General features: G+C 37.9%; 1 protein-coding gene and 1 long non-coding RNA gene across 3 annotated transcripts; one reads left to right on the forward strand and one right to left on the reverse strand.

Moving 5' to 3' along the window:
• Positions 1-3,414: 3,414 nt before the first annotated feature.
• ubxn11 (UBX domain protein 11) lies at positions 3,415-58,601 on the reverse strand. 2 transcript variants are annotated; one of them, XM_039740412.1, is made up of 15 exons: positions 58,501-58,601; positions 50,536-50,611; positions 50,015-50,052; positions 46,707-46,817; positions 46,517-46,617; positions 43,984-44,038; positions 34,553-34,635; positions 31,886-32,009; positions 27,651-27,868; positions 22,506-22,583; positions 21,013-21,130; positions 10,253-10,356; positions 6,751-6,821; positions 4,706-4,855; positions 3,415-3,675 (listed from the first exon to the last, which is right to left on the reverse strand). In XM_039740412.1, the coding sequence occupies exons 2-15, from the start codon at positions 50,601-50,603 to the stop codon at positions 3,546-3,548; spliced, it is 1,449 nt and encodes a 482-aa protein (XP_039596346.1). In that variant the 5' UTR covers positions 50,604-50,611; positions 58,501-58,601; the 3' UTR covers positions 3,415-3,545. The 2 variants fall into 2 exon arrangements, with proteins under 2 accessions (XP_039596346.1, XP_039596347.1); XM_039740413.1 differs by lacking the exon at positions 58,501-58,601 and having other exon boundaries at positions 50,524-50,609.
• A 3,862-nt stretch (positions 58,602-62,463) lies between these two features.
• LOC120517630 lies at positions 62,464-70,019 on the forward strand. Its single transcript, XR_005631069.1, has 4 exons — positions 62,464-62,606; positions 67,628-67,657; positions 67,957-67,986; positions 69,635-70,019. It is a non-coding gene; the product is annotated as an uncharacterized LOC120517630 (long non-coding RNA).
• Positions 70,020-72,089: the final 2,070 nt, after the last annotated feature.

Consider the following 72,089-nt stretch of genomic DNA (forward strand, 5'->3'; position numbering starts at 1 on the left):
GTTCACATACTCATTTTGGCCTCATGCCATTGGCACAGTGCTAATAGTTTCATAGTTCCCTTTTTTATTTAAAAAAAAAAATATGATTCATCAGATCCATCTGTTATAGTTTAAGTTAGTGTGCAGTTGGAGGTTGTGCCAGCAACGTTAGGCAAAAAACAGAAACCAATCCTGACCAAAAGCCTAGTCATTTACTGGCCACATTTAAACTTGCACTGAGTTACTTAGTTGCCTATCAGCCTATTAGTTTTTGGCACATGGGAGAAACACCAAGGAAGGGATATTCAGGCTATGGAGCCATGAAGTGGCGATCTTCCATGAATTTCGAACAATGTTGGAGGAAAAAAAGTCAAAAGACTACACGATTAACACTGCATTTTAAGAATCGGTAACCCTGTGGCAGAGTGATCTTGGTTTATTTTAGATATGGGAAAGTAATCTGTGCCAAGCAATGTAAATAATAATTAAAACACATACCTTTAGGTATTGTATTTGAAAAAGCTGAAAACATCGTATTATTTTAAGACATTCTTCAAACTTGTATGACTAAATTATAGAATGTCACCTTTTATTTCTGAGCAGTGTTTAACATAAGAAAAACAATATTGCAAAAAATTACATCTCATGTGTGTAGTCCTCCAATTCCAACTGAGGAGAACTATTTGGAGAAATATTCCTGCTTGGCACAATACTTGCTGGGATAGGCTCCAGCTTCCCCATGATCCTGTCCTGGATAAGTGGGTTTACAAAATGGATGGATGGGTGGCTGAATGACAGGTGATTCTAATTGCCCAGGTGTTCCATGTCCTGTTAATTCTCAACATAGCTCTGTGCATGGAGGGTTGGTTGACATCATTGGAGTCTGCATGGGAGTTTTGGTGTTGATCTCAAAGGTACAAAACAAACAAATAATTGACTGATGGGAATTCAAGCAATTTTTAAAATGTGATTAAAGCAAATTTGGATTAGAATCATTGGTAAGCAAAATGAAATGCATCCCATTCTATTGCTCACCATTGAAATGTTTTACACTTGTTGGGAGTTCATCTGCGGTCAGTTCAGTTGATTTGATATGGTTAGGAAAGACACACACCTGTCTATATAAGGCCCTACATCTGGCCATGTGTGTCATGCAAAAACCAAACAGTGAGGTCAAAAGAATTGCCTGTAGAGCAGGAGTCCCCAACTCCGGTCCTGGAGGGCCCCAGTGGCCGCAGGTTTTCATTCTGACCATTTTCTAAATTAGTGACCTGTTTTTGCTGCTAATTAAACTATTTTGAATTAATTGACTTGCTCTTGAAGACTCAGACCCCTTAATTATTATTATTTATTAGTAGCCAAACAATAATGAGATACAAATTGTACGAAAACATGACCAGAAGACTGTGACCATCATACACTATCTGAAAAGAAACAAAGGTGAAGGACTCAGGAATGTTGATCTGCTCAGATTCCCAAAACATTTTAACGGTGCTCTTAGAAAAAAGAAAATCTGCAATTTCAGAAATGTCTGCTATTGCACAATGAGAGCAGAAATAAGCCACGGAATTAAAGAACGGGGTTATTAACAACAAGAATCTTCACATTTCATGTCTCTCTCAGTGCCATTTAAGGAAAGAAATGAAGCAATTCAGATGAATGATGAAATTCAGGGGAACAAATCTTTAAAAAAATAGGTCAATTAACATGAAAGGAAAAGGAGTTAATTAGCAGCAAAAATTGGTCACCAATTAAGAAAAGTGTTAGAATGAAAACCTTCAGGCACTAGGGTCCTGCAGGACTGGAGTTGGGGACCCCTGCTGTAGAGCTTAAAGACTGGATTGTGTTGAGGCACAGATCTGGGGAAGGCTAAAAAAAAATCTGGCAGCATTGAAGCTTCCCAAGAGCATAACTGCCTTCATAATTCTTAAATGGAAGACGCTTGATACAACTATGATTCTTCCTAGAGCTGGACACCCAGCCAAATTGAGCAATCATGGGAGAACAGCCTTGGTAAGAGAGGTGACCAAAATCTGGATGACTGAGGTCCTGGAAACCTGTGTGGAGATGGGAGAAGATTCCAGAAGTACAGCCACCAATCTGGGCTTTATAACACAGTGGCCAGACAGAAGCCCTTCTTAGTAAAAGACCCCATGACGCCTGCAGAGAGTTTGCAAAAAGTCAACTAAAGGATTCTCAAGACTGATAAACGAGTGTGTCTGGTCTGATGAAACTGAGATTAGCATCATGTCTGGAGGAAACCTATGCAATATAATTCCAACTATAAAGCATGGCAGTGACAGCATCATGCTGTGAGGCTGTTTTTCAGCAGCAGTGATTGGGAAACTAAGCAGGATTGAGGGGAAGCTCAACAGAGCAAGGTTTGGAGATTTTCTTAATGAAAGCCTGACCCAGAGCACTCTGGACCTGAGACTGGACTGATAGTTTCCCTTCCGACAGGACAATGACCCTAAACACAAAGCAGATGTGAGGCTTGGGGTCAACAATGGGAATGTCCTTGAGTGGCACACAACCAAGCATTTCTGGAGAGACCTGAAAAAATCTATTCACTGATAGTCTCCATCCAGCCTGGCAGAGCTTAAGAAGATCTGCAGAGAAAAACGGTGAAAAAATCCCCAAATCCAGATATGCAAAGCTTGTTGCCTCTGACAAATTAAGACTTGTGTTGCTGTGACATTTCAGTTTTTAGTTATTATTTTAACATTTCAAAACCTTATTTTCGCATTGTCATATTGAGTGTTGCTTGATGTGGGAAAAAACTTAAGTTAAATGGTGGTAGCAGAAGGCAACTCAAAACACAGCAAAATCTGAAAAACGTGAGGGGTTCGAATCCCCATGATAACACAAATAAATCATATAACCTCATTGCCCCAGTATTTTGTATCTCCCTGTATATCCCATTATGGTCCCAATTTAAGATACTCCCAGATTTAAAATCCATCCGTTTTCAAAAAGAGATTTTTTTGGAAAGTAAATATACCCATATAACGAAACCTTTTTCTCTCCTTTCGCGGGATCACATTCACTCAGCAGGCGCGCGCGCGCCAATACACAGTCCCATTCACAAGCCCGAGCGCGCCGGTTCGCTTCTCCTTCAAAAGCCCGTGCGCGCCAATCCTTCCTGTCAGAAGTACAAGCGCGCATATTCGCGTTCCCCCTCACGAGCCCTCGCGAGATTACTTGGTGTATTTCTTTAGCTGTCAAAATGTCTTAAGAGGTGGGACAATTAAATACTTCGAATTTAAGACGCCACCCAATTTTAAGTCAGAAAACAAGATGAAAAAATCTTCTTATACTGGAAACAATACATTGTATATATTCTCAATTGAACAATGAGTAAGCAGCTAACCTGAAACAAAAATGTGGTTATGTGATGTAAAAAGCAAGAGACTGAAAACAAGGCAAGTGTACAATTATCTTTCTATTAATTTTAACATTTATTGGTATTTAAACGACACCGTTGGAAATAAGGACGAGAGCAATTCAGAATGAACTTGGTTAGTTTTATATCAATAGGAAACCAAGATGAAAAGTTAAAAAATACTTCAACACTTTGTGGGTCTTAGCAGTAGAGATGCATTGGGGACAAGTCCACTCTCCTGTAAAGTTTTTGATCCGTCGCTGTACACTCTCTGTGGAAATGAGCTGATGATGTCATAACAGCTTTCTTCCCCCCTAGAAAAAAACGTGTATAAAATATTACCCATTTAATATTTAATGGTTTTCTTTGAAAATAAAGTAGATAAAAGTGTGTAAAGAAAAATGATTCTTTCAATAATCCTGAGTATATGCATATTCTTAGTTAAGTACACGGCTGGCTGTACTATTTGGGTAAACTAAGCAATCACCTAAAGCTGCAAAATAGGGGGTTTGGATTTTTAAACAATAAAGACCCTGACTTGCAAAACGCCCAATATTCATCCATCCATCTTCCAAACCCACTTATCCAGACGAAGATTAAGGGAAGCTGGAGCCTATCCCAGCAAGCAAGCACAGAGAAACCCTGGACAGGGTAAAACACACACCCACTGGGGCCAATTTAGCATTACCCAATCCACCACAACTGCATGTCTTTGGATTGTGGATGGATACCTGTGTGGAAAGAGGGGGAACATGCAAAGTCCTGGTGTGTATATGCAAGGGACATTCAAAAAGTTTCTGCACTTTTGTATTTTCGTTGGAAATGGTGAAGGCAGGAGAAGTAGTATTTGGGCATTAAAAGTTGGTACGTCACCTGGAAAACTGCATCACAAATGAAGGTGACTATGTAGAAAAGTGATGTAATCTGTTTTTGAAATTTGTAATAAAGTGCAGAAACTTTTTGAATGTCCCTCGTGTATATATATACAGTATATATATAGGATTTATGTGTAAGGTTTGGAGTGCTATTGACAGCTTCACCTAAAGCAGTAAAAATGCCATAGCCAGCCCTGTTTAAGTAAAAGATATGAATGAAACTTTGTCTAGTATACCTGACAATAAAAACTGAATGTGTGATGAAACTAATAAGAATGTATGGACTGTTTGTTGCCTTTTCTCTATTTTATGTCAAATCTTAAATAATCAATAGATATACTAACATACTTTGGATCTGGATATTCCTCCTGAAAGGAAAGTAGAAGAAAAGTGAAACTCTTTAGAAGGAGACACTTTCCTTCAAAGCTGTAGTCAACCTAGTGCAACTCTACCAACTCATTGACGTTACCTGTGCTGGTTAAGATATGTGCGGAGATGTCCAATTGTTTCAGAGAAATACATCTTTACGATAAACGTTTTTTCTCCATCTTCTGATTTTATCCGTAGTGTTGAGATATCTTTGGCACTGGGGACTCTGGAACTTTCATCTATTTCCAACCTGCTCAAAATATGGATGAAGTTACTTAAGTCATCGTTCTGATAATTAGGGACAGCAGACAATACTAGTTTGTGCAACTGTCAGGTTTTTACAAAGGACACGACAGAGCATTCTGCCACCAGCTGCTACAAAGTAAAGTAAGACATGCATAACACTTACCATTTTTATTTTAAGGTAATTCAGTGTTATAGGGCTAATATCAAAATATTGTTTTTCTAATTTATTGGACACAATGCAAAGTAAACTAAACCAAATGAAACAGTACAAGGATGCTCCTTATCTGTTTAGGCTTTTTGTTTGTCCACAGTGACTTACACATCACCATGGGTAATCCTCAATTAAAGAAGCAGAAGGTGAGGCACAGCATAGTAGCAGTATGGACTGAGTAGTACAGTCATATATTTAGCTACATGGTTGCACAGTTTATTTAAAGTTTCTTCTGTAAATCAGACAGGGGGAGCTCAAGACAGGCTTCTTGAACAATATGTTTATGTTTCATTATTACCATTGTATTTTTTTAACCCTAATTTATGAATGAGACCCCCAGATTTTCAAATTCTTTCCCTTTCAAAGTAATACGGCAGCCATGAAATTGTCTGACTTTTCATTTTGTGTGCCGAAATCCTCTTCTCAATAGCTTATTGCAAATAAGTGCTACAGTAGCACTCCATTCATGGAAATGTTACCATTTTTGTACGAGTGTTTTTGCTTCGTTTTATATTTTATATTTGAATTTTTTATTTATTTATTTTTTATTTTTATTTATTAATTTTATTACAATCAATACATAGCAATCAAGTTTTTACAAAAAAAAGAATTATGCTAAGAACAGATCGATCCCCACCCTTGAGAGAGAGAGCAAGCCAAACGGTGTAAAATTTAAGGCTTGTAAAAATACCTAAATTAATAAATTTTTTATTTAAATGTGTATTTTCTTTTGTTTAGATTTTCTTAGTCCTGCCTGATACATTGCTGGTGTATGGTTTGTTGAGGAGCAAGTCCAGTTGATGTGTTTATGAACAATGAGTCAACGACCAACAAAGAAATTCAATGCAAGTGAAGCGCTGGCTGAAATAATGAAGGAGTTGTCAGATTTCGATACATCAGACAACTCAAATGAAGAGGACAATGATGATGGAAGTGACACTGTGTCAAGTGATGAGGAAACAGCCCCGTGGAGATGCAGCAAATGTAGCTAAGAGGTGATGCTGTCACATGTGCCCAAGGGCAAAGGAGAGAAAGATAAAGGCCGCTTGCTCCCAGTGCAAACTTCCGGTTTGCCGGGAACATTCAGAGCGTTCCCTTGTGTGTCTGGCCTGCAAACAAGTTGAAGTTGAGGCCGATTCTGAGTGACTGTTCTATATGCGAATCAGACGTGTAACTGACGTCTTGTTTTAGTGCTACTATGACTGTATTTTATATGATTTGGTGAACACTAAACACGCATTACTATTATAAAGGTAACATGTAAAGCATTGAAAATTGACATCACATTTACTTTATTTCATAGGTAATAAAAATGTCTGAATTTATTGGATTGCTTTTTAGGCAGATTTAACCAGTTAAAAATGGTCTGCAAGACCCTCCATTCATGGAAACATTATAAAAATGGGATTCATGGATAAGGGTTACATGATTTTTTTTTTTCTTCTTTTCATTTTAAGAACTTACGGTAGTGTTGTTTTTGAGAAGATAAGGAAATCAACGTAAACTGGTTATTTAACAGAATAAAATCAGTTTTCCCTAAGCTGTACTTTTATTTTTTTTAATCTCTGTATTTTGACATGTTTAATCAAATGGCATCGTGGCAGTCATGATTGTCTTGTGATCATCTGCGGCAGACTTTCATTGCTTTGTTATCAACACTGACCTTTTGCTGGCTAGTTATACTGTACCTTTCTTTCAAAGAGATGAGACACGGGGTTTCAATCAGGATAACGCTATCCTTTTGTTCCTTTGATGTACCCTGTACCGGGTTAGAATAAATGAAATTCAGTCAAAAAAGCAGAGTCATTTTACAAAGTATTAGCTTTGTTTCACTTACACACTTGAAACTTTAACATTCGTTACATTTTGTTTCAAGGGCACTGTATGGCAAAACCATTTTTGCTTACATTTGTATAGCATAGTTTTCAACATTTCAATTGGAGAAGCTTTTTTTGTCTAGTACAGTACTCCTGAGTCTCTGCTGTGCTATTATGATTTAATAGATGAATAGTGACTTTTGCATCCATACATTCTCTCAACTGAGCCTGTCCTTGCAGCACTGGCTTGAAGACCATTGCATTGGCACACATGCACTGGGGCCAATTTAGAATCACACATTAAAGTAAGCTGCAGATCTTTGGTGATAAAGACTTAAACATACAGTAAGCCTGAGGCACAATCTGTTACGCTACCTGTCCCATGATAAACTGTTCTTTAATTCTTCATCTAGCACTTTCAACACTTACAACATCACTTGTGACACATTCACTCAAGGGTGTCATTCCCAACATACATAATTCAAGTTTGTTAGTTATGTATATTAATAAAATGCACTGCATACAATCAACAAAATAATCTAATGAAAGGAAATTTTAAATAGAAAAAACTGATAGGATATAAAAAAGGCTTGTCAGAAGGAGTACTAATCCCATTGGAGCAGACTGATTATCTTACGGGGGAAGCAGCTGATGATCTGACCACAGGGGTCTCAGACTGTGATCCTGGAATGCTAGCATGTCCTCTTTATAGCTATTAATGGAATATGTTATATATTTATACAATTTATTTCTACTCTCAAGTTGCTACTTAATGAGGACAGATCATTAGAATGTTTAATGGACTCAAATGAGATTGGTGGTCATTTTATTATCCTCTTTTATTTCTTGTATTTTGTTACTTTTTAAAATCTCCTTTATTAAATTATAATGTCAGCTTGTTTTTTGCCACAATAATATGGATTTTGGTATAGAATTCTCAACAGAAGTGGTAATGTTTTGGATTCCCCATCTGTTAGAATGAAAAATGCAATATATTACTTATAAAATACATTCCAATAGATGGCACACTGCACACATTAACACTGAATACACCCACAAAATGTAACTGCTAGACAAATAAAAATCAGTATCATATATATACTGTACATATAAGTGTAGTGTTTGTGGCCTTTCTGCATTAAGAGCCAATACTCGCCAGAGGTCGCCATTGTGCACAAAATCCAGTAGTTTAACTTGTTATTAAAATGTTGATAAACAATAAACTTTGTCTAATTAATCAATTTTTTACACTATTCCATCATATGTTCTATTAAAATACAGGCAAAGGAAAAAAAAAATTGCTTCAATTAGTTTTTTCTGGAAAGTTGATTAAATTTGGAGGTTTGGAGCATCAGTGATCATTTTGGTATACAAATAATTATTTATATTAATTACTTATTCATAATAATAATAATAATTAGTATTACTTTAATTGGCTTGAGAAGTTATGTACATTTTATTATTATATTTTCATTTACTGTGATGCTATTTTCGTCTGTTAACACCGCCATTTTGTGGAACTGTTACCATAATGTTTTGCTAGAAACATGGTTCCAGAAGTCACACCACATGATGTCACCAGTGTGATTCTTTTATAGACACATCTGAGATTGTGGATATGAAACTTTAAATGCATTGGTGTTCCAAAATGATTTACTCTCTGAGAATTCTTCATGATCAATTAACGACTACAAATTTATTTAGTATTTTGATGACCCATTCTTTTATGTTCAGAACTGAATTTTGCTATGTTTACAGTTATGATCCTTTTTCTAGTCCATCTAATAAATAACCTTGCCTTGTCCCATGACAGACAAAATATGCTGATTTAACTTCCTACTTAGAAAAATATTGCTCTGAGACCAGTGTTCCTGTGACCTGCACTGTTTTAGGTTTACCCTTGAGTATGTGAATTGCAAATGTGAAACCTGAACTTTTGGTTTAGTGCTGGGGTTTGCCTTTAATTATTCTCATTAAAATGAACAACACTTTTTTTATTTTTGTTCACACTTCGGGCTTGAGCTTTTCACAGTAAATGTCATGCAGCCCAAGCCAGCAAATATGTATGAAAATTTCAATTTTGATTGTTTTGTTAAAGGTGGTAGCTAGTAAACATTTAGATAAACAAATAAAACTCTGAATGCTTTAAACACAAGATATTAGTTAAATTGATGAAAATGAGGCTAAAAAGCATCATTAGATCTTCACTCACTGCCAATACTAACAAACGCTGCCACCTAAGCTAAACAAATTCAAATATGAATAAGCCAACAAGTTGTACAGGTGGGATGAAGTGGAGTGGGCTGTGAAGCTGTCTTACAATATTTGCAGTAACTGCACAACAGAATAATTTACACATGGTGTAACATTCCTGAGCAATGCATTTGGCATCTTGTAGAATCAACACACTAGATAGGTTACTAGATATATAGGTTTACTGTACCTAATAAAGTAGAAACTTAGTGCATATATATATATATATATATATATATATATATATATATATATATAAAGTCACTCAATTTTAAGCCTGACAATCATGTGACACTGTGGTTGTATACTATGTATATTTTTTTAACTAACTCAGAGCCGCCTTAACGCATGGACACGCTGGGCAGTTGCCCGGTGGCCCCACAAGCATAGATACCCCCACATAGATTTTGTGATTTCCTGAGTGGTTGTGAAGGAAGGGCACCCAGTGCACTGCTTTGCCTGGGGGCCTATAATGCTGTTAAGATGGCCCTGAACTAACTAAACAACTAATGAGCATGTGTGAGTGACCATATGCTTGGCACTAGATAGACAGACAGACAGAAAGAAAGAAAGAAAGAAAGAAAGAAAGAAAGAAAGAAAGAAAGAAAGAAAGAAAGAAAACAAACTTTTTTATCCTAAGAGGGAAATTTACCTCAGGCTCTCAGTATATAAATATAACAAACATCAACAATCCCTCTCAAATACACACCCGAATTATGACTGGTCTAAAGATAAAAAAGAGTAGTCACAGACACAGTGAAGCAATATAGAGGTATATATTCATGTAGTATGAAGGAGCCCCAGTAGCACACCATGGTGGCAAGTTTTAGAATGTATTCTGCCTCATTTTGCATTGTGTATACAGTAAATGTAATTCAATTTTGTATATGAGAACATCAGTCGTTAGCAGATAGGTTGTCTTAACATCTTATCAGCATGTCCTGCAGCACACACCTATGAGAAATCTGTTAATTTTAACATTTAAATGACAAAACTGAATTATTTACTGCCAATTAAACAGACAATAAGAACTGTGAAAAATAATTTAGTAACTAAACAGTCAATCAAGGCTTTTCAAGAGAGGCTCCCACCCCCAAGTTCATGTACAGATTTTAATCACCTGTAAATTTTGTTGAACAGATCCTCTGATGTCTATTACTTTTCCTTCTTTTATAACTGTTTTTGGAAGCTTCTTTAAAAACTGTTCCATTGAAAGTTTAGGTCCTAGAAGAGATAAAAAAAGACCTGAGTAAAGGCAATCCATCCAATAATAAAAGTAGATAAGTAGTGTTATGTCAGGTAAATGCTAATAATGAAAATACAGTTTATATGATATTCCAAAAAGGTGCTTTATTGTTGTTGTTGTTTTGCACACCTACTACTGATCTGGCAGCTAAAACAATGGAAATCTGTGAAAATGATACTGTACATAATATGCCATTCTTAAAGGTGCCTTATAAAATTTGGGGTTTTGAAACAAAACCTATTTTGCCAGCATTGGATGCAAAACAGAAACCAGCCCTGGACAAGGTGCCAGTTCATCACAGGTGTCTTACCCAAAAATATCTACTGGGCAGATTTGGAATTGCCAAATAAGATAACGCCTCATCACTGAGACATTGAAGGAAAATCCACGTTGTTATGGGAAGAGCATGCGAATTCCACACAACAGCAATCCAGCACACAATTTAACTCTGAGACCTGAATCTGTGAGACTGTGCCACTTTTACCCAGTGCAGCATTCAGAGTTTATCACAGATTTCAGGGGTTTGTCATGCAAGTACAGGGTAAGAACCTCACTTTTGCCCTGCTCATCGGTTAAAGGGCCAAATTTAAAAAGTACTAAGATTTCAAACTTTAAAACCTTAGGAATCAAAAGCAATTCAGTACAATTAATGATTGTTGTTGAAAGGTCCTTATAAAGGTGTACCACAATGGTTATGTGTACCTTATGATCAAGGGACTGGTAAGACTTGCTATGCTTCACAGGGCCTTGAAATTCCTGTCCTTTAGGCAAACAGTGACACAATAAAATTTCTAATGTCAGCAGAATGTGTCAATTTCAGATGGTTTAGTTCAAAAATATTATTTGCTATTGTTTGTTATTGTTATTGTATGTTATTTTCAACAAGAAATTAACAGACCCAAAGCTTAGTTATAGAACTGTCAACAATTACTGAGAGACCTTAGAACTGCACAAAGTACCCACAAACAAAGCTTTAATCCATCCATCCATTATCCAACCTGCTATATCCTAACTACAAGGCAGGAAACAAACCTCACCGCAGGGCATGAAAACACACACACACAAAGCACAATTTAGAGTTGCCAATGCAGCTAAACTGCATGCCTTTGGACTGTGGGAGGAAACCCACACAGACACGGGGAGAACATGCAAACTCCATATGGGGAAGACCTGGAAAGCGAACCTGGGTCTCCTAACTGTGAGGCAGCAATGCTACCCACTGCGCCACCGTGATGCCCACAAAGCTTTAATGAATTCTGAAAATATTTTACAGAAGGTATTTTGTAAAAAAATATTTTTATAAATTATGAAACCCTGCTCCAGATAAACAGGTTTAGAAAACAGATGAATGTATGGCTGGCATGCTGAAGCAGTGGTACCACACTCCTATGTTTAGATTTTTCTGGACACTTAAAAAGCATTCCACAGATTCGAACATAATATAACCCCCTCAAAACAGCATAATCAAGTTCAGGGTCTTAATTTTTTGGAGATGTAGGAGGAAAACCTTTGTGCCAAAGAAACAGCTCTTACACAGTATAAAAGGAAAACGTACAAATTCTACACAAACAACAACTGGGCATGGTATTCAGACTTAATGTGACGCTGCTAACCTCTGCGCTACTCTGCATCCCTGGATTTTCACTTAAAAAATTGTATATATTGTCACACACATGCGATTAGGAGGCAGCTAAAGGGCTTGAGTAATTTTAATACAATATCAGACCAGGGGGTGGCGGAGTGTGCTGACTGTCTCTCTCAGTTTCTTGAAGACCATTCCCGGGAATTCCCGCCAGGTTCCGGCGCCTCTGATGACGTTATTTCTGGTTCCGGCACCTCTAATAATGTCACTTCTGATTCTGAAGACATCACTTCCAGTTCCGGCATAGATGACCCCATTTCCTCCACCAGCCCTTAAAACCGCCATCTTACCTCCACGTATTCAGTTCTGTTTTGGACTCAGTCATGTAAACTACTCAATCATTTTTCAACCTTTTGCAGCCAGGATCATAATATACAGGTGGCTGCCCCAAACCTTTTTCACTGTCTGGAGTCTTTTGGGTGACAATATATACTGTGTGTTGTCACACACTTGCGCATGGGAGGCAGCTAAAGGGCTCGGGTAAGGACAGTTCTAAGACATACCAGGATGTGGCAGAGTGCACTGACTCTTTTTCTTTCTTGCCTGCAGGCCATTCCTGGGAGATTCCACCTGGCTCTCCTGACGTCACTTCTGGGGCTGTGCCTATCGAAGGAGACCTCAATGAGCTCGACCCCTATGATCTCACTTCCTGTCTTCCCCTTTAAAAACCTCCTCCTTTTCCCTGTGCCCTCAGTTCTGTATTGGACTCGTTTTTGTGCACAGCAGTGCTATCATTTGAAAAGAACACTTTGCAGCCAGGAAAACAAATTATACGGGTGGCTGCCCCAAACCTTGCTTTGTCTCATCGTGGCTTTTGTGACACTGGCGTAGTCGGCAGGATGGAGAAGTCCCAGAGAAGAAGGGGACAGGACCTGCAACGTACCCAGGTGGGAGCGTACCAGGGCCGAGTTTTCAGGCGAGTCCTGTGGTTCGGCGAGACCCGGTACGGGCTCCGCTCCCGGCACACTTAACTGGGCAACCTAAAGAGGCCAGGGAGTATCCGGGGGAGGCTCACAGAGGTGGGCTGCTCCGGAGGGGGAAGACAAAAGGTGCTTACGAAGGTCTCTCAGAGGAGAGTGCCCCCATCCCTGTGAAACCAGAGCCTCAAGTACCACCTAGGGGTGCCCCAGACTGGCAGGTGAAAAAATTAAAATATTGGAGGTTGGACCCAGAGCTGCCGACCCACGGACAAGCCTGGTCCCTCTGGGCAATAGTAGGGCAGTGGTTACGGCCAACTTAGAATATGCCCTACCAAATAATAGAGCAGGTATCCTGCTATCTGCTTCTGAGAGCGCTACCCCATGGCTTCACCCAGCCAGTCTGGGGTGTGCAGTTTAAGAACATGGCTGAGCTCATAGAGCTTCTGGAGACACAAAGGGCGGCTTCACACTCGGGGGGAGCAAAACCGTACCTGTGTCGAACTCACCTGGGGTATGTCCCAAGAACTAAATACTACCTGGAGCTTGTGCCAGCGTCCCCGGACTTGCGGGTGCGCAACCCGCTTGGAAGCGAGGTGGAATGCAGGTGGAGGGGGAGAGGGGGTTGGTGCGCTCTGACTAACCCGTTAGCGGTCCCACACACGGGAATGGTGATTGTAAACGGGTATAAAACAAAGGCTTTATTTGATTCCGGCAGCAACATTACCATTGTTGCCCGCCGATTTGTGCTGCCGCAACAATACTTAAAATTTAAGACCAGTATAACCTGTGTCCACGGAGAAATCCGCTGGTACAGGTCCGCCTGTTGTGTCGTCAGTTACGGAGGGTCGGTTCAGAAATTAACCGTGGCGGTCCTTCCCGATCCTCCACACCCGGTGATACTAGGGTGGGACTGGTCTAAAGTTAAAAGCGGCGAGACACATACCACTCCTGGGGTTAACTTGGGCCTAGTTACAGATGGGAATGAGCTGTCTCAAGCTGCCTCCACGCCGTGTAATCAGCCGGCAGAGAGAGACGAAGCGGCCCCCTTGAGTGACGTTGCAACTCCCGGATCGTCGCGTACAGATACGTCATCCTTCAGCGCTGAGACGGAACGGGAGGAAACCACGCCCCTTGAGGTCGCTCCCGACCCTCTCTCCCTTTTACAGTTTCAATTTAGAGAGACGCCAGCTTCTTTTAAAAGGGAGCAGTGGAATGATGACACCCTTAAGTTTGCAAAAAATGCAGTGTTCCTAGTCAACGGCCAGCGCACTAACCAGCCGATGCCACAGGGTCCTCACTTTGTGTTGGAGAATAACCTTCTTTATCGTGTAGCTGAGCATGATGGGCGGGAGAGAAGGCTACTGCTAATCATCCCATGGACCTTTCAGCGGTAGGTCTGTGAGCTAGCACACGGCCACCTCCTAGGTGGCGAGAAAACTCTGGAGAGGATCAAACTCCGCTTCTACTGGCCGGGAATCAATGAGGAGGTTCGTCGCTTTTGCACTTCTTGCCCGGAGTGTCAATTGCGACAAATTCCTAGGAGGGACCGTGCTCCTCTCATTCCTATTCCCCTGATTGATGTTCCCTTACACAGAATTGGGGTCGACTTGGTTGGACCCCTGGAGCCCTCAGCCCGAGGACACAAGTATATTTTAGTCCTCGTGGATTACGCTACCAAATATCCTGAAGCTGTTCTGTTGCACTCAGCTACCTCTAAAGCCATCGCACGGGAATTACTAGGGGTCTTTGTGCGCATGGGAATCCCCAAGGAAGTTTTAACGGACCAGGGGACCCCTTTCACCTCGGAGACGTTCAAAGAGACTGCCAAGTTGCTAAAAATAAAGCATTTAAAGACTGCGGTGTATCATACTCAAACCGACGGATTAGTGGAGAGGTTTAATCAGACTCTCAAACAAATGCTGCGTAAGGTGGTCAGCGAGGATGGAAGGAACTGGGATCAGCTCCTCCCCCTCGTCCTTTTTGCCTATCGGGAAGTCCCACAAGCCTCCACGGGGTTCTCCCCTTTTGAATTACTGTATGGGCGACAACCTGGGGCATATTAGATATTCTAAAGAAGGATGGGAAGAAGAGGCTCTTCCCTCTACAAACATATTAGAGTATATCGCGCAGGTACGCGATGGATTTGGAAAGATTCGGCCTCGCTTTTAAAGTCACATGGAAGAGGCTCAAGCAGCACATCCCCGTTACTACAACCGCGGCACGTCTCTGCGGGAGTTCCACCCAGGAGATCGGGTCATGGTCCTAGTGCCTACCTCCCACTCTAAGTTGCTTGCCCACTGGCAGGCCCCTACAAAGTTAAGGAGAGGAAGGGACTGGTCGACTATTTGGTGAGTCAACCCAATCGTCGGCCAAAGGAGCGGGTTTATCATGTGAACCTGCTGAAACCATGGAAGGACAGGGACCCCGATCCCTCCTCCGGCCAGCCCCGCTCACTCTTCGCTCACACACACAGCCTTAACTTCGGCACGGACTTAAGTCCCAGACAACAGCAGGAGCTGGAAACAGTTATCCAGGACCGTTCGGGAGGTAGTCAGTGAGAACACCGGAAGGACCTCTCTGGTTGAGCACAACATTGTGACAGAGCCCGGGGTTATTGTCCGAGAACGCCTGTATGGTCTTCCCGAGGCAAAAAGGGCTGAAGTGGAGGTTGAGATCAAGCACATGCTGGAACTAGGTGTGATTGAGGAAAGTTATAGTCCCTGGTCCAGCCCCATTGTGCTCATTGGTAAGCCTGACGGGAGCTGGAGGTTCTGGAATGACTTCCGTCGGCTTAATCAAGTCTCCCAATTTGATGTCTATCCAATGCCACGAGTGGACAACCTCCTTGAGAGGCTTGGACAGGCTCAATACCTGACCACACTTGACATGACAAAGGGTACTGGCAAGTTCCTTTAACGGACTCCGCGAAGGAAAAAAACGCGTTTAGTACCCCTAGCGGACACTGGCAGTATTGTGTCCTTCCATTTGGGTTACACGGGGCTCCAGCAACCTTCCAGCGTCTGGTGGACAAAGTGCTTCGGCCTCATAACTCATACAGTGCTGCCTACCTGGATGACGTGGTCATCTATTCCAGCACATGGAGGAAACACCTACAGCATGTCCGAGCGGTATTGCGGACACTTGGTGATACTGGGCTCCAGATTAATCTCAAGAAATGTTTCTTTGGATTAAGCAAGGCCAAATATTTAGGCTACCTGGTGGGTCGGGGTACCGTAAGGCCACAGTGCTCCAAAGTTGATGCCATTTTGAAATGGCCCCGTCTGCGAATCAAGCAGCAGGTCCAAGCCTTTCTTGGGTTAGCCGGATACTACCGCCGGTTTGTACCCCAGTTCTCGGAGACAGTGGCGCCCTTGACTGATTTAACAAAGAAGAGGGCCCGAACATTGTGGTATGGACTGAGAAGACAGGCGCTGCATTTGGTGACTTAAAGCAGGCCCTTACGTCCGCACCTGTTTTGATGGCACCTAACTTTTCTTTGCCTTTCATCCTCCAGATGGACGCTTCGGACACAGGCCTGGGCGCCGTGCTGAGCCAAAGTGTTGATGGTGTGGAACATCCCATGATGTTCCTGAGCCGGAAACTGTTGGACCGGGAGACCAGGTATGCAGCGGTGGAAAGGGAGGCTTGGGCGATTAAATGGGCGATTACTCAGCTTAGGTACTACCTGTTGGGCCAGGAATTTACCCTTGTCATGGACCATGCACCTCTACAGTGGATGGCCCTGCACAAGGAGTCGAATCCACGGGTCACCCGGGGTTTCTTGACCTACAGCCATATAAGTTTTCGCTCGTTCATCGCCGAGGTGCTCTCCATGCCAACGTTGATGTTCTTTTTCGGGTTTGCAACTTCTCGGTTAGGGTCGCCCGACCTGACGGGTCTGGGCTGAGGGTTGTCTTGTCACACACGTGCACATGGGAGGCAGCTAATGGGCTCGGGTAAGGACAGTTCTGAGACATGCCAGGATGTGGCAGAGTGCACTGACTCTTTTTCTTCCTTGCCTGCAGGCCATTCCTGGAAGATTCCGCCTGGCTCTCCTGACGTCACTTCCAGGACTGTGCCTATCGAAGGTGACCTTGCCGGCCCCTGTGATGTCTCGAACCAATGGCTGAAGACCTCAATGAGCCCAACCCCTATAATCTCACTTCCTGTCTTTCCCTTTAAAAACCTCCTCCTTTTCCCTATGCCCTCACTTCTGTATTGGACTCGTTTTTGTGCACAGCAGTGCTATCATTTGAAAAGAACACTTTGCAGCCAGGAAAACAAATTATACGGGTGGCTGCCCCAAACCTTGCTTTGTGTCATCGTGGCTTTTGTGACAGTGTATGTATGTATGTATGGTCACAAAAGCCACGATGACACAAATATATGTGGCTTTTGGATATATGTATATACTAGCAGAATACCCGCGCTTTGCAACGGAGAAGTAGTGTGTTAAAGAAGTTATGAAAAAGAAAAGGAAAAATTTTAAAAATAACGTAACATGATTGTTAATGTAATTGTTTTGTCATTGATATGAGTGTTGTTGTCATATCTATATATATATATCTATCTATATCTATATATATATATATCTATATATATATATCTATCTATATCTATATCTAAATCTATATCTATATATAAATATATATATATATATAGCAAAATACCCACACTTGGCAGCAGAGAAGTAAAAAGAAAAGGAAACATTTTAATAATAACGTGACATGATTGACAATGTAATTGTTTTGTCATTGTCATGAGTGTTGCTGGCATATATATATATATATATATATATATACTGTACTAGCAAAATACCCGCGCTTCGCAGCGGAGAAGTAGTGTGTTAAAGAAGTTATGAAAGAGAAAAGGAAACATTTTAAAAATAACGTAACATGATTGTCAATGTAATTGTTTTGTCACTGTTATGAGTGTTGCTGTCATATATATATATATATATATATATATATATATATATATATAGCAAATATACCCGCAGTTTGCAGCGGCGAAATACTGCATTAAAATTTTTATTAAGAAGAAAATTAAACCTTTTTAAACTGAGGGAAAATATGGCAATAATTATTTGTTAAGGATCTCTTTGTATACCATGTTGTCAGTTCGGCCCTCCAAGTGTAACATGACCAAGCTGTGCGCTGAGCTTACTCTTAGCATGCAACTTACAGTTGGCCATGTGAACAGTAATCTTGTCTCAAATCTGACAGCTTGGATTGCTGCTGTCATAATCGGTTTGAATTTCATGGTTTGTTTCAATTAAGACAGTATTTGCAGGATTTGTTGTGTTGAAGTGACATTCGGCATCTGTCAAGCGTTATAAGCACACAACCGGTTTCATCGATAAAATCACATCCAGCTTTTGAGAGTTTAAACATTCATAAACATCAAAGTGTCCACTACTGAAATCGTCACCTGTGAATCTAAGATGTTTAAGAGGCATTGGCGGTTGTCGAAAGGTGTAAAATATTTGGCTATTTCGGTACACTTGAAAGCGACAACCGAACAATTCAGTGGCAGCCATCAACTCACATGCAGAACCATAGTTGAAGGGCTTAAGCATTTCACTCTTATAGCGCTCCTGTGTAGTATAATTATCTCCTGTACCGTCATCAGTCCACACCTTGAACCTGTCCCAGTCATTCAATACATAAGACACAATGTTCCTCCGGATATCAAGAGTGAGCCTGATATGGCCGTGCAATATGTAACAAAGAGAATGGAAAAGGTAGGTCCCATCTCCAGGCATGAAAACCACTCGGTAAGTGACAGTTCTTTGATCAATAGTGATCACCTCGATAGACATGGTAATGGGGGTTGGAATGATAAAGGAAATGGGTACCTGAGAAATGTAAAGTAAGTCTAAAATACCTATACAATAACTATAATTGTAATAAACAAACAATAAAACAGCGGAGAAGCCGTGGATTAAACAAAAAGGCTGTAGTTATCAGTAGGGAGGCGTGAATCCCGTGGCGAAGCAAGGAAGGGAATGTAGAGACCGGAGTGATGGACGGTCTTATATAGGCAGGCAGCCAACAACGTGGGAGGCGTTGGGATGGGGGACCCAATGCCACCTCACAAGGTGACCGAGCTGCAGACTATGGACATATATATGTACGTAAGTAGGATTCAGTTAGCGTTGGTAACCTGTGTACCAAATTTCTTGAAGATGGGCCCATAAGTAACAAAGACTGTTGAAAAGTTCAATATGGCAGCCGACAGTGGCATCATACCACCGAAATAAGTAGCAAATTTCAGCCTTCTACTTACATGGGAAGTTGGAGAATTAGTGACGTTGGAAATTTCAATATGGCGGCCGACAGTGGCATCATACCACTGAAATAAGTATGTACATCGGTTTTGGTTTGCGCAGGGAAGCCACCTACCAAATCTCATGAAGATGGGGCCATAAATAAGAAAGTTCAACATGGCGAACGTTGTCAACCGTTATGATCGTTACGTGTAGTATTTCGAAATGAAACCTGCTTAACTTTTGTAAGTAAGCTGTAAGGAATGAGCCTGACAAATTTCAGCCTTCTACCTACACGGGAAGTTGGAGAATTAGTGACGTTTCAAAAATTAAATATGGCGGCCGACAGTGGCGTCATACCACCGAAATAAGTACGTACATCGGTTTTGGTTAGCGCAGGGAAACCACCTACCAAATTTCATGAAGATGGGGCCATAAATATGAAAGTTCAACATGGCGGACGTTGTCGATCGTTATCGACCGTTATGACCGTTACGTGTAGAATTTCAAAATGAAACCTGCTTAACTTTTGTAAGTAAGCTGTAAGGAATGAGCCTGCCAAATTTCAGCCTTCTACCTACACGGGAAGTTGGAGAATTAGTGATGAGTCAGTGAGTCAGTCAGTCAGTCAGTCAGTGAGGGCTTTGCCTTTTATTAGTATATATATATATATATATATATATATATATATATATATATATATATATATATATATATATATATATATATGTGTGTGTGTATTCGAATTAAAGAATGTTACTGTTAGGAGACAGAGAGGCATGTTTTGTACATGCCTGGTTACCACTCCTTTTGGCCTTTGTGACTCTGCTTTGGATTTACGAGTGTTGTGCAAGGACACAGTTTTGATTCACACAATCACAGCCTATGTAAATCTATCTAGTGTTAAATGTGTGCAGCCACGTAGGTTTATGTATCGGTGGTGCAAAAATGACCTTGCAAAATGTGTTACTCATGCTAAAAACATGTTACTCCTTTTATAAAATGTAACTTATGCTATGTGCTATGCACTTGTAATATCCATCACACACACAGATTTTTCACAGTAACCTAACTCCATATGTATCGGCCAAATAAAGCCAAACAAGGATGCCTTCTTTCTCCTCCTCGCTCTCTATCCTCCCTCTCCAGAGCATCACACTAAGTTAATGGCAAGACTTCCTTTAAAGTATTCCACTGAATTATCAAGCACAAAACATCACTTACAGACATCAGGACTCATTCGGCAGTGACTTTTGGATAGCATCCGTGTTTTAGATGCAATGGTCTCTATGCTATTTCACTTTCTAATCTCTCAGTGTAGTTAGGTTTCAGTAGTAACTTGATTATTTTCAAAGGTGATGGGCATTTTGAAGGTGCACCGTCAATTTGCTTTAATAATACAGAAATTGTTTCAATGAGTTGTGGGTGAGTTTTACACTAACAAAAAATGACCCATCTAGCTACTGTGCTGATTTACTGCACAGAGTTTGCACTGTCATGGTATGTATATAATAGCCCCATTTACAGCACGCCAATTTAGTCAGGGTTGAGGGAGCGGTGCTTATCCCAGCATTATTGAGTTGTAAGACAGAGAACAACCCTAAACATATCAACAGTCCATTACAGGACACACACACACACACTGGACCAATTTAGATTTCTCAAATAACCTAACCTGAGTGTCTTTGAGGATGTGGCAGGGAAACCAGAATACCATCATGAAAATCCAAATTAATGTGGGGAGACAGTTAAAACATCACCAGACAACCAGGCACAGAAATATCAGGTATTTCATTGTCCTAACCTGGAATTGCACTTTCTTTAAGCACAGGATCAGTTTTGTTGCCTATAGTATGTCCAATACCAGGAAATTCAATCCAGCGATTGTTCTGCTGGAATTCCACATCCCGTTGATCATTCATCTGTAACAAGAAAATTAAAAATAAGAAGGCAATATACAATAGGGCAAACAATTCTCACATGCTTGAGAATTTTTTGATGCTTTAAAAAGTAAAACACAAATTACACTTAATATTTTTTGTTCTCACACTAGAAGTTTCTTTTTATGTAATTACTTGAGACGAGTCCAGCTTTAGCATTTAAATACGTGTATGTCTATAAAGTACAACTTGCTAATTATTTTTCTAACACACTTTCTATTTTCAGTACAAAATCAGAATAGACAGAAGTGGCTTGAACAACAGGTTACACTGCAGGACCTCATTTCCACATAATTGGGCATGTGTATTATGCCGATTTAAATAGCTTCAGATATTTTGTTTTCCATTGTTTATTATATGGTCCTACAATAGACTGGTGCTTTGCTCAGGGTTGTTTTCTGTCACACTGAGAGACTGAAATAGATTAGATGTGTCATTAACTTATGTTAATTTGCCATTATGCTCATCATCTCTGATGGGATTTCCAATCCCTTTGTGGCCTCTGTGCACTTTTAGTCATTTTTAGCATAGCTTCTTCCTACAGCTACTAATCTAAAAGGTGTTTTCACAAATTCACTGCTGTTTTTCATCCTGAAGCTTGAAGTCTTTCAGGATTCTATCCCCAGATGCCCTGCAATCATAAAAGACATCCAAGGGATTCAGGATGTTTGGTAGTTGCATTGCCTTTAACATATTTTAAAAGTTTGGGTACATTCAATACAAGGAGGAGAAATGTACTTTAACTGATCTTGGGGTTGGTGAGAAACACAACAGCAAAATACAAAAAATATTACTAGTAGTTGTTTAAAGCAGACTAAACAATTCCTTGACTGATAATTGGTAAAGTTAGGTGATGGCATGAAAGCACAGTTTGTATTCTTTGGAGTTTTTGAGAACAAATGGACCTGTTTTGTGTTTAATTGTCCTTATTGTATAGCTAAAAATACATAAAGGTTATTAATGCTTATTTTTCATGTTGTAGATGTCAGCAGGGTGGTGGCACAGTGGTTAGCGCTGCTGCCTCTTAGTTCCTGAGCCACTGTCAGTGTGACGTTTGCGCTCTTGTCATTTGGTATGAATGGGTGCAGTCGTGTGTGGGAGTCTGAACTGTTATCACTTCCAGGGTTGGTTCCTACCCTTCATCCAATGTTTCCTTGTTAGGTTTGGCCTCCATGTAATGCTGAAATTGTATTCAGGAAATAAGTAGATTTTGTCACTTTGTACTGAAAGGATATTTAATTATCCATACTTTCTCAAGTTTTGTTGCTGTAGTTCAAAGCTACTGAAGTACTCATTGCTTGTATTAAACATAGGAGGTTATTTATTTATTAGTTATTTAATTGCTAAGCAGCAATACCTTAATGGGGACCCCATCAGGGAATCTTCTTTGCAGTTCAGATGGAAAATAGCCATCCATTAGGTCTTGCATACATTGCTGAAATAGGAGAAGAGGTGGTTGTAAAAGGTGTGCACCTAAAATCAGAATATAATTAATCTGCATATGCATTTTCGCAAAGGAGTAGTTGGAGTCAGTGTTTTTTTGTAAAAACTAGGTGGCTGGGCCCCCTGCACGCTTTGCTCGCACATACAAAAAATTAGTTTTAGTTATCTTTGAAATAAAACTGATATCAAATTTACATATGTACTTCATAATTCCAAATATTTCTACTACATCTCCACTTTTTAGGTTGAATAGTTTATCTGTTTATCGTTACATTATATGCTGTAGTCTTGGAATAACTCATATAGTATTTTTCTAGACTTTCCTAAGAGCTAAAGGCCAGAACTCACAAAACATTCTAGTTGAGCTCTCACTAAGTGAGATAATAATCAAAAATGGGGAGGCTCAACCCTTTTAACATACTGGAACTGTATATCACTTAACCTAGACTTGTGTTATTACTCCAGACTGTCTTCATATACATTACAATTTGTATTGTTTCATTCAAAATGGTTGTTTTTAAGGGGATACACTCAACACTTAAAAATTGTATTAGCCTACTTAATGTTTGATTCTAAAGGATTGAAAAAGCAAAAAACATGATTTGTGACAGCTTGTTTTATCTCTTTTATCTTTTTTTTCTGGAAAAGGGTGAACTTCCCCTTTACTCAGAACCTTATTTATATACTTGTGCTTCACACAGGTAATAACCTAACATTTGGTTAGTCTGTCTTATGAACATATTCTGATTCCAGGTTGGAAAGAGTTTAAAATTCTTAATACTTTTTTTATAATCAAAACACCACTATCATTTAACTGTCATGAACATTGTAAGGCATCTTGCACTCCAGTTATAGACTAGAACAACACAAATATGTGCCCCAGCTTCAAAATTTGCAACAAATTCTTTCTCATGGGTATCTTCAAACAAAAATATAACAATATTCTTTTTCTCTGTCTTTCTGTCTGTCTTTCTTTTTCTCCACTTCCACTCCAGTGGACCTTTGTCCTAGTCTACTGCTGACTCTGACTCCCTTAGCTAAGGCAAAGCTTCTGCTATTGCATCCAGGAAGCACTTCAATTTCAGGCAGAAATTCCATACGACAAAGGAACTTTCCTCATGGCAGCTCCCTCCAATGCCAACCAAAGACCCCTTCAGGGTGCCCATTCAATAGATAGATAGAACGAACAAACTTTATTTGTCCCAAGGGGAAATTTGGCTTTTTACAGAAGCTCTTTAAATAAATAGATACATAAATAGGTAGATAAGTGAATAAATAAATATACACACATTTTGGTCTAAACACACACCGGAAAGTGTGTAAAGCAAGAAATTTCAAAAGAACGAAAAGTTCTGACTTGGCTGTCACAGTCCCAGTAAAGCATTATGAACAAGAAGGTTGCCGGTTCGAATCTCCATCACTGCCAAAGAAGATCCTACTCTGCTGGGCCCTTGAGCAAGACTCTTAACCTGTAATTGCTCCAGGGGTGCTGTACAATGGCTGACAATGCACTCTGGCCCCAAGGGGTATGCGAAAACTAACAAATTCCTAATACAAGAAATTGTATAAGACGAAATAAAGAACAAAAAATAAAAAAGCATTCCTGTTGGTATAAAAAAGCCCCTGTATGGGACTACAATTTCCATACTGCCTTGCATGTGTCCAAATGTGAGCCTACATTGATGGACTGAAAGCCAGAAGTCTACGTGACCATCATCATCAGGTCCTTCCATGAAAACCCTAAATACAAAGAGGACTGTTTGACTTATGTTAGGTAGATTGCCCAGAGGGGACTGGGCGGTCTCTTGGTCTGGAACCCTACAGATTTTATTTTTTCTCCAGCCTTTGGAGTTTTTTTTTGTTTTTTCTGTCCACCCTGGCCATCGGACCTTACTCTTATTCTATGTTAATTAATGTTGACTTATGTTTATCTTTTATTGTGTCTTCTATTCCTCTATTCATTTTGTAAAGCACTTTGAGCTACATTTTTTGTATGAATATGTGCTATATAAATAAATGTTGATTGATTGATTGATTATGAGAGGACTGCAGCTACCCAGTGTACAGGGGGAACACATGGCTCTGGGAGGTAGTCTCCCAATGTTCCTCTGTTCTAATTGCCTCCCAGCAATATTACACCAACCATCACGTCAGGGAAGTGAACTCATCCATGCCCTCCTTTACACTGTATACAATATTTTTATTCCTATGTGTAAAATGTTGTACTTCTTTCCATTAAGTTCAATTTCCCACATGACTTTCCAAAGCAATACGTTATCTGGGTCCATGTGCAGACATGTTCATAACTTTAGTTAATTTACCTTTGGTGTAATCTGCAGGTTTAATTAGTCTGTTACAGATTCAACTAAATTATTTATAAAAATTAAAATTATCAATGAGTTCATCACAAAAACCTTCTGAGCTCCACTTTTAAAGTCAATTAATTTAGAGAAGCAGCCTCACACCATAATAATTTATTTATTAAGGTATTCAGAAATCATCTTCACACACCTTAAATTCCTGCTGCTTGTCCTTTGATGATTACTCTATCATAAACCACAAATCAGTAAATTTTCGAAATTTTAAAGCAACCTGGTGGGCAGAGAGGCTTTGTAGCTTGCCGAATACACATTTTTATAATATGGTAAAACATAAAATAGGTGAAGAATGGCCTTCTAATAGTATGGTGTTGATTTTTGAACTACAAGGTTTCAAAATGTATTATTATTTTTGAGGTATTATTTGTTTTAAACATGTTTTAGTTTTATTTTATTTTTGTTTAAGATTCTTCCATCATTGCCACCATTTATGGCATTGTTGCCACTACACTGCAAGCCGTTGCTAAGAAGCACACTTTATGACATTATAACAGTTTCAGCTTAAAACCGGCACCTCATGGTACTTAGAATCCAAGATTGTAGATACTTCAAACAATGCTGTTTAGTGCTTCTGTCTTATACTTTCAAGTTTCCTGTTATGAGTTCCTGCTCTTTTGCTCTCACTATTTGACTCTTTTGTTTTATTTTACAGATTTACTATCTTCTGTATTTTTTTTATTTCACTTCTTTTTAAATCTAACAATTTCATCTGACTACATTTCTTTCTGTTGGTCCTTACTATCAGCCACCCTGTGGGCTTCAGATTTTTCATGTTGGCTTAACAATTAAAGCTGATTAGGTGCAGTTTTAGTCAGAATTTTTGATGTGAATAATGTCTGATGGGTAACATTTAAAAGACATTGATTTAAAGCTGAGGTGACAGCAGGACAAATGTTACTCTTTTTTCGGTGCATTCCGTTAACCATTAGTCAATTGATTACTACTTTGATTATCTGAATAATCAGGGGTATTACAAACTTCAATATTTGTGAAAAATTGCGAGAATTTTAAATGAAAATGTTCTCCCCTCTGTTTGTATAGGGTTTGGACACTAATGTGACCTCATGGATATTTTTGCCTGATCCATGTTTGGTTCTGACCTTGCACTCATTGCTGATTGGGATACCTCGTAGGTATAAGTAAGTTAACAGAGTTCACAACATTAGGTGGACAAAGAAATTAACCCATTACTATAAGAGATCTCCATCAAAGTTGTTTATTTGATTAGAAATAGTTTTATTGACTTTATTATAACACATTCCCAATGCAATTTGTCTGTCTTATTTAATGTAATCTTACCAGCAAAACCAAGGAGCTGGTGGTGGATTTTAAGATGCCCAGGCCCCTCATAGACCCTGTGATTATCAGAGGTGACTGTGTGCAGAGGGTGCAGACCTATAAATACCTGGAAGTGCAGCTGGATGATAAATAGGACTGGACTGCCAATACTGATGCTCAGTGTAAGAAAGGACAGAGCCAAGTATACTTCCTTAGAAGGCCGGTGTCCTTCAACATCTGCAATAAGATGCTGCAGATGTTCTATCAGACAGTTGTGGCGAGTGCCCTCTTCTACGCGGTGGTGTGCTGGGGAGGCAGCATAAAGAAGAGGGATGCCTCATACCTGGACAAACAGGTGAGGAAAGCAGACTCTATTGTAGGCATGGAGCTGGATAGTTTGACATCTGTGGCAGAGCGACAGGCACTGAGCAGGCTCCTGTCAATCATGGAGAATCCACTGCATCCACTGAACAGGATCATCACCAGACAGAGAAGCAGTTTCAGTGACAGACTGCTTTCACTGTCCTGCTCCACTGACAGACTGAGGAGATCATTCCTCCCCCACACCATGCAACTCTTCAATTCCACCCGGTAAACGTTAATATTATACAAAGTTATACCTTCATTGTTATCACTCTTTAATTTAATATTGTTCTTTATCAGTATGCTGCTGCTGGAGTATGTGAATTTCCCCTTGGGATTAATAAAGTATCTATCTATCTATCTATCTATCTATCTATCTATCTATCTATCTATCTATCTATCTATCTATCTATCTATCTATCATTTACAGTTGCATGGGCCACTGCTTTAGATTCTAGAATGCCTGTTTCCACCATAAATTAAACTCACACAAACTTTCACACACAATTGACAATCACTAATAATACTCTGATATAAAAAAAAACATGACTAAACTCCTGCATGTATATACTGTATATACTCAAGTGGTGCTCCTACACATATGAGAAAATTGCAAACACATGCTGTGAGGAAACAAAGAAATAAAACTGTCAACATAGCATTCACAGCTCAAAATAAGGCAAATAAATGCTACATAAATACAACCTCCTAAGCAAACAGATCCAGTGTTTCAGGACACCTTAGCAGCACAGTGATTTTAACAAACTTTATGTTACGTATATTAGCATTTCTCACCATTTCTTAACACAACTTCTTCTTGGCATAATCATGAATTATGAAGGTACAGACCAAAATATTTAGGAGCAGGATTTGCACATTATCTGTTTTTCATGCATTATTATCATTTCAAATTTCAAGGAAAAATATTCAGCCAGTTCAGCCTGAATGTCATTGGTATCTGCTGTTAGACTAAAAAGTGAGCAATGAAGACCATCTATAAAAAGGAACGTCCAAACCAGAAAAATCCTGGCTTATTTTACCTGAGTACTTGAATCTTCATATGACCGGAAGGGCCCATTGAACATGAGAATCCCATTTTTATAGAGGGTTAGGGGTATAGGTTTGGGACGGGTTAGCCTGGCACCTCCTGTTACGTGTTCAATTTGAGCTTCTTCTTCTCCAGCAAGAACATTAAGGTCTTTGACATTTTCCATAACAAGGTCATAGTTCATATGAAAATTCTTCACCAGGGAGTTGTCTGCAGAGCAAATTTAAGATAGACTTTTCAACAAGATTTCCTCAACAGAATGAACAGTATAATACAATTACCATTCAAATAGCATCTACCTTTTAAGTTCACTAAGGTTTAAACTTGAATTAGGCTAGAATGTTACTGTACAGGGGTGGCACGTTGGTGCAGTGGCATCACAAGTTGCGGGTGCTCCCAGTGTGGAATTTGCATGTTGTCCAAACAACATACAACATATGTTTTTTGAACGCATTTTTGTTCTTGTTTTCCTATTTGGGTTTCTTTTCAAAATTAAGTGTATTCTGCACTTTGCTGACCAAGTGGTTTTATTTCACTTAAACAAGACATGTTGTATTTGTGCGTGGTTAGAGTTACAGTGAAACAGTAATAGTGCAGTAGAAACATGGTGGCATAACATAACATTATCAAACACACTCAAATAAATTCAGGGTTATTGAGAGGAATATGGCTAAGCGTTAATTACAGTTAGTATGGAGGTAGAAGAGGGTATATGATAAATCAAATTCAATTCAAAGTATCTTTAATATTGTTCTTCATTGAGTGAAGGCCGAGTTTGCCATGAGGCACTAATATGATAAATGCACAAAACTTTCTCTAAAGCACTCTTTTCATTATTTGACTATTGAAAGCTTCTGTTTTGGATGAGCCCAATGCTCATCTTCTGACAATTTTCTCCAACATTCCCCAAAGAATCAGAATCGACCCAAAGTAGCAGAAACAGATTCAAAGAGCTTTAGCCGAATGGTTGTTGATGTCTATCATGAAAGCAACCATAGGGCTTGTTGGTGAACACCAACAGTATAAGAAACTGTCAAGCTGAAGAAAGAGGTGTTTCAAGAAGGAAAACATGGAAGGTATCCAGAGTTAAATGAGAGGTACCAATGTCAAAAACAAAGTAATCTGAAATGAAGATGGTCAGTAACCTGGTTGTTTCACATTTCTCTGAAAGGGTAATAAAGGGTACAACAACCTAATGCACTGTTCAGTGCTGAGGGAACAGCTAGAGTGGGGTTGATTAACAATGCTTCCAGTTCAGTTGTCATGGACTCCTAAATTATGGCAGGCAGGTGTAGAAGGTTCAAAGACTTATGAGACCTCTGGAGCATTAGCATGCCAGATGAAGAATGTTCAATTGAAATTAATAAACATTAAGAGACCATTCCGGTGAAGGTAGTCTATGGACAATGAGGTCCTAAACAACTTGTACAAAGGAATTTTAGTTTTATGTGGCATTGCATGTGGCAAATTTTAATGGAATCCATTAATCTCTTTGCCAAATCAGGCTCAAAGGCAAAAACTGCACTTTTTCATATTGGACTGACATTAATTAATTAATTAATCAAGAGACACCTGTTTTACCATATAAGGGGATTTTATTTGGTTTTGGCAAACATAAATAAAGTCAATCATCTCATTAATAACTCTAGTAGTTAAATGTAGTGATTAGTTATTGCTACATACACCTGTTACGAAGAGCATATAAAAGTACAGTGTTAGCCTTAGAGAGTCACATTCAGTTAAATGGATAGTGGATAAACTTCAGACAGAGGAGTAACTCCAGAGTGACTATATGTACATATATATAAGTAGCATATTTTTATTTATTAGCTACATATTGAAGCTCGGTGGAGGTAAAGGCAGCCTGAGATGGCTGACATCATCAGAAGCAAATATACTATTTCCAAAGAGGGTTTTGAGTGAAATAAAAAGACTGTTTAAATCCTTCCACATTTTCTCAGTGCTTGAGTGAGCTAAAAGAAGGCCTTGTTTAAGGGTTTTAGCCTTTGAATTGGAAAGTTTGGAAATCAGCAGGTTGTATTTTTGCTGTTTGTAGATGATGATGTCCTCTTGATCCATCTGGCTGGGATCACCACTGCATGCTGAAATTGTTCAAGACTGTGAGGTGGTTGGGATGAATAAGCATCTCCACATATGAGACTGTGGATTTCTCCCAGAAAATAAGTGTCTGATTCTCTACTGGTAAGGGATAAACAGCTTCCCCAAGTGGAGAAATTCAGCTATCTCAGCAGCGTGTTCACATGTGAAGGTACAGTGGAACATGAGAATGACCGACAAATTAGTGCAGCAGAGAATACCACTATTGGAGATGGCACTTATCATGTTCAATTGCCTTCATCATTTGAATGTAACATAATAAAGTAGCTGTGTAACAGATACAAGCTGGATTGGCAAATGAAAAGAAGGACTAGTGGCAGGACATTAGCTCTTTTCTGACAGGAAACAGTTTTATAGGCACTGCGGTAGGTAAATCCTCAAACAAGGCTTTGATTTACTGATCAGTCTATATCTCCATGCTCACCTATCTTCACAAACTTTGGAAAATAGTCAAAACAATTGCATGCAGATACAAGTGACCAAAGTTCCTGAGGTTCCTGTGCAGGGCTGCTGGGCTCAATATTTGTGATAGGATGAGGAGTTCAGCAAGGGAGCTAATGGAGGAGGACTGAGCACATAGTTAGAATGCCCCTGCATACTTTCTATGTGGAGGATATCAGACATGATTCACTGTGAGAAAACTCAAATAAAGACCCAGAGCACACTGGAGGAGGGATTATATTTTTTAACTGCCTGGAGCTGGAAAAGGTTGCTCAGGATAGGACAGCCTGGTTTGCCAAGTTTTCACACCTGGAAAAGTGCATTAATACTGAAAAAATTCTGAAGCAAAACACGATTTTCTGCTAATTAAAACAAAGAAATTTAACAGAGTTCTGTTCTTCTTATGTAGAATAAAATAAGAGCTGAAATGAAAAAGGACAATGTGTAAATGTATCCCCTAACTTTTTTTAGCGTTATATAAATCTAAATTTATATTTCATTATCCGTGATGATTATTTCCTTCCATTGTTACTTTTAACTTTTAAGACACTGTTGCTTGATCCTTTTGAGGGATGCTCTGGAAGGCCTATATGCATGGGAAGCACCAAGGAAAGGGAGGAGCTGTGGTCAAAGTTAGTAGATGCAATGCTAAGGGATGGGTGCCCAAACCCTGGTCTTGCTTAACAGGTCATTTTTTAAGGGGGAGACATTGGCTACGGCAGATATGTTGCTGGTGGCAACACATCCTGGCTGCTAGAGGGCAACAGCTATACAAGTAAACCACTATAACTGCAGTGTCCATCACACAACACAGGTAGTCAGGAGCTGCATAAGATACATGACCCCTTCAGACCTGCCTCTGACCTTAGAAGTGATTGCAGGGTATTGGCAGGTGCTGCAGAATACAAAACCATCTTGCAAGTGTGGAGTCGGGAAAAAGATTTAATGGAAAACACTCAACTAGTGTGAGGAAGACAAGAAGGCAGTGGTTGAAAAGATAGCAGTGGTCCAGTCCAGTAGTGGACAGCTGAAAAAGTCAACTAAGGATTGGCACCAAATGGAAACACCTAAGGGGCTGCAGGTATGATGTTTTCCCAGCACACTGCACTGCTTTTGTACTTTAATTTCCTGTTTTTCTAAGAGAGAAATTGCAAAATGAAGCAGCAAAAAGTGTCTTGAGGGCTGATGGTTTGGTTTAAGGGTTGAACCGTAGGACAAGAGGTTGGTGGTGGTTGGATCGAGGTAAACATTTTATTGCTTGGAGAACATGCAAATAAAAGGGCAAGGCATGCTGCAGCAAAGGAGGATGTGGTTAAGTTATAAAAGAGAGACTTCTAACCTATGTGCAAAAACAGCAATTAGCAATTGTAGTCATGGAGCATTTCATTTGATATGGTATTTTTTGTGATTAGAACCATTCCAAAGCATTTTGGAGAACAGAAAAAAATACCTTTACTTTGAAGAAATGCATATTTGTTTTATTTTCAGGGCAGGTAATTGAGGTGATTTACTGGGGCGTTTGCTAATTTTGAAGCCCAAAATAATTTTACACACTTCTCAAATTAAAAAGGAAATGCATTATTCTGCTTCACTGCTACAGAATGCATCTGCATTGTGCTATAAAAAAGATAAACGTTTTCATAAAAACCCAAGAACTTTTTCCTGTACCTTGTTGCCACAAATATTGTTTGCCAAGTATGTCCTGCTGGGGCTTAACATTTTCTTTATGGTCTTCAGTGCTTTGATGATTTTTATCTCCAACCCAAATCATGCCATAGTCATTTAAAAATCTCTGAAAAAGTTTAAGAAGTATTGTATAAGTATCTTCACCAGTGCAAGTTGTGCTAAGCACCCTACAATCATCATATCCTCTTCTTTCGACTCACTTCTGGAAAAATATGTGGGTTCTTAGTCAAACAATTTCCTTTAACTACAGAAATATTACTTTTAATTATAACAACTAAAGCTTGAACCAGATGAACACTTTGTATATTATTGCCGTTGGCATTATCTTATAATTAAGTGTATGTTTCACTGGCATTATGTGGATACCTCTTTCAGACAAGATTGTACCTAAATGGCTAGACAAGGATTGAAGCAACAGCCTTTATCCTACCAAATGGTACAAGACCAACCACTGTAGTCTATCAATTAATGAAATGTGAATGCTCTGAAAGTGGAAATTAACTTAAAGGTAGCAAAAATACAGTGTATCCTCAGTGAATTCCTCAGCTTAGTTAATAACCATCCATTTGCTCAACCGATTCTCAATTACTGCTTTTATGGAGAATGAGAGCTTGCATTGCTGCTCGACTTCATCTAACTGAGTTTCATTCAAAATTCTGTCGTCAGTGGGGAGTTTACACATCCTCCCCTTGTCTACTTAAACTTTCTTCAACTAATACAGTTTCCTCCCACCTGTCAAAGTCATACAAATTAAAATAACCAACAGATTAGCACTGTATAGTATGCAAATGTTCACCAGCCCTCTTACGTTTTTCAAAAATGCAGCATTTTTTTAATGTAGCTATTTAATCCTAATTTCAGTTCAACTGTCTTTTTAAGCCACTATGCAAATCAAAATGTATACATATTTAAATGTCTGCAGTTACAATATTTGGTACAAGAACTTTCTTTCTTTAGATCCTTTCCTATTTTGTTATGTCATAAATAAATAAATAAAATGTACACTTCATAATTCACCATTACTTCCACTATTTGACTGGTTGCACAATTGTTATTCACATCTTTCTGAGTACTGAAACCTGAATACAAATTCAGTTTCATTTGAGTACATTCAGTTAAGCAGGTATGAGGATGAAACATTATATTATCATCTTTAGATTTAATTTTCCAAAGCATGATGCATCATTTTTTAATTACATACTGCAAGAATGCTTTTTTGTAAATAATTAATTCTTAAACAATAAAAAGTGTGAACAACCACAAGTACAAACATCAAAAAGAGAACATAAAACATAACGGGCTCTGTGATATTAGCATGCCATGCTACAGAACTTGATAAGAGCAAAATAAACAATTTTTGATAACTGCAGTTCCTTTTCTTGAGATGACATGGTGGATGGTAAAGATAAACTATACAAGCAGCTGAAATCTCTTAAAGAATTAAGTTATAAAACATATTCCTCCAGGTATGTATTAAACATTGTTCTTGATTTTTCCAGCATAATGCCAGGAGGATCTGAACAGCTTAATGAGCTTAATAAAGAGTTTAATGAAATCATCTTATTAGTAATGGATGAAAAAGAATATGATAAAAAATACAGAAGTAAGAAAGGGTAATGAATAGAAATATCCAAAGTGAATGAAAAGAGGTGGAATTGGAGGACCATAAAGATGCATTAGGAGGGAAAGACTAAAACATATGAAAAAAGAACCGCTTTCTTTAAAGAGCATAAATTACAAATTGAGTCAGAAGCCAAACCCATTATACATTGTTTTAAAAGTGACGCATAAATCCTATGGACAATTTTATATTGAATAAATTAGTGATTAGAGTTTTTGGACTGAAATTCAGCTTAAGACTAAAGAGGGATGCACATCTGACTCCCACTGGCATGAAATGGAGAAAGTTTCTTTTATTGCTCATAGATTTGTGTGTTCAGCACAGAGACCAATTAGGGTTGAAACCTGATTGTAACAACAACATTTTAAAACAGATGAGATTAAATAGTGAAGAGACAAGAGTTGCTGCATGCTTTGTGGACGAATGTTAGCTGTAAGTAAAAGGTCACAGAATGAAAGGAACCCTGAATTCCCAAGCAGATTGCCGAGTGTACAGATACCTAAAGTAGACAAACGCAGAAAAGAAATGGGACACCCATCAGTATTGATTATTGTTAAGGATAGAAGTCTGCAAAAAAACTGAAACAATACTTGCGGCTTTAGTAACATAGGCTCACATTTTCAATTGTTCTTAAATATCTAACTGTATTAATAAATAATTAATTTGGCAAAATTTCACAAAGGTAAATGTGAACCTGACATAATTAAAAGAGACACATGTCTAAGTACCTGTCTTTTTATATAAGCATGTTAGAGACGGCTACACAAATCCATTCCCTGTTATACAGTGACTTTCCTATCTATCTATCTATCTATCTATCTATCTATCTATCTATCTATCTATCTATCTATCTATCTATCTATCTATCTATCTATCTATCTGTCTGTATGTCTGCCTGCCTTCGCACCATACTAACAGTACAGCTTTTGTGATGCAGGTTATAGTTCAGACTTATACAATTTTAACAATTATGCATTCAAATGAAAGTAAGATCATTCCCCCCTCTATCTTCATCAGTAATCACTGACCTCCATTTCCCAGACCTGACTCTGGAGCTCAAGGCAGGTTCTCTCAAGTTCCTCATTTTGACTGGATTCTTTGCTGCATGCATCTGTTAGTAATATTTTATTATTAGGATTACAAAATATAAAAAAACTGTAAATTACAAATAAGTGTCAGATTTAAACCTAATGCATACATCAAACTGAGCAAGTAACAATAAAATAACTGCAGAGTGATCAGTAACAGTAAATAGACAAAGTGCAAAAAGTGCAAAATTCCTGATAATTCATGCAATTCTTCAGGTAGATTACTGCATAGGAGTTAAGAACCTAATGGCCTGCAAGTTAAAACTGTCAGTGTACTGGCATGGTATCAAATGCTGTCATATGACATGCTAGAAAAGTTTGGGACAAACAGTTTGTTGATTGGTTGTATTGTGTCTGAGATAATGGAAAGTCCTCTTTCTAGGCACCTCTTGCAAAAATGTCCTACATAGGTGAAAATGTGGCTCCAGTGATAAACTGGACAATTTTACCCACCAGATATTGGACTTGATGGGCTGCTACTGTGCAGTTGTCTGCCCCAGCTTAACAAAGCAGACAGTAGCTTTGTGACTTCTTAGTCTGAATCATTAAGGTATTTGTATTTTTGAATTTCAGATCAACTAAACCAAAAGTTAAGTTTCTACCTCATTCCCAGATGTACCATGGAGTCTGGCAAATATAAGAAATACTTGGATGAGCGTTCTGAATCAGTAAAAATAACAACAGTAATAATAATTAAACAGATCTAACCTGTGCACTTGAACCTAAATGAATGAATAAATCATCATTTGTTTTTTAAATTATTCACTTTTGTTGTTTAGTGAGTTACATATGCATATATAAAAAGGACACAGAAAAAGTGCAAAGAAGAGTGCCTAGGCTGATTCCAGGGTTACAGGGGATGAATTATAAAGAAAGACTAAAACAGCTGAACATTTCCAGTTTAAACAAAAGGAAATTAAGAGGGGAATGATTGAAGTTTGTAAAATCATGAAGGGCATTAGTCCAGTGGATTGAAACTGTTATTTTAAAATAAGTTCATCAAGAATACAGGGACATAGTTGGAAACTTGTTAAAGGTAAATTTCGCACAATTATTAAGAAGCTTTTCTTTACACAGTGAACCATAGACACATGGAATAAGCTATCAAGTAGTGTGGTAGACAGTAGGACTTTATGGACTTCAAAACTAGACACAATATTATTTTAGAAGAATTGAGTGGTTAGATCTGGTGAGCTTTATTGGGCTGAATGGCCTGTTGTCATCTAGATTGTTCTAATATTCTAATATACTTACAACCCATGGATACATTTCAGTTCTTGTACTTGACACAACAGATAAGTCACAAACATTGTACATGTAAAATGTGAAGGAGAATACATTTCAACTCATTTTATAGTAATATATACATACAATGTCATCAATAATAATCAATAGTCTAAATAAAGTACAATTTAAATAAAAATAGAATTTGAACATTAGAGTTCACAAATCCAATAACTAAAATATGTGATAATGGGAAAATATGAAATATGAAATGATTATTTTCCTCACATATAAATTCACACATCTGTGTATGTGAATACAAGGATTGCTGACAGAAAAAGGCAGCAGAGAACAGGGACAGGGCTCACCGAGCTCTAGAAGACAGAGAGGAACAGGCATGTTCCTTCATGACAATGAAGGAGGAACGTTTCCACCACACAATGCCTTTGTCTTTACATGATACCAGAAGTTTAAAGAAAACGAGAAAATAGATTTGTAGCATGAGTGCTGTCATGTAATATTTTCAAAGAAGGCAAAACGCCATATGACAGTTATGAACATGCACAGACTGTGCAGAAATTAGAGAGCTAGTAAACTTGAACAAGGGATGAAATAGAAGGGCAAAATCTAAGAAACTGGCTAAAAGATCCTAACGTTGCAATCTTCCTGAAAGTACCTTTCAGTTTCTACTGTACTAAAGGGACAGAAAGTGGAAGATGACAAAAGCCAGGTCAGTGAAAAAGGCAAGGTTACGAACACAAAAAGTTAAAATACCACAAAGAGTCAACTTTCTGGTTCTTCACATTTACTTGATTTATAAATCAGATATAAAAAGTACACACTAGAGGATTAAATAAAGACTGTGACAAAAATAACTGTACTTAAAACATTCTGACAAAGGGGAAGTGAAACATTGCTGCAGCTTTTTTTTTTTATAACAGAATGAGAGCAGAACAAAAAACGGTGCCTTTGAAAAGATGAGTAAAGTAAAGCAAGAATAAGTTTTTGTTTTTGAAATCTGAAGAATACAAAAAAACACATAGGTTCCTCAAGACAGAGTTTAAGAGCCACTACCCTCATGTCAACTACATCTCTAAATCTGGAGCTGGACACAATGTAGATGAGCAAGTGGATAATGAAGATGGTAATCTGAAGCAAGAGAGTAACAACTCATTGATATTGAATGACCACCTCAGCCTATCATATGACAGTGCACAGCAGAAATTTGCAAAACAAACAGCTAGTTTACTTATATTGTTCTTGCAACCTGAGAACGCTTCTGCTTAAGAAATGCATTTGTGAGACCACATCTTGTTATGCTATATGCAGTTTAGTTCTCAGAAGTACGAAAATTAGGAAACAGTTATAGAGAAAGTCTAAAGAAACCTTTGTTTGCTTATTAAAGAACTGCAAGAGCACAGAGGAAAGAAAAACAACAGTCATTTTTTTCTACATATCGCTCTATTTTAAAAGAAAATCCTGAGACGAGAAGAGACAAGACTATTTTCAAGAGATTTTTTGAAGTCCCGCGAGATGAGACTTTTGCCATGAGATTTTTTCAAGTCCCGTCCTCCTCTCAATCATATTCAACAACGCACATGGTCTTCTCACCTCTAATTCACGTAAATACTTTTGACAAACACGGTTCCTGCTCTCTCGCTCTTATAAATTTTTATGTTTTCCTCACTTTAAGATCCCAAATAAAGGAGACTTACTATGTCCAAATCTTATTGAAGAATTTCATCCAGAAGGGTTATCAACCGAAGAAATGAGTACACAGGCAATCCTAAAAACCTAGAAATGATGGTCAAATGAATTAACGCGAAAATTGTCAATCGGTTAAACAGCAAATTGGTTAAATGTGTATCAACAGACTATGCTGAAACAGTGGATGGTGATAGTGTGGAAGATGAAAACATCAACTTGCAATATCTCAAAGAATATCTGCAACCTTTAATACCATCGAGCAGCATAAAAGCAAAGTATCTAGTGCGTAGCGCCTGCCCTGTTGTTGGTGAGCAAAGCAAGCAGGGGCAAAGCCCCCTAGTCCAAATTAAAATTTAATAGAAAACCTGAAAAAACTGTTAATAAGACAATAAGTATGGGTGGATGCCACTTTACAAAGTGTCTTGAAATAATTGTCAGCCCCATCACTAACAACAAAATTCAACTTGGTAACACTAGCCTGAATCCATCCTTATCAACTAATTTGTCTTACACAGTTTTGGTGATCTAAATAGTGGTTTCATGAGGCAGCACAATAGCACAGTGGTTAGTAGTGCTGCCTCATGGCTCCAGTGCCTTGACACTAAGTCCTAAGCTTGAGTGTTGCTTATATATACCTTGCATGTTCTCCCTATTTCTGTGTGGATTTCCTGTGGACACTGCAGTCTTCCTCCCACAGACATACAGGGTTGATTAATTGGTGACGTTAAATTGGTCAACTTTGATAGGTTGGTTTGCCTTGAACAAAGTGCTTACAGAATACACAGCCCCCATGATCCTGAATTTGGACTAAGTAGGTTGAGAATGTTAGGTTATATGTTAGTCAGTAGCTGATGTAAATGTAAAGCTTCACAATATTATGATGTGTTAAAACTTTTAAACATTTTAAAGAAAAAAATGTTAGGTTGATTAAATAATTTTACTTTTGTGGTGAGTAGGTTTGTATTTAAATAACTACAGTACAACTTACTGTTCTCTTACAGTGTTCAGACCAGTTCTTACCACATTCTTCATGCATCAGAACTGAACCACTCCCTTCCCTAAGCTGACTCAAAAGATAAAAAATAGCTGTAAACAGCTGTAACCTAACTCCAGGGGCCTCATGTATAAACGGTGCGTACGCACAGAAATGTTGCGTAAGAACTTTTCCACGTTCAAATCGCGATGTATAAAACCTACACTTGGCGTAAAGCCACGCACTTTTCCACGGTACCTCATGCCTTGTCGTACACAAGTTCTCCGCTCGGTTTTGCAGACTGGCGGCACCCAGTGTCAAATCAGTGCTACTGTTCCTGTGTGGTTACTCATTATTTTCCTGACGCGGCTTTATAAATACACTGAAACTAACCGCATATAGTTTATTGGTGTAACGCATCTGATTGTAATTAACTTGTAACAATATAATGGTCCAGGGAATAGCCATGGTATTCCAAATACCATAACTGCTTTAGTGTTGTTACTCTCACTTCTTCTTCTTCTTCTTCTTCTTCTTCTTCTTCTTTCAGCTCCTCCCGTTATGCGTTGCCACAGTAGATCCTCTTTATCCATATTACTCTCACTGCACGACTCGGAGAATTTATATCACTGTATCTGAGTGTGAATCACAGCAGCAGCTGATCGGAAAGAGAATTATTGGTATACAGCTTCAAGGACACGCTGCCTTAGCCACGGCAAAAGGTTTTAAAGCCTTTCCTGTACAGACCTCGCGGTTCAGAAACAGTTTCATCCCAAGAACTTTAAATGCACTCAATCAATTGCACCTTGTAGAACTGTTTGTACTTATAAGTACAATCACCCCACTGTAAACTTGCACTACAGTTATAATATCTCACAACCTGAGCCACTTTATAAAGCGCGTATTTACATATGATGATGATATCATTTTAAAGGTGAAATGCAGCAAAATATGTTTCTTAAATTATACAGATAAAACTTTAACTTCATTTAAATAATCTATATTCTTCACTGGGAGTGTCGTGAAGGATAGAATAATTAAACATGTACTACGAAGATATTTCAATGTTCCTTAAATGTTTTGAAGAATCGGCGCTAAGCTTACAGATGGCTTAACTTCTATTACAGAGCTGATTGTGTGGCGATCGGTTACTTGGGGAAAGAAAAGCAAGGACTGCAGTGACGGCTACGCCAATATATATTGAATATAAAACAGAAAGAGAAAATAACAACACAGCTAAAAACGCAGCAACAAATTTCGGCAAAAGTTAAATGCTTGTGTCATGAGCACGAGGCGGCTATGCAGTGTCTGCAACGGACGAGGCCATCCACCGTGCATAAGCTACTTTACTGACATTGGCGGGGAAGGAGCCACCGATTCTTCCTCTGCCCAGTGCCACCACAAGCCTAGAGCCGCCCCTGAGTACTGCTGCAATAAATTATTTCATCGAAGTGAAACACATGTTTAATAATGTGCTTTAACTATCATCATGAAAATGATATCACGTATACATCTCAGTATTTTAGTTATTCAGAGAGCTGTAATATCACGAATGTAATTGATTCTGTGTCCAGTTGGAGGAAGAGAGCCGGTTTAAGAAGCAAGTAGTGTGATTCACACACATAGGCACATAGAAGATCAAATACAAAACAAAGCATTTAACGTGCTACTTTAATTACGATGTGATTTGAGAAACTGGTTAATTAAACGATTTTAAGATGAAGTTTATGATGTTCCACTTTAATGACAAAATAAACTACGTGATTAAAGTGGAAATGTCGAGATTGAAGTTGACATTTGGTGCTTTTTCCCCACTGTGTGCCTTTTTTCTCTGTACCCTAATAAGCTTTCATATGACACTCAGACAGTGGGCTACAACTCGGCTTTTCACGGCGACTTTGATATGTGACTTCTTTTTATTTCCGGCCCTGTGCGATTTTGTGAACGTGAGCTTTCAAGTTTCTCCAACACGCTATGTCACTCGATCAACTTCCTTTTGTTGATTATACCACGGTTTAATTAAACAAATAGTTTGTTTTTCCTTTGCCTCCACTTGGTATTCGCTGAAATTCTTATATTTTCCCCGTGCTTTTCCCATTGTCTTTTCACAGAAGGCTGAGCTTAAGGGCGATTTATATTGATTTGCATATTCAAATAGGCGTAATTCTGGGAGGATTTGGGGCGTTACATAATGCGCGTGCACGAGCGTTAGTTTTCACGCTGATCGGGATTTATGTAACGGAAGGACGTGGAAGTTGGAGTATGCACAGATTCCTGCATCTGGATTTTTCTGTGCGTAAGCACATTACGGCTCTTGTGCTTACACCATGTTATAGTGCGAGTTCTACACACGGCGTTATACATGAGGCCCCAGGTGACGCGTCACAGGTGCATCATATACCATAAGCTTAACACACCCTTGACTAGTACTCAACAAATGTGATGTGCAGTAAAACAAAATGTCCTTTTAGCCTTACTGATCACTTCTGTACACTGACTTGATGTAGATAGTGATGAATCCACTATAACTCACAGATCCTTCTTTAAAGGTGTACTTTCAAGTTTTATTTCTCCAATTGTGTATTCAAATCTAACACTTCTACTTCCTATGTGTAATATTTTACATTTAGTTTTATTAAATTTCATCTGCCACAATCTGCTCATGCCTGTATGATATCCAAATCCCTCTTTAACTGTTTTTACATTATCTGGTCTTCCATCTAGTGTACCTATTTTTAAATCCACACAGCTCGAAATAGTGAAATAAAGAGTACTAGGGATTGATTGTATTTCAGATAGATTAGCCTCTAATCACAAGTATGGTTGGAATTAAATCAGAACACACTGAGCAAATTAGAGAGTCTGAAGAGAATACTCCTAGAAATTCTAAGAAGTGCATTAAGGTAATGAAGATTACTCTTTAAAAAGTACCAATTTTTAATAATGGGCTTAGAAAAAAAATCTGTACATAATTAACAAGGTACATTTAAGTAAAGCTCAATATAATATATCAAAGATTTGCTTGATGACAAATTAAACCAGAGGCTGTTCCTGGCATAGACAGCAGAAGCAAATGCCTAAAGTGTCAAATGATCGTCCTTCTGATCTGCAAGGTTGCATCGAAATGGCTCTCATGTTTGCAGCTGCATCAGGCGCCTCTTTCACTGTTCTGTTATTTCACTGCTGTTGCTGCTAAGAAACCAGAATGGGGCCCGAGAAGGGAGCAGGGTGGCTGTCAAAGAATATGTTCTGCACCTTTCTCAGGCTCTCTTACTGTACAAAGACATTTAACACAATGTATCCATGCACACACCTGTATTTTGCTTTAACACACACAAGCAGGTGGAATAACATCCCAGCAAATCATATACAGTGCAGCACTTGCCATTTTGCCTTATTTATAATTAAGTCAATAAAGTGAAATGAAATGAATAATGAAAACTACATTTTTAGAATGTGAGCTTGGTTTCATTTTTAGCTGGACATGACCTTTGATTAACAAGGGCAATGGATATATCTGTTCATTTGGTGATGAAACCAACATGATGTATTCATTATAATAGGTAAAAAAAAGTTGTCATCATAATCAGTTATGAAAAGTCAAAGCCATCTGGCACTTTAAGAAAAAGCAAAGGAAGAAATGGAGAAAAGAGCTAAATTTAAAGGTATGCAATGTCACAACATCAGAAACATTTTTATATAAGATTTTTGGATTAGTAATGGCAGGGCTAAGGTGATAGGAACAGTAGCTGATTAACATTATCTCTGTTTTATATCCTGTTACATGTGATACATCCAAACCTTCTCTTAAAATGTCATTAGCAGGCTGCAGCAAAAAGTCTAAGCTATTAAGTTATCGGATTTGTTTGTAAGTAAATGACTCATCAGAAGGAATCTTCAGTTTTCACTTTGACGTTTATAGGTATATAACTAATTTAGCTCTACTTCAAAACGTGGGTCATGTTTCCTGATTCAGATGGATGTTTCTCTTCAATAATGATACATTGTAATATCCTAATAGTAGGCAGAAGCAGCTATGCTAGAATAAAAATTGTGTTTTTGATATTAATGCAGATGTACATATGTCGGTGCTTCCTCCCCTTTACTTTACAATTGTTTTTATTCTGAAATAATTTCTTGAAAAAAGTGGGTACTAATAGCAGGGTGTTCCAACATTCCTAAGTACAGTTTGTGGCCATTAAAGGGGCATGGTGGGGTGTGTGGGTGCCTTGTAGATCTTGCATACATCACCATATTACCCAGGGCTAAAACCTCTTAAAATATTCAAACTATTTTCCATTCTTAATTATGTTTCAGCATCAAGACATTTCTATATACTGTATCAGCTTCCATTTTTTTAATACAGTAAGGAAAATATTTTCATAAGGCCGAAAAAATTAGTTTTGAATCAGCACAGCAGTTCTGAAACCAAAGTAGCACTAACTGGAAATCTTTTTTAACACTGTATCATGAAGAGTTCACAAGTGGTTAAATGAAATGATGTCTTTTTAGCACATTCTCTTGCAAATCAAACAGCTTGAAATTCAAAGACTTTTTAACAATTTACCACATTCTGCAGAAGTATTAAACTCTGCCCTGTTATAACAATGTACCGGATTCTGCAGAATTATTAAACTCTGCCCTGTGGTGCTAAAACTTGTATTTACTGTTCCCATTCTGCTTCCTTCTCTTTTTAATAATTTTATTTCTGAAGAGCATTTGATGTTACATCATACTACTTTATCACTGGCTAAACATAAGCTGCCTCATAACTGTTCTTGTGATTCTCGTGACATCACTTTAATCTTGAAATAACTGTTAGGCTCCAGTTCTGCAGCTGTTTTATCATAAATGCTTTGTGGTTAAATAGAAAATAACCAGATCAAGCACACTTCCATAGCAGTGGTCCATCTTCACAAAAAGAGTGTCTATCTCTTCAAATGTGTACAAAAATGTGAAAAATCATTGTTTGAAAGCATTATGGATTAACCAACTCCCTCATGTATCCATTTTGTAAACCTCATTATATCTGTGCACAACTAGATTCTGTCCTTACAATGGTGTTGCTGTTTGTAGCACTGCTATCTCATGGTTCTATCTCAAACTTTACACTGGCAGTGACTGGTGGAAGGATTTGAACACAGTATGTTGGAAATACGACACAGTAAAGCCAATCAATGCATCAGTATGCCACCATTAAAATACTCCAGGCCATAACTTAAATATATGTTTTAAGCAAACTGAAAGTACATATTGAATTATCTTGTCTTATTTCCCAATAATTGTTCTATGCTTAAATCCAAGATCTAAAAAACAGCCTTCAAGATTCTTCATAAGTTGCATTTGCATTATTTTAAAAGGCTATTTTTGTTATTTCAAAAGAGACAATGTACCTGTATAGTTTTTCAGAGTCTGCTTAATGAATGCAATCACTTTTCATTAAAGTAAATAAATTTCAAAATGTCACCTTTGGATTTTTGCAGGATCTTGATTTTATCTTCCAAGACAGAGATCTTTTTATCCTGTTAAAATGTAAATAAATAAAAATACAATAATTGCCACTATCCAAATTTGAAAATGTAAACAAATGCATTACATCTTTTATTTTATATATTTATCCAATTTAGGGAGATGCAAAAAAAAGATATATTCAAGAATAAAGTGCAACAATTTATTCTAGAATTACAGACAGTACCAGAAATAAGTGTATCCAACTGCTCCAACTAATACCAGCAGGCTTCAGCCTAGGCAGACCCAAAATGGGGAGCTGGCTTTAAAAGTTTAAAATACCAGATAGACTCAAAATATATAAAAATGTCTCACAAGTGAGAGAGAAACCATAAAATGATGGCATGTAAAGACAAGTTTTACAAAGACTTTATAAATGAAGCTATTTATTAAGGGTGGCATGTTGGCAAAGTGGTAGCACAGTCCCCTGCAGTATGGACACTGGGGTTCCCATCCCTGGTGCTTCCTGCATTGCCTTTGAATGTTCTCTGCATGTCTGCATAGGTTTTCCCTGGGGGTTGCACAGGAATCCACCTAGACTACAGTTCAAAAATATGCAGGTTAAGTGAAATGGAATTGCCAAAATGGCAACGGAGTGTATGTGTTTATGTGAGTATTTATCCAGTAATGGGCTGATGCTCAATCCAGGGATTGTTCCTGCTTTGAGTTGGAAGCTTGCTGGAAATAACTGAGCCAGTTGCCTCTGTGACTCTGCTCCGGATAAGTGGCTGGGATGGATGGGTGGGTGGTTATTTTAATGAATTAAGAACAAAAACAGCAAAAGGGCAAAACTATATCAAACGGGACTTGCCTATAAAGTCGATCCAAGGTGAACTAGCCTAATCCATGAACCAAAAGCAGTAATCCAGTAAACAGGGCAAAAGAATCAGTAATCACAATATATCAAAAAACAAGACATAACTCATGAAACTACTATAAAAGACTTGATGATCCACTGCTGGGTCTCTCTTCTGACTGAAATATAAAACTGGAGGGAGGACACCACAATAATGACATCATGAATGAGCTCTAACCACAAAGTACAAGGAATGCAGCACATTTAAAGTGCATAAATATCTCTCTATTATATAAAAAAATCTTGGGACGAGATAATTTCATGTTCTGCAAAACGAGACTTTGTGCCAAGAATTGAAAAATTAACAGGTCCAAGCGGGGGGTGGAAATAAAAGACAAACAGTAGAAGAAGAAAAGACAAAGACTAAAAGACAAAGGAGAATGTCGTAAAGAGGTTAATAAACGTTGACATGATACACATGCAGAGCAGGTTACAGATTATGAAACATAGATTCGAAAGAGTTAAACGATTGGACGTATTAGAAATTCTATAGCCAATAATGGATACAAATCCATACGTCCAAAAGTATCGCACTTTACACAAAATATATCTGAAAAACTCAAACAAAGAAGTTTTCTTGGATTTCTATATGAATCCGAAAGATTACGCATATATAATACCAACATGTGACAAATTGTCAGCGATAATAGTTTCAAAAGATGGAGATATCAAAGACAGAATTGATATTCGTGTTTATCCAAAAGCAAAGCACGATTCGTCGCAAGCGGCAGATCCGGGAAATGACTAGCACATAGAGGGTAAGCGAGTGAAGTGAGCAGGGGGCAGAGCCCCCTAGTTAATTAATAAAACAAACACAACCCAGATAACACAAAAACATGAAAAATAACCACTCAAAATTAACACAAAAATACAGAAGATACATATAAACCAAGGAATAAACCAAGGCTGAAACACAACAGTTTATTTACATAAATTTTCATTTCCTGAAATGTGCATTAAAATCATACAGGTATTGTAATATGTAAAATATATATATATATATATATATATGTTGGGGAGAACTTCTATATCTTTGCAAAAGGAAGAAGGTCCAAGTGTTTAGAGTCCTAGCGCTTTCTATTTTGCTATATATAATAGTTGCAACCGAGACATGGATGCTATCCAGTGACCTGAGATGAAGACTGGACTCCTTCCTATTGTTGTAACACATCAGTCGTTCTAACTGACTGTAAATGATGATATCAAAATGGATTATTATGTGTCTACCCATATACCCTAAATATAATTAGGCAGAGTGAGTTATAAGCTGCAAAAATGAGCTGGGAAATGCCAAATATTCTGAATCACGCTATCATAATTTTAATTCTACCATCACAGCCTATCATGAATGTCTTAGACTGGACACTAGTCCATCAGAAGACTCACACCTAGCCTCACAAAGAACATTTTTGTGGTTCAGCAGACTGTAAATATGCATTGCATCTAATATGCAAACTCCACATAGAATATGAACAGACAAGAATCTGAATCCAGTCTACTAAAGCCATGAGGCAGCAGCACAGGCCACTGTGACCAAATATACTGAAAGCTAAAGCAATGTTCAGACCATTGAATGACCAAGATGATTGAAAATTTTAAACAAATTTTTAAAATGTAAACATATCATGTAAAATACCTTTTGTTTGAGTTCATTTGCTTGGGAAATAACCTTCTGCTCCAACTGGGTCAATTTTTGCATCATTGAAGACATTAGTTCCAAATCAGTGGGCACAGAGCCTGGGAAAGGAAACAAGGCTATGAAACCAAGAGAACATTTAATCTAGAGTTAATCAAAATGCAGCATCAATCTTAACGAGAAAAATTACCTTTATTAGGAATTTTCAGAAGGGCATTTTTGGGAATAGAGGTGGATGTACCATCAGCAGCTGGAGCAAATGGTGACTTTAGGATGTCATTCAGTAAAATCGCTTCATCATCTAATTTAAGTAATAACATTAATAATAATGAAAGCATTATTTTTTTAAGAATTTGTATTATAACATTCAATTCTTATCAAAGGGTTTGTTTCATTTCAAACCTGGGATAAAAATAATTAAACCTAATTAAAAAGTGCTATAAATATAACTTATTTCTTAATTGAACAGGTTTTTTATTTTATAGATGATGATTCAGCTGAGACATGGTGGTTTGTACATTTGGTGATTTGTAGAAGAGGCTTCTGCACATTCTATAGTCCTGCCAATTCATTTGTAGGAGACATTCAAGGATGCAGTGTTTTTTTTTTTTGTTATTCTTGTTAACAGACAAGGTTTTTATGTTTCTTTGTATGTATTGTTTGGTCATCTTTTTGCTAGCATAACCCAAACTACCAATATTAGAAACCCAGAACAATAAAATAATAAGTAACATATTACATGGAAAAACACTGTTTTTACTTTGTAAAAAGAGCTGGGGCCTCATGTAAAACGCCGTGCGTAGAACTCGCACTATAACATGGTGTAAGCACAAGAGCTGTAATGTGCTTACGCACAGAAAAATCCAGATGCAGGAATCTGTGCGTACTCCAACTTCCACATTCTTCTGCTACATAAATCCCGATCAGCGTGAAAACTAACGCTCGTGCACGCGCTTTATGTAACGCCCCAACTCCTCCCAGAATTACACCTCTTTGAATATGCAAATGAATATAAATCGCCCTTAAACTCAGCCTTCTGTGAAAAGACAATGGGAAATGCACGAGGGAAAATATAAGAATTTCAGTGAATACCAAGTGGAGGCACAGGAAAAACATACTATTTGTTCAAATAAACCGTGGTATAATCAACAAAAGGAAGTTGATCGAGTGACATAGCGTGTTGGAGAAACTTAAAAGCTCACGTTCACAAAATCGCACAGTGCCGGGAATAAAAAAGAAGTCACATATCAAAGTCGCCGTGAAAAGCCGAGTTGTAGCCCACTGTCTGAGTGTCATATGAAAGCTTATTAGGGTACAGAGAAAAAAAGGCACACAGTGGAGAAAAAGCACGAAATGTCAACTTCAATCTCGACATTTCCACTTTAATCACGTAGTTTATTTTGTCATTAAAGTAGAACATCATAAACTTCATCTTAAAATCGTTTAATTAACCAGTTTCTCAAATCACATCGTAATTAAAGTAGCACGTTAAATGCTTTGTTTTATATTTGATCTTCTATGTGCTCTATGTGTGTGAATCACTACTTGCTTCTTAAACCGGCTCTCTTCCTCCAACAGGACACAGAATCAATTACATTCGTGATATTACAGCTCTCTGAATAACTACAATACTGAGATGTATACGTGATATCATTTTCATGATGATAGGAGTTAAAGCACGTTATTAAACATGGGTTTCACTTCGATGAAATAATTTATTGCAGCAGTACTCAGGGGCGGCTGTAGGCTTGTGGTGGCACTGGGCAGAGGAAGAATCGGTGGCTCCTTCCCGCCAATGTCAGTAAGGTAGCTTATGCACGGTGGATGGCCACGTCCGTTGCAGACACTGCATAGCCGCCTGTGCTCATGACACAAGCATTTAACTTTTGCCGAAATTCGTCGCTGCGTTTTTAGCTGTGTTGTTATTTTCTCTTTCTGTTTTATATTCAATATATATTGGCGTAGCCGCCCCTGCAGTCAGTGCTTTTCTTTCTCCAAGTAACCGATCGGCACACAATCAGCTCTGTAATAGAAGTTAAGCTATATGTAAGCTTAGAGCGCCGATTCTTCAAAACGTTTAAGGAACATTGAAATATCTTTGTAGTACATGTTTAATTATTCTATCCTTCACGACACTCCCAGTGAAGAATATAGATTATTTAAATGAAGTTAAAGTTTTATCTGTATAATATAATACACATATTTTGCTGCATTTCATCTTAAAATGATATCGTATGTAAATACGTGCTTTATAAAGTGGCGCAGGTTGTGTAATATTATAACTGTAGTGCAAGTTTACAGTGGGGTGATTGTACTTATAAGTACAAACAGTTCTACAAGGAGCACTTGATTGAGTGCGTTTAAAGTTCTTGGGATGAAACTGTTTCTGAACCGCGAGGTCCGTACAAGAAAGGCTTTGAAACGTTATGCCGTGGCTGAGGCAGCGTGTGCTTGAAGCTGTATACCGATAATTCTCTTTCCGATCAGCTGCTGCTGTGATTCACACTCAGATACAGTGATATTAATACTCCGAGTGGTGCAGTGAGAGTAATATGGAAAAAGATGATCCGCTGTGGCAACGCATAACGGGAGGCGCTGAAAGAAGAAGAAGAAGAAGGTGCAGTGAGAGTAACAACGCTAAAGCAGTTAAGGTATTTGGAATACTATGGGTATTCCCTGGGCCATTATATTCTTACAAGTTAATTACAATCAGTTGCGTTACACTAATAAACAATATGCGGTTAGTTTCAGTGTATTTATAAAGCCGTGTCAGGAAAATAAGATGTAACCACACAGGAACAGTAGCACTGCTTTGACGCTGGGTGCCGCCAGTCTGCAAAACCGAGCGGAGAACTTGTGTACGACAAAGTATGAGGTACTGTGGAAAAGTGCGTGGCTTTACGCCAAGTGTAGGTTTTATACATCGCGATTTGAACGTGGAAAAGTTCTTACGCAACATTTCTGTGCGTATGCACCGTTTATACATAAGGCCCCTGGTGATTTTGGTAATCTGGTTCATGTTAAGGTATGACATGTTTGGTTTGATAACCAAATATTCTTCATCATCAAGTGCTGTTTCAACTGTAAGACTATGCTGGAAAAAACAGATTCAGAAATGGTGTGATTATCTGCAATAGGAGTGGGCAGTGAGTTTGTTCTGAATTGCAACGTACCTGTCATAGATATTGTAAAAGTAAATTGAGCATCAATGGATTTTAAGTAGATGTAAGGATTGCACTTATTATCTTTTTCGGGAAAGATTCTTTATATCATTTCCTCTCCAATGCTATTCCCAAAAAAAGGTCACAAGTTGAGAAAATGTACACTTTTACTGGCTTTTTTATTCTTAGCTTTTAATATGGTTCTGCAGTAACAGATTTGAACAAAGACAGATTTTGTACCTTAATTCTGAACTCCAGACAGATACATGTATACAAATACTGATTTTGGGCATTTTTCTTCATGTATAGAGTGTAATAATCTGTATTGTACAACTACCTGTGTAAAGTTTCTGCTTGAAAGGTACAGGCCTCCTCCTAAAAGAAAAAGAAAATAGTCAAGTGAAATGCTGTAATTATAATGAATGTGCTACAAATCATTGTTATCAGTAAAAGAAATGCCAGCTAATCACAACAGACGTTACCCTTTTTTGTATTCATGCCAGTACAATTAATGGCATGCAGGCAACTTCATCTAAGACCCGCTTGTTCAAGTCTTTCATTTAAAGATTATCGTCAAACTTTTAGATAAACACACTGCAGAAAAAATGAAGTTCTGCATTTTGTTAGCTGTAAAAAGCTAACAAATACTGGTTTATTAAAATATATATCAGCCTTTAACTTTCTAAAATTCAGATATAAAAAATGAATATTTCTAAAGTTCAACTTCAAAAATGATGTGATAATAAACCTGTGACATCTTAAACTAAAAAAGTGGCAGTTAAAAAAATCCAACCAGATTATGCAGCAGTGCTAAGCACCATGCTCTCCAGTGTCAGTGGGTTTTACCTGTCCCGTTACCTGTGATCTGGAAGGTCAGGCAGGGGAGCCCGCTTGTTCTTTCCCAGGGAAGATAAAGCAGAACTCATTTTCTATTCTGTTAAAATTAAATTATAAAAAAATTAAAATGGTGCAGTACTTTTTCACCTCTGCTTACTTGTGTTTTTTATGCTGTCTGCACCTATATATACAAACATTCAAATAAAATAAGGATCATTTATTTATCCTAATATACTCACTAAAGGAATGAAAGTAAGTAGTATTGATGTTTAGAAGTGACAGTCTAATTAAACTGTTCCTATAAGTGTCCTTCAGTATGCTGTATGTTAATAACTGGCATTTCACAATAAAGTATATAAGAATGTGTGTTATAAATCTTTAATTGGTCAATCTGAAACCCTGCAGTTCCAGTTTGTAACATGTTTTTTATGCTTCTGCACAAAAGGTCATAGCCTACAAGATACCCAGTACTCTGCATATCACAGGTGACAGAATACAAAGAGGCAAAGAAACAGCCACAATTGTCCTTAACCAAAAACATCAAAAAATAACTGGGGCACTGGGGGTTTGGGGAAGGTGGTGGTAAATCTCATCTACTGAATATTACATTTTTATGTTAGTTATGCTTTTACACAAAGTGACTTATAAATTACATTTGTATACTAATTGTACCATTTTGGAATAGTGCTGGTAAATTAAGCCAGCTGCAGGAAATACAAAATCAGTATATAAAAATGCATACAAACTGCAATGTTTTCATCAAATGGCTACATCTTATTGCTGTGAGAGTCAGTGGCAAAGCATTTGTCTTTATGACTGTCTCTATTGTGGTTTTATATGGGTTGTTTTATGCTTGTCCTTTTTACTTGTTTATTTGCACTGCATATACTGTATTTGGATGCTACCATAAATGTAGAGTAAATGCAGTCAGACTTCAAAGAGTTTCCTTCAAGTTTCAAGTTTTCAAGTTTTCAAGTTTCCTTCAAGGAAAAATCATTGGCTATTTTTAGACTCAAAGTAACACAGTCTTCCTAAAGAAGATTCGAAACTGAGATGTTTACAATTAGTATAACGATAATCACATTACATTAGAAATAAACATATTTTTATGCACCTTCTCAAAAAGAATACATTTTGCAGCATTGGACAGCCATTTCTACCTTTTCTAAAAACAGGTATCACATAAATGTATATACCTAAAGACACCTTGCCTTCTTCATGAGCAATTTTACAGAATGCGTTCAAAGTTGGACATTTAAAATATGTCTTTACTCAATTTAGAGAATTTAGAGAAGCCACTTATACCATACAGTATATGCAACTGATTTGCAATTAAACTTTTATAAAACTTTTGAAGTATTAAATTAATATATTTTGTGTTTACCTGGTGGTAGTTGACATATCAGACAAAAATAAGTGCAAGGGAGGGATAAGTAAAGAGATAATCCAAAGCAATAACAGAAAATCCAGAAAAGAAACCCTAGCAGTGACCCTGGGCCTAACCATATAGGTTTTGGGACATGTCTACAAGGTAGGGTGGCTTGTCTACTGGCTCACTGTCGAAAACACAGTCCCACATGTCACCTCCCTAAATATTCTCACTTCCTTACACTGTACTCTTGCAACACCACTTTCCTGACAGGTCGAGCCTTTGCCCCAACTTATTATGTTTTTCCAAGCCTATAGGGTATATGGTGTTGAAGCAGCTTCATTAACCAACCTGGACTTACTTCAAGAGTTAAGATTTCCCACAGATAATCATGTGGCTTTTCCCATTTCTGCACAGTTCTGGACCCTTATATACATTTACAACCCAGGCATTCCAACCTAAAACATTTTTCTAGACTTTTAGCACTAGACCAGAATGCTGCTAAACCACTTATAAAGTTACCTGTTTATAATAATACTATTTACACCTAAGCATTTTGGCAGCGAGCGATTTTGAAAAACCCTTCATGCAGCTGTTTTCAAACATTTTTGGCCAAATGTTTGTTTCATTGAGATAAATGGTAATACACATAGACATTGAGGGAGAGATTAAACACGTGTGTAGTTAAGTATTAAACAAAGTTATAGGTATACACATAGTTTTAATCAGGTTCAGCAAGTTTAGCACATATGTTTTAACATATAGTTGGAGTGGTAGCGCAAAGCTGTCATTCCTGCCTCACAGTGCCAAACGTACTGTATAGGGTTTGCATGTTCTACAAGATCATTTTAGGATTGCTTGGTATCACAAGTGTACTTAACTCCAGATGACTACCTGCTTTACAACTGAATACTAGGAATGTGTCAGTAACACTTCTCAATTAACAAAATACGTTCAGCCTTTGATGTGCTGTGTAGTAAATAACATCCATACCCTTTTCCTATCACAATCCCTACCCCTGGGTATTTAATATTGGCCTCTTTGCCATCAGATCACACTATTTTAAAATATCTGTAAAGTAACTGAATTAAAACTAAAGTACCACTTTATTAATAGGTTTTGGTAACTGGATTACATGCAGCACACATTTTCTTCTTTCCTTACGCCCAGTGCTGCTACAATAATCAGTGACTCGTTTTCACCCTAAGTGGGTGAATTAAATTTACCCCACAGCACATTCTGGATTAAACTTATATGAATATAATGCCTGTTCAGTTCTTTTCACTTGATTGCATACTATGCACGTTACACTGATGGCAAATAGGATTTTTTTTTTCTTTTGCAAAATACGCAATGATTTTTTGTGTGTATGTGGTGGGGATAAGCTTCCATAAGTAACAGAAAGACACTATCACATTTTACCATACTTATTACTTACATGCTTATTGACGTCCATGTGAATTCCTGGAATTTTTCAAATCAGGGTGAACCCAATATCTACACTCATGGTGCTGATGACACCTGCTCTACAGTACTGTCATCACCAGGATTAAAAGTACTAAAGTCCCTGAACACATTCTGGAGACACAACATCCTCACAACACTAGAACATCTCACAACCCATAAAATGGAAAAGGGAAATGATTTCAGTAAATGATTTCAATCCTATCTTCCAGCAAAGCACTTCTTTGAAAATGCTTGAAAACTCTTTAAAAATGCTTGCAAACTCTTTATAGATAATAACTTATTGCCTAGTATCAGATCTTGCAAGTATGACTCTATTTTTATCTCCGACCATGCCCCACTGACCACGGAACTTAAATTATTATGCCCTACACACTCATCTTGTAGCTGGTGTCTTAATTCCCTGTCCTTAAATGATGAAAACTGTACAGAATTCACCTCTGAGCAAATTGATTATTTTTCAGTGACAAATGCATTCTCAGAGGTCTCTGCAGAAATACTATGGGAAACTCTGACAACATTTCTTTAAGAGAAACAGATTATTTCATACATTTCCTACAAAAATAAATTGGAAACCAAGAAAGCATCAGAGTTAATAAGTGAAATTACCAGAATAGATCAAGAATACCAGGTTTCCAAATGAGGCACTTTATAGGAAAAGACAAATTTTGCATTAAAAATGTGACCTCTTAACAACAAAAGAAATGGAACAGCTCATCTTTAAATTGCAATATCTTTACTGTGAACACAGAGAGAAGGCTAGTAAGATCTTAGCTCAACAAATACATAACCAGGACGTTTACAACACAATAACAGAAATTACCAAAACACATGGAGATAAAATCATTTCAATTTAAAAATATAATCCACACATTTAGAGAGTACTAGGGCTGGGCAGTTTGACCAAAATTCTATATCACTGTATTTTTCAAAATTATACCAGTTTCACGGTATTCAAAGGTATTTTTCCCCCATGCAGTTGAATAACCTATTCCACTGTCATGAGAATTGAACATTGCTACAAAAAAAATTTTAATGTGCACACAAGTATTAATACAGGTTTGCATGGCCCCATAAAGTGATAGTTTTCAAGGGGGTGGCACTAGTGAAGAGAAGGAATCATATTGCATGACAGATGCAGTCAAAATATAGAACCTTTTTATTGAACAAATTTTGCAAACAACTTAAACTATAATTTGGCAACATATTTTCAACCATCCAAAGAGGCATTTAGACTTAGTAAAATATTCAGAGGTGCTTGTCAAAAGTTGTATTGCACTGAACATGACTTAGAAAAGGAATAAATACTAAATATGTTTTGTAAACCAACTACACTTTCTGTTAATGTTAACAATTTCTGTCCAGTGACATGTTCGCTATATGGATTGTAATGGTATTGGTTATCTCGATCCACAGCTTGCTTTATTTGTCATAGGCAGCACTTCTAGCAAATGCGTCTACAAGTAACGTCTGACTTGAGTGTCCTCTCGCTTTTTCAGTTTTACCTGAGGACGTGCCAATCTTTGTTCCATATATTCATGGTACTCCACAGCATGTTTGCGGCTAAGATGGTGCAGCAAATTGCTCATGTTGCCGCCTCTGGCGACAACTTTTGCTCGACAGCATTTGCAGTAAATAGCTGTTTGGTCCACATCCGACCTTTTAAAACCAAAATCTCCAGACAACAGACACAGCTCCTTTATTTCGGCAAAAGTTCTTCTGTGTCATCATGTTCAACTTTATCGTCTGCTACAGCTTCAGTTTCGGAATGTTCTCTGTCCATTTTCACCGCTCAATACCTCCACTAATGCATGAACTCTATTGCATGCGTGTTTAGCGGTGTAGCAGTGAAAAAAGTCCCCCCTTAAAACAGTTTCCCGCTGTGCCATGTTCCAAATGTTGTTTAGGCTACTTAAACCAGTATTGCGGTATAAGAAAAATCCATATCATAACAAAAACAAAAAATGGTTTTCGGTATGAACCGGTATACCTCCCAGCACTAAAATGTACTATAAGTCCTTATATTCTGCTCAGTTTAAAGAAGATAAGACACAATCTAATGAGTTTTTATGCTATTACATATACCACAGCTAGATATTCTTAATGCAGAAGAACTGAATAAACCTCTGACATTCTCAGAATCACTATAAACTCACTCCAATGTGGGAAAGTAGCAAGCCCTGATGGCTAACCAGTGGAATTTTATAAAAATGATTTCAAATACTTTAGCTCCACTACTAATAGCAACATTTATAGAAGATAGAGACAACAAAATTCTACCTGAAACATTTCAGCAAGCATTAATTACCTTCTTCTCAAAGAAAAATAAGGACTTATTACAATGTGCACCATACAGACCAATTTAACTTCTGAATAATGATGTTATGATATTCTCTAAAGGTACTAATTCTCTCTCTCAATTCCTTACAGACCATTCTTGGGAAATCTCGCCTGGTTCCGGGTCAACCAATGACGTCACTTCCGGTTCTGTTCCTGAAGACATTACATCCTCTGCGAGCGTTTAAAAGCCGCCATATTAAGACAATGATCAGTTCTGTTTTGGACTCAGTCGTGTGAACATGTCTGTTCTCTTTAATCAATTTTGCAGCCAGGAAATATTATATGGGTGGCTGCCCCTAACCTTCCCAATGGTTCTGGGCCATTCTTATTACACACTATATACAGATGATATGGTACTGTATACAGTATATCAGACCCACAAACTTTGTACCAGCTGTCTTAAATGCTCTAGCTGAATTTCAAAAGATATCTAAACTTTAAATGAATTTGAATAAAAGTGTGGTGAACTTTCTGGTACACAATATTAGACTAGATTTATTTTAGCAGATCAGTTTAAATACCTAGGGGTAAACATCACAAGTAAATATAAAGATCTTCTTCAACAAAATTTTGCTGTCTACATGGAACAAATTAAAAAAGGTGTGAACAGATGGTTTACCCTCCATTTCACACTAGCATGGAGAAATAATACTGTTAAGATGACCGTCCTTCCTAAGCTTCTTTTGTATTTCAGAGCAATTCCATATACATTAACAAAACGTTATTAAGAAATTAGATTCAATTATAACCTCATTTATTTGGAATTCAAAACATCCATGCAACCAAAGGGAAGTTCTAATGACCTAAAGAAATCATCATGTCACTACCTAATTTTCAATTGTATTACTGGGCAGCTAATATATAAGCCATAAAGACCTGAACATTGGCATAAATTGATGAATATACACAAGCCTGGTCTACAACAGAGATGAAATCTTGCAGTACTTCTTATTTTGCCCTGCTTTGTTCCCCCAATAAATACAAATTATTGTTTATATCCTAATAATTCGGTCCAGTATAATAGTCTATCAGTCACTCAGAATATGGAACCAATGCAGGAAGCACTTTAAGACAGAGAAGCTTTTATCTGTTGCACCTCTACATGATAATCAAATAAAGTATCTATCTATCTATCTATCTATCTATCTATCTATCTATCTATCTATCTATCTATCTATCTATCTATCTATCTATCTATCTATCTATCTATCTATCTGTGTGTGTTCAGACCATAATGTGTCTATCTATCTATCTATCTATCTATCTATCTATCTATCTAATCACCTTTTACTACCCACTGAAACATAAATAGCATTTAATGTTTGGAAAATGTCTGGGATTAAAACACTTAAAGAACTGTATATAGACAATGTCTTTGCATCTTATGAACAATTATGCTTCAAATTTAAATTCCCATCAACACAATTTTTCCACTATTTTTAAATCAGAAACTTTGCTTAAAAGATCCTGTCCAAATTTGTACTCCCGGATGGGCTTAAAGTGGAGAAGGAAAAATTGATTGTAATTGCCTTTATCACACTACAAACACGTAGACTTATCTTACTCAATTGGAAGAATCCCTGCCTCCCAGTTATGAGTTAGTGAGTAACTGATATTCTATATTACTGGAAATTGGAAAAAATTTAATTCTCACTTAGATGATCAATTCAAATTTTTTAAAACATGGCCAGAGGTAATTAATCAAATCTTAGAATAAGCATTTATATCAAGGGAAAGGGTCATTCTCTTTTATTTGTTGTTTTTAAAGATTTGCTCATGCTGTTGGATCTCCTCTCTTTGTCTTGGGTGATGGTTGAATTCTGTTTTTTTAAGTTTGACTTGTATGAAATGTTGTTTTCTTCAAATAACATCATCCGTCCATCCATCCATTTCCCAACCCGTTGAATCCGAACACAGGGTCACGGGGGTCTGCTGGAGCCAATCCCAGCCAACACAGGGCACAAGGTGGGGACCAATCCTGGGCAGGGCACCAACCCACCGCAGGACACATACACCCACACACTAGGGACAATTTAGAGCCGCCAATCCACCTAACCTGCATGTCTTTGGACTGTGGGAGGAAACCGGAGTACCTCAAATAACATCAATAAAATAAAAAAAATAAAAACTTGCACAATGACAACATTAAAAAGCATGAAAAAGCAAAAAAAAAAAAATGCTGAAAATTTTCAAATGTCAAGTGTGAATGAGCCATAAGTATTTCATACAGTGACATAGTAAAGACCAGTACTCCACTTTTAACTGATGTGATGTGCTACCACCTGGATGTTATGAAAAACTCTTTCCACATCCTTTGAATTAATATAGTGCCCATAAATTAATATGTTGGGATACCCACCTTGCCACTATCTTGAGGTCCTATAACTACTTATTTAGGTCATGGGCAGTCTTCTAACAGCTGCCAACCCACATGATTATGAGTCTTCCCATTTCCCATTTCCACCATCTCAAAAGTACTGCTGGGACAGTATGGGACAGTTGCCCATGACCGTAAACTGAATAAGCAGATTAGGAAAAAGGGACGCATGTAGTGGTCTTGTGAAGCAAGGCAAAAAAAAAAAAACATCTGGACAAAGCAATGGAACTATAAAGTTCCTGGACAGATTATGCTAACCCGGCAAAAAGAGCCTTGCTATTTGTACAATACCATGCAATTCAAGAGAACACGGAATGAATTGACCTGCTTCATTTTGTCTTTTTAGTCAATTTATAACAATATTTGATAAATTTAATTAAAAATGTCCGAGCTAAATATTATAAGAAACAGTCGCTATTCATGTTAATTGACTTACCTCGGTACTACACCGTTCATCTGACATTTTTTGGCCTAGCAAATTGTTTGTATACACTCGGTTGCTATGGGAGATGCATGCTCCAAATACCCTTTCTGATTGGTTAGTTTAGTCAAGGCCACCCACATGAATAACAGGAAACTAAATGTAAGCAGGATGGAGGTGTAACAAAGGTAACGGTTACAGGAAAGGTCTGGCAGCTACGCTCTATTGACGGTTTCAGTTCTGCATTTGATTTGGTACACGGACATTAAGGCGTGATAGTGTGTGATCTCGTCGTGCTTGCACACTTGTGCGGACAACTTCCGTGCCTAACAATGCCATACCCACTGGTAATGTGCACGTATATTTTTGCGTATATTCTATTGGTTTACATGTGAACACTATTCGTTTATGAATAGTTACTGTTGGCTTGCGTGCGTGCTATACTGGTTTCATACATATGAAACATATGGGTTCGTGTCTGTATTTTATTGGTTTCTGCGTGAACTATATCGGTTTGAATATGCATACCATGGTTTGAATATGAACTACTGTATATTGATTTACACGTGTGTTTCCAGTGCGTTTGGTATTGGGTTGCGAGTGAACTGCATTGGTTTGCATATGAACCATATTGGCTTGCGTTTATATACAGTACTACTGCTTGCTGGTCTACCAATGGATTTGTGTGTTACTATATTTGTTTTATGCACGTCTTGTACTGGTTTCATGTGGATAACATGTCGGTTTTGCGCTTGAACTTTGTTGGTTTTATGTGTGTACTATGCCGGTTTCGCGTATGAAACATACTATTTATGCGTACGCACCCTGTTGCAGCTTTGCATATGAACTATTCTGCGTGCGAACTAGATTGGTTGTTCACGAATGATCTTTAGTGGCAATGGGAGGGAGAAGAAACTATAATTCAAGGGCCGGTAGAACGATGGGGCGTAAAGAGAAGCGGGTAGGAGACTGGTCTTTGTTAAAATACTGTGTAGCACAATATTTTATTTTTCACAATACGTTTTCGAAGGGACTTGGTGGTAATTATTACTGTTTTAACAGTAACTACCCTTGAGTCTGAAATGAACACAAGGCTTAAGTTAAGGACGTATTCGACCCTCTTCTTATTTACTGCCAGCAACATGTTTGCTTGCAACCAGCGACTGGGCTTTTTCACACAGCTTTTGAAACCAGTTCCTTATTCAAATCGAAAGGTTAACTATTCTACATTTACGACTGACTCTTTTATTCTATATATAACATGTACGGTATATAGTACTACTAGTTACATGTGTTTTGCTCAGCGCTCTCCAGACAGGTGAACTGACTTGCTCATGGTCACAGTGTCAGTATCAGGCCTTAACCACTACACCACAATGCTTGCACATCTACAACGTCTATGTTAATTGGCATAATAAACTGGTCCATTCTTTGAAACGCTAAATAATCGACATTTTGGACCTGCACTGGTGAGTTACATCATATTGGGCCACTTTACCTGCACAGTTTTGAGACAAGGCAGCCTTTAAGATTTAACAGTTTGCCCAATCCAATCCGGGTACCTGGATTAAATTGACAAAGCATTCATAATCTTTCCGTGTGGCGGGGGCACAGAGCAAAAGAAATTTAACCAGTAGTAGTAGTAGTAGTACAGTATATAAATGGTGTATGTTGGATGAAGGCGTAGGTCGTAAATGTGGAATATTTTGCCTTTAGAATAAGTAAATGGTTTCAAAAGCTCTATGAAAAAGTACAGTCTCTTATTTAAAGCAACTATGTAGCTGGGAGCGAATAAAAAGACGGCCGAATACGTACCTAACTTCAGCCCTGTGCTCATTTCAGACTCAAGGGTAGTTATTGTTAAACGGAATTAATTACCACTAAGTCCCTTCACAAACGCATTGTGAAAGAAAAATATTGGGCTTCTCTTTAAGCTCATACGTTGCTGTTCCCAGCAATTCGACCCGCAGCCGGACCCTTCTCGTTTCCTGTCCTTCCCGTTGGCGCTGAAGATCACGTGAACAACCAATCTAGTTCGCACTCAGAACCGACATTGTTCGTACACAAAGCTGCAATAGGGTGCATACCCATAGCCAGTATGTTTCATACGCGAAACCGGCATATTACACACATAAAACCAACAAAGTTCAAGCGCAAAACCTACATGCTACCTACACGAAACCAGTATAAGACGTGCATGAAACCAATATAGTACACACACAAATCCATTGCTAGACCAGCACAGTAGTAGTATTTCAAAGCAAGCCAGTATGGTTCATACGTAAACATATGTAAGCATGCGACCGTTAACCTATGCAGTTCACTCAAACCAATCACAAACACACTGGAACAACACAAGCAAATCAATATAGTTCGTATTCAGACCAGTGGTACGCACATACAAACAGATATAGTTCACGCAGAAACCGATAATCTTGTATTGGAAACGAATCAATATAGTTCATATGAATGAAACCAGTATAGTACGCACGCAAACCGATAGTAAATATTCATATATATTCATATTCATAATGTAAATCAATAGATCACACACAAAAATATATGATTTATGGTCTGTGGCATATGTCAATGCTATTCCTGCTAGGATTTAATCATAAAGAAATCTAGAAACGAAAGGTACTATATGTAATAATTACTGAAGCTGTTATTTTAGTAGTCTTTTCAAATAACGAGCATTAACAAAGAAATTTTACATAAGAACAACCCAGACAACAGTATTAGATATATATTTTACGGCGGAGGTGACAAAACTATATGCAATTTAACAAAATCTATTAATACAAAGACGGTTTACCATATAGCAAACTATATAACAAATGGGGCTATAAAATGTGAGGGACGGATTTTTTAACCATTACAGACTCTGACGTTGACTTACAAATACTCGGACTCAATTCAACACGAAGGGTAATGGCTACACATTCTAGTAAACATATTATCTCCGCGCTCGAAAGATCAAGTGGTACCAAACCCACCCTACCCGAACCCTTTAGATATTAATAACTTACATGAACGAGCGCGCTAGAAACACCAGCAGGGGAGACAGATAGACAGACACACACACAAACGTCATCCCCTCGGTCTTTTAAACCCGAAAACCTACGCTGCCCAATATACAGGGTGAGTCAAGATTATGTTAACACTAATGGTACTGCTATGTATATACTTATATACGATTTTTGTGGACAATTTATGTGCCACATGATGGCGAACAGGTTGAGACATTCTTGTAAATCATCTCGCACGTATGAAGTATGCTTTTTGAATAAATTGTTTCCGCCATTCAAATGTTAACATAATTTTGACACACCCTTTGAGGCTGTAGAAGATCTGGTCGCAACTTTTACCGCTTCGCCTATGGTAGCAAAAATGTTACTGCCGGCGCTGTATGATTATTACCCAAAAGCTTAAAGTGTTATTTAATGACTATAAGACGTAACGTGTGTTTGATACGTTGTAAGCCATTTTAGGGGCTTGTAACAGACGATAAACAAAAAGTGCACAAAAGAAGCAGTATGAATATCGAATTTACTTTTACAGTATTTCATTATTTGAATATTGGAGAGTTTGAACTGTTTACTATGTGAAACTATAAAAACAAGAGGAGAAATGTATCTCGGGTTTATATTATTCGTTTAGTTATTTTCTGAATATTCCTAATGAGCCGTGGACGTGGTGCAAGCCTGTCGTAGAGCTCATTGTCCCACACGAATTCATACCATCAGCCAAGTAGATCTATAAGTTAATGCTGTTTTTATCTTTTTTTTATTATTGTTTAATTATTACTGGCCTATCGTTTTCATTCATTTAGATACCTAATCAATAATTCCACTTTCTTCGTCATCATATTATCATATAACATTATCAACCGAAAGGTTTAACAAGAAGTTACGCCTTTTTTCCGAAAAAAAATGACGGTTTTGTTTTATGATGTCACCCTTCAATTTAAAATCGAGAATCAACAGGAAGAGCGCGTTTAGCAGAAAGTGAAGCTCGTCTGCTTAGGGGTGAAAGCTGCTCTTACTCTCTATACAATGAAGAGACTGCTGATTCTTTTCTGTGTTTGTGCTCTTGTCCTGTCGTCGGTCTGGGCAAACGAGGTAAAGGATTAATTGATTGATTGATTGATTGATTGATTGATTGATTATACTCTAATTCTTATTTATATTTAGACTAAAGCAACTTACTTGTAATCAATATGAATTTGTGAAAAGTGAGTATTATAAACGTGATGTCCTTCTTAAAAAACATCAGTCATTGTAATATCTAGATTAATACATTAATATATTTTCATTTGAAAAAAATAAGGTCAGTTGCCTAAAACATTTTTAAGAATGCCGTATAGATTTGTTTCTTCATAAATATATATTACCGTCAAAATTACTTAGGTATAATTTATTGTATTATTTATTTGGCATAGGGTTCGTATGCTTTGCAGATTTGGTAATTGTTACAGAAATGGCCAACTTTGGAAACAGATGTGAAAATGAATGTAGGTCACGAATTGTATAAACAGACGTGGAATCGCTTACATGAGACAACACTATGCAAAATTAAGGTCATTTCCAAAATCTTGTCTAAGCGTTTAAGTTGAAATTGGCGTCAAAGAAGAGGAATCAGTTTACTTGAGCATTTCGCAACGAAAGGTGCACATTCGATTGGTTGCTTGGGAAAAGATAAATCTTTATGCGTCTTATGCGCAACTCGCCAGTTTTAGTTAATGCTTTCAGAAGTACATTTGAAAGATAGCATTAATGAGAAAACATATTATGTTCATCCTTGCATATACTGTACTTTGTCCTTATTTGTTTTTGCTGTTGAGATACACAAACGTTGCTCCAAACAGTAGCACGAAAAGATTTTCCGAAGTTGTATACTGGTATTCCTTTTCACGTAGATATTTGCACACGAACATAATCAGTGAAGATTACAGTCATCCTTCTTCAAGAATACGAGAGGTATAGTAACTGGAACAATAGGCAAACACGAACAATGATCCATAGCCTCTTCGTATACTTACAAGAACATTTTTAGCTAGTGGATTGAACTTGAAAGACCATGAGAAAATCCACACACCCACGGGGAGAACATGCAAATTCCATGCAGAGACTGACAAGACGGCATATACTTCCATTGCAAAGTAAGGGTTTTTAACCACGAACATTTTTAGGTATGACTCTGTTTTGCAGTTTAACTTAGAATACTGCAGTGTCAAAAATACTAATTAATAACGTCGTATTAGTAATTTGAAAGAAACATTCTTCCGAAGGGTGTTTCTATAAAGCAAAGGCAGAAGAAAGCAAAGCGACATTCTAGTCTATGAACAGTATTTGTCCAGTGGAAATGGTAGGGTAGGCCTGTATAATTTTAGTAGGTGAAATACGAGAGTTAAACAAAGATTCATAAGTTAACGGTATATGCCAAGCTGTGACGGATGGGTGTGGCACATCATACACATTCGATGTCGCTGCAGTTGCTCGGTTAATGTCTGTGTGGCGTTCGGACGTTGTCCCCTTCCCTCTCTGCTTTTCTCCCAAAAACCAAAGGAACGCTGACAATTCTAGATTTTACGATTTGGTGTGAGAATGTCAGACTGTACCCTTGCAATATGTCCCCGTTGTTCTTTTCAATGATTATTGTACTGTCTGTGACATAGTGGGAAATCCTTTTAAAAACATAAACTGTTCTTTGACCCTCTGATAAAGATTCACTGGAGTACAAACGCAAACAAAAACATGTTCTTAACTAATCACTTGACGTTTGAAAAGATCGTTGGACAATAAAGCGATACAAACTGTACCTCATGCAAATTGGATCCATGCACTGCAGAACAGCAGGTGAAGTTTGCAGCGTGATAGAAATGCATAGGGTTTGCAAACTGGTGAAAAACAAAACCTGTTCATATGTTTTTCTTTTTTTTTCTTAGTTTTATGCACACAGCTGAAAATTGTGAAATTAATCAAGTGTCAGAGTAATGTTTTTAAATATTTCTCCTCACTCTCTACCACTCTCTTTCAGTCTCTCTTGAAATAAACAGGAACCTAATGTCTTTGCTCTTAACATTTGACATGTCGTTCGGTCTGTTGCTGAGGAATCGCTTGCTGTGCTTGTGTTGTACTCCGATAGCTATCAGCATAACTTTACATTTTGGACACTGCATGCTCTTTCACTGTCTATCTCTCTATATAATATTTTTCATAATCTCAGATGCTATTTCTGTGGTTTGTTGTGACTGTGTATGCACCCATTGCATTCTCTTGCTCTTTGTTCATACTCTGCTTCCTTTTCTGGTGTATATCAGCATTTTAAGCTACTCTTAAGGGCTTGACATTACGCCTTTCTGTGGTTTCCTCTGTACAGCTAGGTGGGGCTTCGAGTAATGATTCAAGACCAGGGGAACCCTTTCTCTTTCCAATACCACGTAAACCTGATGAACAATGATTACACCCATAGACTGCATTAGTAGTTTGAAAAGTGATGACACGCTTTTGAACTTTAAGCACTGGAATTATTTGCGCGTTTGAGAGCAAAAATAACGACAAGAAACCAGAGAAATGATACAGCACTCCCAACCATTCATCCCGGAAGCATCGTGCGTGAGGTGCACATATACACACAATCATTCGCCTGTCAACCATTATTTAGTTTGTGGCCAGGAAACTATTCCCAAACGCAGGCTTTGGGGCGTTGCGCTGCTCCTGGTGAAGACGAATAATAGCATATCCAATTCAGTTACGTTCGTAGAATCATACCACTTTAAAGCAAAGCGCCATCGACAGCACCGCATGCAGCTGATCGCGAGTTACACCGTAACGGCGCTTTCGATTTTAGGCGGGTTACCGTTAGGCGACCTGCGTCTCTTGCCATTTCTTTCCGCCCATTTTGCTACTGCAGGTGTTTTTTAAACAAGGGAAATGAAATATAGCGGGCATAGCTCACAGATCATGGCTGATATTTGACCCTATGTCTTTATGTACATCAATGGATAATTTTGTAGAAAAATAATTAAAAACAGAAAAAATAATAAAAGAAAAGGAAAAAATGGTTTGAACTATACATTTGAAAATAATACTGGTAAAGAAGATTTTAAAATGGCATCTGGGATTTTTTTATATATATATTTTCTCTGTAAGTATGGTAACATTACCAGATGCCACTGGATGTGTGTCAGATTTCTTAAATCTGGGATATCGATCGTGTTCATTGACCATTTCATATACAACTGACCGAAGCTGGATCATTAGAAATGTATTTCGCATTTTTCGAGTGTAGTATCTTTCATACTTTGCAGTGTATTGAAATGAATGTATGTGGGTAGAAAAGCGTTAAATTTTAATACTTAAAATGTTTTTTACGTGTATATAAAAGTTTAACATTTTAATTTAAGGGAGGAAAATCTGATCGGCAAGTCTGAAATGTACAGATAACACATAAACCTTAAAACGAATACAAATCAAGTAAGCTATTTTAAACGTCAGATATATGTGTGATAATAAGAGTGGTGTACAAAGCATGCCTGTTAGACGTGAAGCAAACTAAAATTAAATGAGACGCGGCAAACATGTATCAGTCATTATTAAAACATAAAAATGCACCAGTAAACAAAAAGAAAATGGAGCAAATAGGAAAATAACAACTTGTTGCCAATCCCGGAGTCAAACTTTTGTTCATTACAATTGTTCTACCAAAATGTGCGGTAAAGCACAACTGAAAAGCACTTGAAGTCTTAGTGATGGACAATATTGGAAAAATAAGGGAAACGGCGATAATCAGCAGCAAAAAAAATGCTCAAAAACGATAGGACGACGAATTTCGAATAATTCATAGTTACAAATGTACTAAATAACAATGAAAGGAGCAAAGAAAGATAAAACGCAAAAATCATGGAAAGCATCTAGTGATTACAGCAAAGAAGATAACATAAAAATGTGCAAAAAATAGAACAGAAAAAATAAAAAGACTGGCAGTCACAAAGAGCTGAAACGCAATGAGCCATAAATAAATGAAATATGAACAAAGTGTAGAAAGAAAGGAAACGCTCAACTCACTAACTTGTTGCATATACTGTTTTAAATGCAAAATCAGCATACATGCAGATACAATAGAAATGCGTCAGAAGTTCCTCTGACTTCACGTTAAAAATGCTGCTGAAGTCGAAGGCGAAAATAAAAAGCTTACACCGGATGTGTGTAAGCATGCTGCATCCTTAAATAAGAAAACGATAAAACATAGGCACAGAGTTATTTGACTTTGTAGAGAAATGAGACGTCTGCTAATAGAAAGAGTGAGTGCTCGTGTCCTGCTGCCTTACAGTCAGGAGACCCGGGTTCGCTTCACGGGTCCTCCCTGTGTGGAGTTTGCATGCTCTCCCCGTGTCTGCGTGGATTTCCTCCGGGCGCTCCGGTTTCCTCCCACAGTCCAAAGACACGCAGGTTAGGTTAATTGGCGATCCCAAATTGACCCTAGTGTGTGCTTGGTTTGGGTGTGTGCCCTGCGGTGGGCTGGCGCCCTGCCCGGGATTTGTTCCTGCTTTGCGCCCTGTGTTGGCTGGGATTGTCTCCAGCAGACCCCCGTGACCCTGTGTTAGGATATAGCGGGTTGGATACTGACTGACTTGACTTATTCTAATATCTCCAGCCTAATACACAGTTTATGTTGTGTTGTTAGTGAGAGTCGGGGTACTTCCCAAAGAATATTTGGGATATTTGGAACCTAATTTGGGATGAAAAAAATCAATCTGGACAACAAGAGGTTTTCATTTAAACACCTGGGGCCTCATTTATAAACGGTGCTTACGCACAGAAATGTTGCGTAAGAACTTTTCCACGTTCAAATCGCGATGTATAAAACCTACACTTGGCGTAAAGCCACGCACTTTTCCACGGTACCTCATGACTTGTCGTACGCAAGTTCTCCGCTCAGTTTTGCAGACTGGCGGCACCCAGCGTCAAAGCAGTGCTACTGTTCCTGTGTGGTTACTCTTTATTTTGTTATAATATATGTGTTACAAAAATCATAAAAAATATAACATTTAAGCAGACCATATTCTCATTTTATGGTAAATAATATCATTTATTTATTTATTTATTTGTTTGTTTGTTTGTTTGTTTGTTTGTTTTAGGGGAAAGAAGCACCTGCCACAAGCAAACAGGTAAGAAATCTGTATTTTTTTTAGTAAGTATTTAAAATGAGAAATCAAACATACATATAAGTGTTAAAGTGTAGTGTCATGAAAAGGAGCAAAGGAAAAATAAACATGAAAATACTACAAATACCATTAGCATACTGATTACAGCAAAGAAGATAACATTAAAAATATGCAATAAGCTAAAAATAAATCTATAATTTATTTGGTACATTTGTGAGAGCCTTTGTGAGGTAGAATTCAATATGGCAAAAGAGTCATAAATTATACACATTTAACAAATAATGTTATTTATTTGTGTATAGGAAACATCGACAGCTTCTAAAATTACCAAGGTAAGGAAGTTATATTTTTTAGTAAGTGATTAAAATGAGAAGTCATACATACACTATATTGCTAAATGTATTGGGACACCTGCCTTTACACACACATGAACTTTAATGACATCCCATTCTTAATACGTAGGCTTTAATATGGAGTTGGCCTAGCCTTTGCAGCTATAACAGCTTCAACTCTTCTGGGAAGGCTTTCCACAAGGTTGAGGTGTGTGTTTATGGGAATTTTTGACCATTCTTCCAGGAGAGCATTTGTGAGGTCAGACTCTGATGTTGGATGAGAAGGCCTGGCTCGCAGCCTCCGCTCAAATTCATTCCAAAGGTGTTCTATCAGGTTGAGGTCAGGGGTCTGTGCAGGCCAGTCAAGTTCCTCCCAAATTCGCTCATCCATTTCTTTATAGACCTTGCTTTGTGCACTGGTGCGCAGTCATGTTGGAACTGGAAGGGGCCATCCCCAAACTGTTTCCACAAAGTTGAGGTAATGAAATTGTCCAAAATGGCTTTGTATGCTGAAGAATTAAGGATTCCTTTCATGGGAACTAAGGGGCCAAGCCCGACCTCTGAAAAACAACCCCCCACCATAATCTACCCTCCATCAAACGTCACACTTGGCACAATGCAGTCAGGCAAGTACTGTTCTCCTGGCAACCACCCAACCCAGACTCATTCATTACATTGCCAGACAGAGAAGCATGATTTGTCACTCCAGAGGACATGTCTCCAATGCTCTAGAGAGCAGTGGCGGTGTGCTTTACACCACTGCATCCAACGCTTTACATTGCACTTGGTCATGTAAGGCTTGGATGCAGCTGCTCGGCCATGGAAACCCATTCCATGAAGCTCTCTACGTGCTGTTCTTGAGCTTTTGGAGGTCTGCAACTATTGACTTTGCAGAAAGTTGGTGACTTCTGTTCACTGTGCACCTCAGCATGCGCTGTCCCCGCTCTGTGATTTTACGTGGCCTACCACTTCGTGGCTGAGTTGCTGTTGTTCCCAATTGCTTTCACTTTGTTATAATGCCACTAACAGTTGACCGCAGAATATTTGGTAGAGGAAATTTCACAAATGGACCTATTGCGCAGGTGACATCCTATCACGGTACCAAGCTTGAATTCACTGAGCTCCTGAGAGCGACCCATTCTTTCACTAATGTTTGTAAAAGCAGCCTAGGTGCTTGATTTTATATACTTTTGGCCATGGAAGTGATTGGAACACCTGAATTCAATGATTTGGAAGGCTGTCTCAGTATTTTTGGCAATATAGTGTATGTAATTGTTGTAGTGAATTGCAACAGAGAAGGCAGCTGCCTCCTGAAGTTAAAAAAATGTAGTATTTATCCTTAGATTTGTGGTGGGGTGCCTTATGTTCTTTTTTTGTGTTAAATCCTTGCTGGTGTACATTACATTGTTCAAGCATCCATAGGTATGTAATGTGCTCAGAATAGTGTGTGTAGCATGACTGTATGAGTGCACAGTAGGTGCTTGGCTTGCAATCAGATTCAAATGCTTGTTAAACATGAATTTTAAGTCTAAAACGTTGCAGAGTTTTTCAGAAACATTCCCAGAACCTTGGAGCTCAGTGTGATGTATGTACCTAAATCAGCAGAACTGTCGATAATCTCCATCTCTCTGTTTCTCCTTTTATTTAGGATCCCATGAGCTCAGCTTGTGCTGTAATGGTAAATGTGGCCTTTACTCTCATGCCGCTTGTTTTCCAGAGACTCTTCTAGGCACTCCATATGTAGTTCCTATATACGTGCTGCAGAGAGATCCATCTGTGGGGAGTTTCTCATACTGGGATGACCCCAGTCTGCAAGATGCTGCAAACCATTAAGTACACAGCACTGTATTGTAAAATGCAAATTTCCATGCATGTTATTGGTGTTACATTAGTCTTGAAAACCATGTCAATTTTGAGAAAGTTTGGCATTGAGTCACCGTCATAAAGTTGGTAATTGGGGTTACTATCCCCACTTTCTTTTTGCTTTGGAGGTGATTGCAATACCTCTTCCAATAAATGATTCTTCTGCTGAAGTTTCTCAGTGTGCATTCCCTGCTTTGTAAAGTATAACTGGGAGTAGCTGGTCTTTACCTGGATTAAGGGCACCGTTTTCTTCTTGTGAAATCAAATTTATCAGTTTGATCTTTTTTGTTCATTCCTTTCTTTGATATACAGTGCATTACCAAAGTATCCACCAGGCCCAAAACCAAGGCCATCATTTTACTGAATAAATGGGCTCTATTTCTAACAAAACAATATCACATTAAATAAGTATTTTTGAGTTTGAAAATATACATATCACACAGAATAAAATTTCAGTGCAGGAATTCTTGGGATGTGGTTGGTGTTTGACCGCGCTGCCTAGAGAAAACTCCTACCGGGTTTATACACCAAAAGGTGTGCTGAATCAGAGTCAAGATTTCAGTCGTTTTATTTCATTGTCCATTTATAGAGAAAAATGCATAAACAATGTTACAGCAATAACAACATACGGAATAGAAATAATGTCTACAGGTAATATATAATTGGTAATAAAATGATTTGCAAAAATACCTTTAAAGGAATACACAATACTGAAAGTCTTCCTTGCCCCATGTCATTGTAGTTTTCAGGTCAGGTTGGGGAAGATTCACTGGTTCCCCAACACAACAAAACAGCTCAGAATCCTGATTGGCAACCCCCCAGGCAGACGTGTGGTCCAGTCCTACTCCCCGGAAATGCCCATATTACTGCCACAGCCAGGTGTTACGTGAGAGTCCCCTTGGCCTGGTCCAGCCACTCAGGTCCTCGTCAATGATGATCCTGTGAGTTGGATCACCTTGTGGAATCGCACCACATGGCCGTAGTGCCATAAATGATGCTACTTCACAATGAAGGTGATGTGCCTCATTCGGGACTCCTTGAGCAACTGTTCATTTGACACAAAGTCAAACCAGTGGTACCCAAGGATTCTCCAAAGACACACAGTAGCGAAGGAGTCTAGTCTTCATCTCAGGTCACTGGGTAATGTCCATGTTTCGCAACCATGTAGTAACCAAGGTTTGTAGTGATGGCCAGGCTAAATTTTCAATCTCATGTTTTCATGGAAAACTAAGATAACCACGTTTCTGATATAATTCATTGGCTTCAATAGGGACCAGTGGAAGTAAATACTGAACATCAGCAAACAATATATTTGGAGAAATTATTGATCTGAACGCCCTGCTTATGTGAACATTTTTTCTAATATTCTAATATTAAAATCTCCATAAAAAAATAACAAGTTACTTGAGTCACATGAACCACGTGTCAGTTATGCAGTCAGAAGCTCGCGACATCCAAAGCACATGTTTTTGCTAACTTTTTCTTAATATGGAAAATGAGAGTAGTGAACAAAACTGAAGCCTGTTTAAGCAAATTTGAAGTTTTAAAATTGAAGTCCCATCTCCCCTTCCCCTCAAGAGTCCTGTCTTCATGTCAGATGCACCTGTTTGCTTGAACATCCAGAGACCTTCTGCAAATTAAATAATGAACATGGACTGGAGATAAGTAGCAGCAACTCATATAGCATGATACATGGATGTTAATTATCACCTTATAATATTGACTCCTACATGAAAATATACAAGTATATGTTATAAAAAGAAAAAACAAGGGTGAAAAGCAAAAATATTGTAGTGAATATCAAGCAGAATTCAAATGAGACACATTCAAGAGCTTGTCAAAGACATACTGATACTGCATAAATGTCACGTGTAAAAAAATCTGAAAAGTGAAGATGTGTTCAAAAATAATGAAAAGAATAATGAAATTTTTTTTAAGTAATAAGATGTACTATAAAGAACACTATACAGTAAAAAAAATTATATTTAGTGTGACGACCCTTTGCTTTTAAAATGTAATAATTTCTCTTAGGTCCCTCATCATTTTTGCAAAAAAAAAAAAAAAATCGTCTGGTTGTTCCCAGCACCCTGCAGGAGTTTCCCCAGTTCTTCTACTGTTTGTCATCTCACTGGCTTCCAGAAATAATATAATGTTCAGCGTGTGAGTCAACCCTCCAGCAGAAAACAACAGTGGCACACTCTTAAAAATAAAGGTGCCAGAGTGGTTCTTTGGAGCAGTGC

The sequence above is a fragment of the Polypterus senegalus genome, chromosome 17 (assembly GCF_016835505.1).
Source record: "Polypterus senegalus isolate Bchr_013 chromosome 17, ASM1683550v1, whole genome shotgun sequence".
In the NCBI taxonomy this organism is placed as follows: Eukaryota; Metazoa; Chordata; class Cladistia; order Polypteriformes; family Polypteridae; genus Polypterus; species Polypterus senegalus.

Coding starts and splice junctions, on each gene's coding strand:
- ubxn11 (XM_039740412.1), bottom strand. CDS start 50,603: ATGAGTTCTGCTTTATCTTCCCTGGGAAAGAACAAGCGGGCTCCCCTG. Junction 34,636..43,983: donor GATCCTGCAAAAATCCAAAG/GTGACATTTTGA, acceptor TATTACTAACAG/ATGCATGCAGCAAAGAATCC. Junction 6,822..10,252: donor CTGTTCAACAAAATTTACAG/GTGATTAAAATC, acceptor AACCCGGTACAG/GGTACATCAAAGGAACAAAA.